Source organism: Palaemon carinicauda, chromosome 1, assembly GCF_036898095.1.
Source record: "Palaemon carinicauda isolate YSFRI2023 chromosome 1, ASM3689809v2, whole genome shotgun sequence".
Classification (NCBI taxonomy): Eukaryota; Metazoa; Arthropoda; class Malacostraca; order Decapoda; family Palaemonidae; genus Palaemon; species Palaemon carinicauda.
The window spans coordinates 184,684,760-184,750,986 of NC_090725.1; the positions used below are offsets into that span (position 1 = coordinate 184,684,760).

Sequence of the window (66,227 nt, forward strand, 5' to 3'; positions counted from 1 at the left end):
AATTAAAGTGTGAAGCATTTTCAATTATAATTGGCTCATGTGTGACGAAATGATCCTCCTCAAGCGTAATGGGATTAGATTGAAACACACTTTTATAAAGACTATTTTAATGAACAATTAGCTAAACTTAACTAGAATAAGATTACATGTTTCTGGAAAAAAAAAAAAAACTTATTTATACGTAACTTAAGAAAATAATCTGTTGGAAGACTAGATGACAATAACATAGTTATCATATATTTTTCCCTGTTAACTCAGGTAATGCACACTTGAAGGTTGTTAGTAAAGGAGGGGGATGTAATTAAATCCATTTCTTTTATTTTTAATGACATTATGGCTTTATAAATCCACTTTGTGGAAATCAGCCAATCACATATGGACCAACCACAGAAACCTAAGTTATTCATATGTATGTGGGCTTGGGTGCTACAAGCCTAATTTTTCTCAAAAAAGAAAATCGAAACAAACGCCCCAATAAAGTTAATTTTATCAGAAATAATAGAGATTTTAGGTTAATTTCTTCAGATAACATTATGAAAACTATTTTGATACATACAACATAATCTATAAGGGATAGGAACCATACAGGATCACATTTAAAGAAATCGTTAGATTTCATAAAATATTTCTTAGCGAGATCTAATACGTTTCTAGAAAATAGTAGTATAGAAGTGATGAATAATTTTCCTTACGCTTTGTCCATTACAAGGTAAAGATTAATTATGTCAGGAAAGGAGTTATTTCGTATATATTCATAATGAGTGAGTTAGTAAAATTTATACTCAAAGCTTCACATATGGTTGCACCTGTAATGGATAGTTTCCAAGTGATATTTATCAGTGCAGAAATTAATATCCAAATTATTTCCAGATACCAGTTGATTACATTTGCTGAGTAAAACGTTAAGAAAATTCTTAAATTGTCGAAGATAGGGGATTAACAGAAGAAAACAGGAATTAATTGAGTACATTGTTCATTCTCTCTCTCTCTCTCTCTCTCTCTCTCTCTCTCTCTCTCTCTCTCTCTCTCTCTCTCTCTCTCTCTCTCTCTCTCTCTCTCTCATTCTTTTTTAGTTTATTTTGTCTCTCATATAAGAGTAAAATACTCCGTCTCTTGTTATGATTTTTGGTGAATAATTTTTTTTATCTTGTGCAATCGAAATGTATTTTCTTTTTTTCTTTTTTCGTAAGTGATGAGTCAAAAGTAGTAGAATTGAGAACAAAGCCGTCAGAAGGATCTTGAGAGTTAAATGGCAGGAAGGGATTAGAAATGAAACTGTAAGTGAGATTACTCGAGTGCCATATGTGGATGAGATCATGATGAGGGGTGGGTGGAGATAGTTTGGGCATGCTCTTCGCACTCCCCAAGAGAAATTAGTTTACCAAACATTCAAATGGGCTCCACAAGGCACTAGAAGAGTTGGAAGACCCAGGCCTACATGGCTGAGAACTAAGAAGCGCCAAGTAGGAGATGATGAAAGGAGAAGTATTGAATTAAAAACTCAAGATAGAGACGACTGTCGAAATCTAACAGAGACCCTTTGCGTGAATAGGCGTAGGAGGAGATGATGATAAAGTGATGATGATACAATTTAAGAGTGATATATTATTTAAAATTACACAAGTATGAGTGCCAAACACAGACGAGCAACTTACCATAAGAAATGAGTTTAGAGAGTAACACAGTAACTAATCCAACTAATATGATCTCAGTTGTTATCCTTATTATTATTACTTGCTAAACTACAACCCCAGTTGGAAAAGCAGGATGCTACAAGCCCAGGGGCTCCAACAGGGAAAATAGCCCAGTGAGGAAAGAAAAAAAAGGAAAATAAAACATTTTTAAGAAGAGCAACAATATTAAAATAAACATCCCTCATACGAACTATCAAAACTCCAACTAAACAAGAGGAAGAGAAATAAGACAGAAGAGTGTGCTCGAATGTACCTTTAAACAAGAGAACTCTACCCCAAGACAGTGGAAGACCATGGTACAGAGGTTATGGCACTAGCCAAGACTAGAGAATAATGGTTTGATTTTTGGAGTGTCCTCCTAGAAGAGCTGCTTACCATAGCTAAATAGTCTCTTCTACCCTTACCAAGAAGAAAGTAGGAAAAATGAACCGTAACCAGAGAGAGGGATCCAAAGTAATACTGTTTGGCCAGTCTAAAGACCCCATAACTCTCTAGCGGTAGTATCTCAGCGGGTGGCTGGTGCCCTGGCCAACCTACTACCTACAAATTTCCTTTATGTAGACATAGATGAGTCATTGAATTATGTGATAAATTACATCTTAGATATTGATTTCTACGACGAGAAAGGGAAATTAGCAAAAACGATAGGGAATCAGAAGACAGAGGCTAAGGAACAAAAAGCTACTGATCCTACCCGTAAAACTTGGAATAATTCAAATTGTTACAGGAAAGTTGGGACTGGAGATTATAGTGGAGGCACAGATTGCCCTAGAGATGACCAGAATAATGGACAGTTATTTAGGACATATACAGTTAAAGGAAATAGAGAGAAAGCACTTAAATCTCGGGGAAGATTTCATAAAAAGGGCGTAAATATTGTAAAACAAGTCACAAAGAGCAGGAGGGTAGGCACAAAGATAAGAAACCCCATCACGAAATAACAGAAGACACTTCTCAGAATGCCCCTCCGGCACAATCAAAGGGAAACTCAAATCCTACAAATAGTGCAGATGAAGCAAATCAAAAATAGTTAGCCGGTTATAAAGAAAATCAGGAAGACAGGGAAATACTAGATCAATAATTAGAAGGAATCGTTGGTTCCTTAGTGTCGTGAAGTTTATTCAGAATATAGATAACCTAGATAGCGGAGGTTCATCCACGTTGACAGTGGGCACTACCAGAAATCAATTTAAAGATAGAAAGAAAGGAAAGTCTTATTATGTTAGACTTTCGTAGTTCCGTTGATATGCTAGGATTCAATACAGTGACAAAACATTTAAAAATTCCTGCTTCCGTTATTAGGGGGAAAACAAGTTAGTTAAAGAAATTACAAGCAAGCAAGTGAAACGGGATAAGAACCGTAAGGTTAAATAGAGAAGTATTAGCAAAATAGTACCAAGTGATGATTGATGATTTCATTCCTAAGATGTAATATTTCCCGTTAGAGCCTTAACATATCGTTCAAAACAATACAAAGATGAATTAATTTTATTCATGAGAAGTGTAGGCTAAAAATAAAACAAGATAGTCAGGGAGTGTGTTTCTACTTGTCAATGACAAGTCTTTTACAAAACTTGCCACTTTGTAGGAGACGACTTTGATAGTTGAAACAAACTACGATTAAGAAAGGGAAAAGAAAATTAAAATAAAGAAGGCAAGTATGAATAAGAAAGAATAGAAATAGGAAGAGCAGCAAATAGTGAATATACTCCTTACAAATATATATTAGGCGTCATATGAATAAAATAAAATGACGACAGTGAAGGGAATAGAATAAAGAATATAGATAGAAAGGAATTCCAAGAAGAATTGCTATAGGTAAAAGAAATATTAAAGAATTATAATACTACGAGGTAGATATAGCTATAGGCTACTGAATTGGTATATGAGTAGGGATTACAGTTTATGTAATCAAAGAATAATAAGGGGCGTAATCTACAAGGAGCACCGACGAAAGGATAGATCAAGAGATAAATAACACTGATTTTCAGAATGCAGAGAAGATTGATAGGAATATCAGACAGAAATGGGCAGTATAGCCATTTCAGGCGATAGGTTAGGCAGAATATAAGAGTTGACACTAAAATAAATAGAAACAGCGGCACCAAACTTTTTATATACCGGTAATAGATTACAAATACTACCTATCCACCAACGCCCCATAGTAGAACATAGTGAGCGTTAAAATGATGAGGTCTTCTTATAAATCTCCCATGATATTATTCCAAATAGGGATGGAAGTTATAAGACTAGTAATAGATTATCACAAGTTGAATTAAAATGCAGAAACTAATAAGATATCTATCTCAAAAATGAATGACGTTTTGGCTCAGTTGATATTGTAAGTGCCATGGACAAAGAATAGAAGCCATTAACGGCTTTTAGCATTTTTCAAATAATATTTAGAATTTCGAGTGAAGCCCACGGGCTCACCTCACCTCCTTTGACTTTTGACAGTTTAATGTTGCAGATTTAGAAGACATAGATAATGTATAAGTCTATGAGAATGATATTACTAAGTATAGTAAGTATATAGAGAGCCATTTAAACTCATCAGAACTAGTCTTAGAACGAGGGAGAATGGCAGGATAAAGATCAAGATTAATAAGTGTCCCATCCCTATATTAATTAGGGCAAGTAAACAGTGTAGATAAATTATACATATAAAGAGAAAAAAGGGTTATTGTGGAATACTCTGCTCCACTAAGATTTGAAGGTGTAAGAAGATTTTAAGAATGATAGAATCATACAGACTAAATTATGCATCCTTTTGCTACCATAGTCAACCCTTAAACAGAGTTAACCTAAAAAGATGTAGTGTGCGAATGAAACAAAAAGGCTATAACAATTAAGAGAAATTAATTATTGATTCTACATTAGTTTAACCTGATCTCTTACCAAGGAGTTTCATTTAACAAGTGATGAATCAAATATATAAAAGAAATATCTTATTACAAAGATAAAACCCCAATGAGAGTAATGAATTATGATAGTAGTCTTAAATTGTTAAAATACAACCGAGAAGGATAGATTAGCCATTTAATGGTCTTGAGAAGCTTAGATATATCATGTCAGGGCATAGAGTCAATGGACTTAATAATCATAAAACATGATTATGATTTTTTTTTCACACGGAGGGCTTTTATCAATAATTAGAAGGAATCGTTGGTTCCTCAGTGTAGTGAAGTTTGTTCAGAATTTAGATGCACTATTGGTAGGTTTAATACATTAGAAGATGAACTACCTAGAAGACATGAAGCTAATAAGAGGATTATCACTACCAATAATTGGTTTCAGTTGTCAGGTAAGACATTTAGATTTAGAAAGAGTTAAAATAGAACAAGAGAAACCAAGGGTTATTAAAAATTTTATAGATGACTTACTACCAAATAAGAATTATAGATTAGAATTTCAGATTAATTAAAGGAATGCACAAAAGACTAGAGAGAAAATACTTGTTCAAGACTAGAAATTCCTGACATACTAACCAACAAAGTGCTAACAATAACTCATGCTCACAAGTTAGTGGGACATCCGGTAATCAATGACTGTACATATAATGATGAATAAATTTTGGCCTAATAAAGACGTTAAAGATTGTGAATGAATGCTCTACGTGAAATAAGTGGAAAGGCAATGCAAGGTTAGAATTCGTTTAGCAAATACAATTGCATTTTTAATCCCTTAAAGGTGGTACAAATGGACCACAAGGGACTTTGACCCAAAACTTGACAGATGATAAATAAATACTGGTCTTCATGGAATTTTAACCTAATAAAGATAGGAAGGATGAGTCAGTAGCAGAAGCATTTAAGCCCAGGATAACCACTAGACAATCGTGTTTCGAGATACTTCTCTCCGACAATGCATCCGAGTTTACTAGTGACATACAAGTAATAAAGAATTGTGCAATATTATTTCTTTAAAGCAAGAAAGGTGAGATAATCCCTTATAAGTCAAGTTCAAACAGGCAAATAGAAAGGGTTAAGGATGTCCTGTGAATTATTATTAGTCCAACCATAGAAGACTAATATTAGATTAGAAGAAAACAAATTTACGCTGAATAACTCGGTAAATGGGAGAAACCCCAATTTTTTCTGTCAGACAGAAATAAGAAAGACTTCTAAACTCCTTGTTAAAAGACATGAAGTCCATGGGCAGTCATACGACTATTTAGGGAAACAAATAGATAAATATCATGTTTGTAAGTGTATTATCATAAAGATAAACATAGGGGTATATATTCAATGAATGTAAATCAAAGTCCGAATGAAAAAAGGTCTTCAAATAATTAAGGGACTACATATAGTATTACAATATAAAAGAAGGTGATATGATAATACTTGATGAAGTTGTGGGTATTGGTGATAATTGATGTCATGAAACTCATAGACAACTAACATTTGAATTATATTGAATGATTTACAAGATTGATAAAATAATGATGCTAGTAGAGCAAAAAGGTTATCATTGCATTTTAATAGGCAATGCATTGAGTAATATTTGAAGTAACAAAGGTAACAATGTTTTAATTCAATCATAGACATGAATGTAAATAATGATTATGGAGAAAAGCGAAAATGTTACCACAATTTATAATGTGAATGTGAAAAAGATGAATTACTTCAATGAAGTTAACATGAATAAATATGAAGGAAAGAAGAATATTAAAACAATTTAGATGAAATATGTCAATCAAGTTAACCTGAATTAATAGAAAAGAAGGGTAGAAATCAAAACAAATTATGATGTAAACAGGTGAACAATGTTGCAAAGTCAAACTGAATTTAACAAATAAATTGAAGAAAGGAAAAGATTAAAATAATTAAAGGGGTAAAATATACACAAAGGATGAACCCAGGGAAGTTTTATGTTCAAAAGGGCATTTTTAGTCGCGTCATAATCACACAGGAAATAGTGTGTAGCAAGTACATATGTTTAAGTTCTATTCATTGCACCCTTCCATTTTGAAGTTAAGACAAAAAATATGTAAAACACACGAAACTTAATTATGCATGTGTAATAGATGATTCTTTTGAAAGAAAAAAGAAATATAAAGGATGCTTAAAATAGTCTGCAAATGATTTTTCAGGATTACAAGAAGGATGGATATATTGGCTTTGTGTGAGACAAAGATAAAAGGGAAGGGTTAAGTGATGTTTGGTGAAGTGACTGACTGACAGATTGTCTGGGATTGAAAGGGGAAGAGCAAGAGAGGGTGTGGCTTTATCGCTGAGTGATTGGATGACAGATAAAGTAGTGGAATGGAAGGAGATATCATCTAGGTTAATGTGGGTAAGGGTTAGGTTGGGTAGGGAATGTTGGGCTTTTGTTAGTACGTATGGGCCAGGGTGTGAGAAAAGTGAAGAGCGGAATGAGTTCTGGAATGAATTAACTAGGAGTGTAGAAGGGCTGAGTAGAAGGAATTTTGTAGTTGTCATGGATGACTTAATTGCTAGAGTGAGTACTGGAGAAGTAGAAGGTATCATTGGGAAGTATGGCGTACTAGGAGAAAATGAGAGTGGTAAGAGACTGGTAGATATGTGTGTTGAGCAAGAGATGGTGATAAGTTCTAGCGTTTTAAAAAAAAAAAAAAACGATAAAAACAAGTATACATGGGTAAGAGTGGCAAATGGAAGAGTTGCAGAAAGGGCTTTGATGGATTATGGGTTAATAACTAAAAGAATGTTTGGAAGATTGAAAGGCGTCCACGTGTTTAGGGAGATGGCTAACGGTATGTCTGATCATTATTTGGTGGAAGGAAAATTAGTTGTAGCAAAATAGTAGGGGAGTAGAGTGGGGGGATGTAAAAGGGAGCTAGTGAGGGTTGAAGAGATAATAAAACCGGGGGTAAAAAGTGAATATCAAGAAAGGTTGAAAATGGCATATGACAGAGTGAAAGTGAGAGAAACTGGTAATTTAGAGGAGTCGTGGAAGTTAGTAAAAGAAAATTCTATTGGGATTGCAAGTGATGTGTGTGGCAAGAAGATTGTTGGAGGCAGCATGAGAAAGGGTAGCGAATGGTGAAATGAAGGAGTGAAGGAAAAAGTGGAAGAGAAAAGGAGGGCATTTGAAGAATGGCTGCAGAGTAATAGTGTAGGGAAGTATGAAAGATATAGAGAGAAAAATGTTGAAATAACTGAGGCAAAGAGAGTGGCTGATCTGAGGTGGGGTCAGGGATTGGGTCGTTCATATGAAGAGAATAAGAAGAAGTTTTGGAAAGAAGTGAAGAGAATAAGGAGGGCTGGTTCGATAATTGAAGAGACAGTGAAAGATGGAAATGGAAGGATGTTAGAAGGAGAGGAGGCAAGGAAAAGGTGGGCGGAATATTTTGAAAGTTTACTGAATGTTGAGGATAATAGGGAGGCAGATATAATTGCTGTTGCAGGTGTTGAGGTGCCAGTGATGGGAGATGAGAATGAGAGAGAGATTACAAGAGAGGAAGTGAGGAGAGCACTAGATGAAATAAGAGTAGGAAAAGCACCTGATATGGATGGTGTGAGAACTGAGATGTTAAAGGAAGGGGGTGTGACTGTATTTGAATGGTTGGTGAGATTGTTTAATATGTGTTTTATGTAGTCAATGATACCAGTAGACTGGGTTGGTGCGTGTATTTTACCACTATATAAGGGTAAGGGAGATGTGCATGAATGTTGTAATTCAAGGGGTATTAGTTTGTTGGGTGTGGTTAGAAAAGTGTATGGTAGAGTACTGATTAATAGGATTAAGGATAAAACTAAGAATGCAATCTTGGAAGTACAGGGTGGTTTAAGATGAGATCGGGGATGTATGAATTAGATTTTTACAATTAGGCAGATATGCGAGAAATATTTATCAAAAGGTAAGGAGGTGTATGTTGCATTTTATGGATCTGGAGAAAGCGTATGATAGAGTTGATAGGGAAGCAATGTGGAATGTGATGAGGTTTTATGGAATCGGTGGAAGGTTGTTGCAAGCAGTGAAAAGTTTCTACAAAGGTAGTAAATCGTGTGTTAGGATAAGAAATGAAGTGAGCAAGTGGTTTCCAGTGAAGTGGGGCTGAGACAGGGATGCGTGATTGCGCCATGGTTATTTAACTTGTATGTTGATGGAGTGGTGAGAGAGGTGAATGCTCGAGTTCTTGGACGAGGATTGAAACTGATAGACGAGAATGATCATGAATGGGAGGTGAATCAGTTGTTGTTTGCGGATGATACTGTACTGGTTGCAGACACAGAAGAGAAGCTTGGCTGATTAGTGACAGAATTTGGAAGGGTATGTGAGAGAAGTAAGTAGAGTTAATGTGGGTAAGAGAAAGGTTATGAGATGTACGAGAAGGGAAGGTGGTGTGTGGTTGAATATCATGTTGAATGGAGAGTTACTTGAGGAGGTAGATCAGTTTAAATACTTGGGGTCTGTTGTTGCAGCAAATGGAGGAGTGGAAGCAGATGTACGTCAGAGAGTGAATGAGGGATGCAAAGTGTTGGGGGCAGTTTAGGGAGTGGTAAATAATAGAAGGTTAGGCATGAATGTAAAGAGAGTTCTGCATGACATAGTGATTGTACCAACTGTGATGTATGGATCGGAGTTGTGGGGAATGAAAGTGACGGAGAGACTGAAGTTGAATGTGTTTGAGATGAAGTGTCTAAGGAGTATGGCTGGTGTATCTCAGGTATATAGGGTTAGGAACGAAGTAGTGAGGGTGAGAACAGGTGTATGAAATTATTTAGCAGCTAGAGTAGATATGAATGTGTTGAGGTGGTTTGGCCATTTTGAGAGTATGGAAAATGGCTGTCTGCTAAAAAAGGTGATGAATGCAAGAGTTGATGGGAGAAGTACAAGAGGAAGGCCAAGGTTTGGGTGGATGGATGGAGTGAAGAAAGATCTGGTTGATAGGAAGATAAATGTGAGAGAGGCAAGAGAGCGTGCTAGAAATAGGAATGAATGGCGAGCGATTGTGACGCAGTTCCGGTAGGCCCTGCTGCTTCCTCCGGTAGTAGGAGATTCAGTGTTATGAAGCCTCATCTATGGTGGATAACGGGGGAGGGTGGGCTGTGGCACCCTAGTAGTACCAGCCAAACTCAGTTGAGTCCCTTGTCAGGCTGGGAGGAGCGTAGAGAGGAAAAGTACCCTTTTTTTTTTTATTTGTTTGATGTCGGCTACCCCCAAAAATTGGGGAAAGTGCCTTGGTATATAGAATAGAACAAGAAATTTTTGATAACATTGAGATGTTAGCTTCTTGTCATTTAAGTATTATGAATTACCTTTTAAGGTATTACATTTGAGAAGTAAAGTTATTAATATGAAAATAAAACGCAAAAACGGTATCAGAAAAATGAAATTTTAGGATACAACTGAGATTTAATTAATTATAAAATGTCTTTATTGCGTCCTAAGTATGTTTTTTTATTGTGTGATGATTAAGATGTTGGATATGTAAATTTATGAAATTATTATACATGTGATTAATTTAGGACGTTTAAAGGTAATAGAAACAAGGCGTTTTCTACTCATTATTTCATGTCTTATAGACAAGAATTTGAATCAATTTTTTAATGCATTTTTGTTAAAGTTTATTATCATGAAGATATAAGTTGAGGAGAAATGTTTTCTTATGAATTAAATAAAATAAATTTTTTGATGATAAGTAATTATGTGCAATTGAAATAATCATTGGGTAATTTTCCATGATTACAGGAAATATTTTTGATAAAGTTGAATTGATGAAGTACAGTATGTGTGTTAGAACATTTTATCCGCTGTTTAAGGCAATGCATTTGGGTAATAAGAGTTTTTATTTACGTCAATAAGATCAAGAATATAGAGGACACATGTAATGGAAAGACATAAGTTAATAGCATTACGAATTTAAAGGCCTTCATTAATAATTGCACAATTTATTGCACAGTTGATATTACTCAAATATTTCATTATTTATCCAGAGTATTACGAATTAGAATGAACATTCCTATACCAAGATTTATGAAAATAACATATATCAATTTCAAGTTCAAGTATTTAAAGGGAATAGAAAGTTATCCAAAACAAATGGACAATGAACATATTCAGTCTTATAAACAAAATATTGCACTATTTTGACTATGATTGATGAATTTTTTTCAATGATTTTTTATACATTGGTGATTTATTGTATTTTGAAGTATTTTCCTTTAAAGAAACTGAATAAGGAAAATGAATTATTACTAGGAAAACAGTAAAATGTGTTGTTACATGTTAAATTCCATAGGAATCCAAGCAGCTGGCCGAGTGGGGTTAGGAAATGAGTCATTTCATATATATTCATAATGAATAAGTTGGTAAAAATTATGCTCGGAGCTTTACAATTACATACACACACTCACACGCACACACACACACACACACACACACACATATATATATATATATATATATATATATATATATATATATATATATATATATATACATACATATTACTAGGTAAGCTACAAACATAGTTGGAAAAGAAAGATGCTATGTTACAGTGAATCTGTATAATCAGGGAATATATATAATCTCTGATATTTTCAGGGAATGTGCATAATGTCTGATTGACTCAGAGGATATGTATATTCCCTGAAATTTTTAGTGAATATACATATTCCCTGATTATTCGGCCTTATTATTATACAGATTCACTGAATCGTGTTTGATATGAAAGAACAATGAAATAAATAGCTGAAACGATAAACAAAGCCTTGTTTTCACAATGTAAACTTGTATGGTATGGTAGAATAATGGAATAAATCACTAAAAACAGTAATACCCTTCTGTAATATCTTATTTATCCCATAAAACTCTTGGATGTAACAAAATTTATTATGAACAGAAAATAAAACTTGTCTGTCACAAAATACTCATTTAAAATAAAACTAGTAAAAGAATAATAAGGATCGACAGCAGGTGGTTCAGCAGTAACTGGTTCGACAGCAGATGGTTCGGCAGTAACTTGTTCGACAGCAGGTGGTTTGACAGTTGCAGAGAGAGAGAGAGAGAGAGAGAGAGACATTACACTCACAACAATCCACATAATAACATAGAAATACAGTGTAGTGAGGGAAATTTGTTATCCGTTCGACCATAAGGATACCCTACTGACTAACCTCTAATCACAGTCGTGCACAATACTCCCAGTGCAGTGACTTGTTCGACAGCAGGTGGTTCAGCAGTAACTTGTTCGACAGCAGGTGGTTCAGCAGTAACTGGTTTGACAGCAGGTGGTTCAGCAGTAACTGGTTCGACAACAGGTGGTTTAACAGTAACTGGTTCGACAGCAGGTGGTTCAACTGAAGTTGTTTCTTCCGTAATTATTGCCAGCAAATCGTCCTCACTTTGGAGACGGTGAATTACTTCATGTAGAAGAGCTGAAGTTGTCAGTCCTACTTTTGCATCGGATCCAAACAATGCAGCAAATGGTGACCTTCTAATGCCAGAATGGTAGCTAGAGTTTTTTTGAAACTGCACAAATTTTAAACCAATTGTCCAGTCTGTTGTATTATTATCACTCAACCAGGCTACCAACATATCTTTAATATCAAAGTTTGCTCGTTCAACTGACCCCTGGCTCTGAGGATGTCTAGGTTTTCCATGAACCATTACGAGATCAGGCCAAAGCAGCTTAAGTTCTGTAATAACACAAGCAGTAAACTCCGATCCGTTGTCACTTTGTAGAATTTCCGGTGCACCAAGTAAAAGAAAAATATCCAACAGCTGATACGCAACTTCTGCAGCACGTTTTGATGTGAGAGGTCTCAATACACAGAACTTTGTAAGATGATCTTGGTAGACCATTATCCACTTATAGTTGCCTTGCTTCATTGCCTGCATGTCTACAAGGTCAACTTGTGATCTGGAGCCAAAGTTCTTTGTCAGAATAGGTCGAACAACAGTCCCTTTGGTTGTTGGTCGCTTACGTTTACGCTGACATTCGATGCACAGTGATTTGTAAATAGATATTGCATCATGGGTAATGTTGGCATACTTTTTAGATAATTCCTTTACCATCTTATCGCGCCCTCCGTGGCCAGTTGCAATATGAGCAAGCTTAATAATGTCGAATGTATCCTCCAATGTAGCAAAATAGATAGGATCTTCATTGGCAGTCCGTCTTCTAATCAACTTAAGAACATCACCACACTTGAGGATCTCATACTTCTTCAGAAGGTAGTATTCATGAGGCGTCTTTTTGCCTGACTTGTCAATTGCTGTCAGTTCTGAAATAATTTCATTATACTGTTCTTTTGGAAGCAAGACAGATTTCTTTACTACACTTCTTTGGAATAATTCTTCCCGAAAATGTGCTTCTAAATCACGCTCAGTTAGATTTGCCATGGTGTTGACAGTAGGAAGGATGGCATATGACTGGTGAGTTAAACTTTGCCTGACCTTGTAGTGTTGAGGGGGGGGGGGTATAGCACCAGAGTTGGAAGGTGGTAATTAGATGGACTCCTACCATGGTTCGCTAATTCAGTGGTTTACATTGTGTTTACATTCAAGTTTACATTGTGAAAACAAGGCTTTGTTTATTGTTTCAGCTATTTATTTCATTGTTCTTTCATACCAAACACGATTCAGGGAATCTGTATAATAATAAGGCCGAATAATCAGGGAATATGTATATTCACTAAAAATTTCAGGGAATATACATATCCTCTGAGTCAATCAGACATTATGCACATTCCCTGAAAATATCAGAGAATATATATATTCCCTGATTATACAGATTCACTGTAACAGCTATAAGCCCAAGGGCTCCAACAGGGAAAAATAGCTCAGTGAGCAAAGGAAATAAGGAAATAAATAAACGATATGAGAAGTAAGGGATAATCCAAATAAAATACTTTAGAAACAGTAGCAACATTAAAACAGATATTTTGTATATAAACCATAAAAAGACTAATGGTAGCCTGTTCAACATAAAAACATTTACTGCAAGTTTGAACTTTTAAAGTTCTACTAATTTAACTACCTGTTTAGGAAGATCATTCCACATGTTGGTTACAGCTGGAATAAAACTTTTAGAATACTGTGTAGTGTTGAGCCTTATGATGGAGAAGGGTTGACTATTAGAATTAACTGCATACCTAGGATTATGAATAACAAAGAACTGTCCAGGAAGATCTAAATGTAAAGGATGATCAGAATTATGAAAAATCTTATGCAACATGCATAACGAGCTAATTGAACGACATTGCCAGATATTATCTAGATCAGGAATAAGAAATTTAATAGACCGTAAATTCCTGTCCAACAAATTAAGAGGAGAATCAGCAGCTGAAGACCAGTGAGGAGAAAAATACTTGAAATAAGGTATAATGATAGAATTAAAACACTTCTTTAGAATAGATTGATCACCAAAAATCTTCAAAGACTTTCTCAATAAGCCAAGTTTTGGGGAAATTGAAGAAGACACAGACCCGATGTGTTTTTCAAAAGTAAATTTGCTGTCGAAAATCACACCTAAAATTTTGAAAAAGAATTATATAGAGTTAAAGAAATATTATCAATGCTGACATCCGGATATTGAGGAGCCACTTTCTTTGCCCTACTTACAATCATACTTTGAGTTTTGTTAGGATTCAACTTCATGTCCCATAATTTGCACTATGCACAAATTTATCTAGATCTCTATCAAGAGATTTAGCAACCCTAGATCTACATTCAGGAAATGGAATTGATGCAAAGAGAGTAGCATCATCTGTATATACAACGAGCTTGTTTTCTAGGCCAAACCACATGCCATGTGTACACAGTACGAAAAGTAATGGGCCAAGAATGCTACCCCAAGGAACACCAGATATCACATTCCTATACGCACTATAGTGCCTATCAACAACAATTCTTTCTGATCATATTACTTAGAAATTCCATAATGATGCTAAGAAATGACCCACCTACTCCCAACTGTTTGAATTTGAAAACAAGGGCCTCATGATTAACATGGTCAAAGGCAGCACTAGAATAAAGGTCAGTCCTGCAAACTTCCTGACCACAGTCAAGAGATTTTTGCACAGCATTGGAGATTGTAAGAAGAGAATAACACGCTCCAAGGCCTTTACGAAAGCCAAATTGCAAACTAGGAAACAGATGATTACTTTCAGAAAATCTATTAAGACGTTTTGCCAAAAGACGTTCCAAAACTTTAGATAATATGGGAGTTATGAAAATTTGGCGGTAATCAGTTGGACTTGAGCTACCACAAACACATTTACATAGTGGAGTAACATTACCAATTCTGCAACAAGTGCTAAAAGCTGCTCTTCTTATTAAATTGTGCAAAATAACAGATAACTTTGGGTGTAAGAATTCTGCAGCCTTTATAAAAGACAAAGGAAAAACACCATTTGGATCTACACCTCCATAAGCGTCAAGGTCCATCAAGAGAGCTTTAATTTCATGACATCGAAAAGATAAACTAGTTAGATTACCCTCATGAAAACACAAATGAGGAAGACCAAGTCTCTTATTACTCTGCTTACTGTTAAAAACATCAGCCAAAAGGATTGCCTTTTCCTTTGGACAGTGGTGTAACATGATATAAGTAGTCCTGTAAAAAAATAGTTCGTGCTTGCGCACAAATACATGCATGTACACATATCAAGTCAGTCTGAATAAAGTTCTCAACTAGTAAACGTCGTCATCCTTGGACTCCCAACAACAAGAAACATCACATGGTGGCGGCAAAAGGCGAACCTAAAATGAACAGTGTTGAAAAAATGGACAAAGAAAACAATGCTATGTTGTAGAATGATGAGAATTCGTGAAACTTATGAGTATTTATGCTGTGGGCACCGCCATCTTGGACGCCGGGAGAAACCAATCAAAGAAACTACAGTCAAGTGTGAGCAGAGCGCTATGGTAGCCCATAAGGACATTTGTGCTGATAAAGAGAACTGAAAATCGTGACAATGGCAAAAGCTAGTAGGACAGTACTATACATGGACTAATTTACTGCTAACATAGAAGCTTTCAAGCTTTTCCGCCAGCGCTGTGACCTCTACTTCAGTGTCAAGGATATCCACGTCGTTCCCAGTCCGAGTGAGCTGCTGTTTAACCAGAAGCTGGTCAGTAATCTCCCAGACCATTGTCGCAACAAGTACGAGCACGCAAATGAGGTACAGGAAAGACTCCAGCAACGGCAGAGCATACAAATGGCATATTACAACCAATGTGCCAATGATCTCCCACCACTCGGGCTTGAGTAAGAAGTTCGAGTACAGTACCAGGAGTCCGGGAAGTGGTCACCAGTGACTATGAAACAGGTGTGCTCTGAGCCATGATCATATATCATGGAAACTGTGGAAAGCAAAACCCTGCAATGCAACAGAAAACAACTCCGGGACAGAGCCAGGACTCAATTCTACATGGTGGAGAAACCCAACACACAACCTACAGACGATGGTGTGACAAGACGACTTGCACACGAAGTAGGTTCCGGTCAGTTGCAACCTTCATCTAACCCCATCGCCCCGCCGCCAGCAGAAGTTGGCAACAACACGCCATCCAGGAACACAAGCAGAGTGTTGATCCAAGCCTCGCCAGTCCAGCATAACCCAAGACCAGCACTTACGCCGGTCGCCGCATGATCCGGCAGGGCGAAAAGAAAACCACACCGTTAGGACAAGTGACATTTTAATCTTGATCATGTTTAAATAATATTTTAGAATGGTCATATTAATGTGTTGATGTGAAATTGTGTGTAACCATGGTAGTAAAAAAAAAAAAAAAAAAAAAAATATCTTAACTTGTAGGCTATATATTGGTATCTTTTGACTGTGTGTATATTTTGTTGATACTATGTGTCATATGTTCAGTGCTGAATATTTTGAGTAATAAATGATGCACAAGATGTGCAAAGTTTTATATATCTCATGTATTCATGTGAAATGTCAAATTATGGTTTTGCCAATACCCCCAATTGTATCTTATATGTTTTGTCCTAAACGTTAAAATTACTCTTTTCTAGGCCTAATGTTGAACCATTCCAGGTGTCTTAAATAATTCGTTGTGTAAAATGAACCAAACTTATATTGGTTTAAGTCTATTTTATTGAAAGGGGATGTAACATGATGTAAGTAGTCCTGTAAAAAAGTAGTTTGTGCTTGCGCATGAATACATGCATGTACACAAATCAATTCAGTCTGAAAGGTGTCAATGACCTTTGATGTCATGATGCCCGAGAACTTTAAATCAATCAATCAATCAATCTGAATAAAATTCTCAACTAGTAAACGCCATCATCCTTGGACTCCCGGCAACAAAAAACATTACAAGTAGGTGACAAAGTCATAGTCCATGGGCCAAGACCCAAAATTTTACGTATCGGTACCACCTGGGTGGGCAAATTCTGCTTGCTTTTTTTTATTGGTGTATATCCCTAGATCACAATTTGACATGATAACCCTTGCTGAGTGGTAGCTTATTACTAATAATCACCTCTTGAATAGACAGACCCAACATGGGTTCGACTCACAAAGACACTTTCTGCGAGCATCATCTATTATGTCCTTAAGCCCACCTATGATTTACTAATCACCAATATATACATATAACAGCCCTACTTACTAGCCTAAGTACATATTATCAGTTATGCATGCATTAATATTCAGGCTGCTTTCAACAAATTTGCAGTGCATTTGGTCAGTAATTTCAGTTTTTTTGGGGTGATGATTTATTTCCTACTGCTAAGTTTCTTGTAGTCAACAAATCAACCATGTTGCATTTTATAAGTTGACAACTAAATAATATGATACGTCATATAGTTCAATTACTCCTTTATTTTAAAATACAATGCAGATTTAATATGCAGAAACCTACTTAGCAGAAATTAGTATGAGCTGAATAATTGGTTGATAATACACTGAATCTTGCAGAATCATTTATTATACAGCTGGTACACTAGACCTGTTTCACTCTATTTCAATAACTAGTGTGTTCAACGTAACATCCTTTGACTAAATTGAGCCGATATTATTGTTAGTAAAGTTAAAACTTCCAACTATATTACGACACTTTTGATTCAGTCACCATAATCATCTACATCAGTCTGTTAGTTCCGCAATTGGCTCTTCCTTACTCAGTTGGTGCAGGTTTGTAGCTTGCACATATTTGTACACTTCAAGCCATTGATGAGACATGTGCAGTATGGTAATTTGCAGGATCTCACACACTTGCAGGAGAGAAACTATAGCACCGAATCTGGTGCTGGTGAACCACGCATCCAGTTGATGACCAGCTTTCCATCATCGTCTTGGTCCACTCATGGTCCTTGGGGTTTGTTACAAAAGGTCAAGTCTGCAGAGACTGCCTCCATATGGCAGCCTGATAGTTGGAATGGACAACATGCATTGAGATTCAATCCTCAAAAGGTGGGAGCTGATTGAATTTGACTTCACCATCTCTGGCACAAAAGAGTTGATAGCGAAGTGTGTTCATGTCTATTGTGCGAGTGCAGGGTGCATACATATGGCATGTGATCTCTTGCAGCTTCTGGAACCGCTCATCGGATACATTCCATAAACGTTCAAGGTCAGTGAATGCCACCTCGAAGGTCTTTTAAGTCTTCAAAAACTTGAAGGCACCCATCTTTCCACAACCTGCAAATGCACTGACGGTATCACAACCAGTGAAAGCATGCATGCCAACCAGAGCATCACATACATTGCTTCCCAATGAGTTGCTTAGCTTGCTAATATCAAGGAACCTTGTCCTAGTTTGTGTTCCATATTTCCGATACATACTACATGGGATGTGGTTGCTCAAGCCCAAGCACAACACCAACACATCTGTGTCCTCAGCAGTAATGATCACAGCCTTGTAACCAGACTCTGCTACATTGAGAGCATGCAACAACATACGGGTGTCTGCTTCTTCTTGAGAGGATTTGAGCTCTGTAACCTCTTCCTGTTGGTCTTTGCCTATCTTGAAACAGACATCCTCACAGGTGACAAAAAAAATCTTGTTTTGGAGTTTCTCTATGTATTTTGATCCTTTCCATTTGTCTACCAAGAACCTGATCAGATTTGTCTTGCTAGCAGAGCTGCAAAGTAGTTTCCACCATTGCTAGATGTTATGGCCTGGCGCAATATTCCTGAACTGGATGCCCCTGTCAAAGAACTGAGTTGTTGGTGGATTTGACTCCAGTTGTTCTTTTTTAAAAGCTTGGTACGCTTCCTCTCCTACCCTGTAAGCATCATGGAGATTACTGGCTACATCTGGCGGTGCAACAGTGGCTGTTGACAAGCTGACAAACTCTGCATAATCTGGACTGAATGGATTCGACCAGCAGGTTTCCATGAGCTTAAAGAGTGTTTGAACATCAGCCTCATCTATTCTGATCCTAGGCAACAGTAGATCTGGGGGATTGACATGGGATTCGCTTCGACATCCATGTCCCTCAGCTGCCGCAGGTAGGCACTCCGGTACTCAGACGTTATGTAGTACTTGGTGACAGCTCCAGGTTTTAGTCTGAAGCCTTTTGTTCCTCCAGAAGTGTGTGTCCTTATAGATATTCTTTTCAATAGTTTGGTCCACATTTTCGCCCAAATGGATTCCTGTTACCAGTCTGGACAGAAAATCCACCTTGCATAAAGAGTGCATGTACTTCAGGGTGATCAACAGGTAGTCTCAACATTGTGGCATAGTAATATGGCAGGAAGCGGGCGTAGTTGAGGTTGTTGTAGGCAAAGTACCAAGGGATTATCTATCAGATAGAGGCAAGGGGAAGCATCTAGTCCCCTTCTCTAGAAGCCCTAAGCAGTCCCAGCATGATGCTGTCATGTCCAAATAGGACACCCAGAATGCAGAAAGACCCTGTCTTTCTCTGAGAGAGTCCATATAGGCTTAGAAGAGCTCCATGATATGGGTGCATGCTGTGGTCTCTAGGAGTTCTGTGAGTGATGCCCCAGAGACATTTTCATGGAAACTGGCAACACTCTTTATGGCTTCTTCCAGGTAATGAGTCTCTCCAGGATGTGGAATCTCTAGCCATGGAAGGAAGCCTCTCCAGGCAAATTTCATCAGAGCCTTATGGGCAAGTTTGCAAAAGTTGTATTTGCGGCCATCCATCACACCAGTTACAGATCCTTCAACGATCACGCCTGACTCCACACAGAGATCTCTCAGCACTGCATCCTGAAACTGTTTACCCAAAATGGGGAGCAAATTGCAGGGTGATCAACAGGTAGTCTCAACATCGTGGCATAGTAATATGGCAGGAAGCGGGCGTAGTTGAGGTTGTTGTAGGCAAAGTACCAAGGGATTATCTATTAGATAGAGGCAAGGGGAAGCATCTAGTCCCCTTCTATAGAAGCCCTAAGCAGTCCCAGCATGATCTCTGTCATGTCCAAATAGGACACCCAGAATGCGGAAAGACCCTGTCTTTCTCTGAGAGAGTCCATACAGGCTTAGAAGAGCTCCATGATATGGGTGCATGCTGTGGTCTCTAGGAGTTCTGTGAGTGATGCCCCAGAGACATTTTCATGGAAACTGGCAACACTCTTTATGGCTTCTTCCAGGTAATGAGTCTCTCCAGGATGTGGAATCTCTAGCCATGGAAGGAAGCCTCTCCAGGCAAACTTCATCAGAACCTTATGGGCAAGTTTGCAAAGGTTGTATTTGCGGCCATCCATCACACCAGTTACAGATCCTTCAACGATCACGCCTGACTCCACACAGAGATCTCTCAGCACTGCATCCTGAAACTGTTTACCCAAAATGGGGAGCAAATTGAAGATTGTGTGAAACACCCACATCCTGATGACAATGCTGCTGAATTTCTTGTGCTTCCATACTATTTCTGCTGCCTTGGCATACAGTGCTTGGTCGAACACGCAGACAATTTCATTCAACTGAACTGCAGAGATCCCATGATGTTCAGTGACTGGTTTAACACTTCGTGCACAGTAGACAATTCTGTCACAGGAGCATTGATCGTTGGTAAATAGCCTACGGTACCTTTGGTCACTGTGACATGGTCATGGATCTGGATGGTGAAACTGGTCCAACTGCTAATGGTTTGATCTTTGGGGACAGACATTCTAGTAAATAACCAGACACGGTTCTTTTCCTTTGCAACCTGGACATCTGCAGTTATGTTGACATTTATAAATTCAAGGGCAAAATGGTACTTCTTATCTATTATTGCCAGTTCCCTTGAATTATGTTACTGCTATCGGCATGGGCTTATCGAAACCGGGAAGTGTTATTCAGTCTCAATCTCCTAGTATTAGTTATTCTTAACTAAAGTAACTTAACTATTTAAATACATATGATACTTAATGCACTGGTGGTATCTGAAATAAATTGATCTCAAGTTCTATACCTAAAATCTTCAAGGTTTTCAGATTAACAGGTCTCCCTGGAAGCAGCAACATTTCCATTGAAAACTAAAATAGCTGAAAACTGAAATGCTGAAAGCTGAAAGTTGATAGCTGTATTCTTTTGTACGATTATAATCAACTAAATAATTATGGTAATTTTATGTAATGCCCAATAACATCAATTTCTATATGATATTGACTGATTTTGCACATTTCGCAGTCACCGACCCCTAAAAATTGTAACAAAAAAAAGTTTGAAAAGCTGCTTTTGTGCAAAGGTTATCACATAATAAATCACTTATATTAACCCCACAAACAACTTAGTAGAGGTAAACTTTTGCCCTTTCAGATGGTACCAATATCTCCTCTGGCCCATGGACTATCATCTGGCTTATGTAAAAGAATGAAGATCTAAGGTTAGTCCACCACTTATTTTCCTGGGTTGTACCAGAAAGGGTTTTTTAGGGTTAAATTTATCCCTTTTCGGTTGAAGCATAACCTCTCTGAACAAAAGCTCAAAACTGAGTATATATATACATATATATATATATATATATATATATATATATATATATATATATATATATATAGTATAAACATGTGCATAGAAATCACGTCATTTGACACGTGATGAGCATAGATATGTTGAGTCTGTTGTCACCAATAAGACGAAAGTACTTACTCCAACGAAGAGTTTTCACTTTTCCTTTCATGGCTTTAATATCAGGGTTGTCTCCACTTCCAGAGTGGGTGTGCATGTATTTTAGTTTATGGGTTTTGTCCTATGCTATGTAGAAGATTTATTTCAACAATCATCTAGGTTCCTTTTTGGTTTACATACCATAAATATCATTAGACTATGTCCATGTTTGTATTGCCATTTCTTCTCACAGATTAGACTAGATAAAGACCTTAGATGAGTCTTCCGGAATGCTATTAGCTTTGTTCTGTTTTATGACTTGATTTTGAAAAATTCAAAGAAAGGTGAAAGTTGCTCCACTCTTGGGGGAAGGGAAGGAGATGGAGTAGTTATGGGTTGCATCGTATTCGATGAAGCAGTAGTTTGCAAAGACTTTTCTCCTGATAGCCGGGAGTGTCCAGAAGGAACAAGAACATTAGCTACTGGGGCATTTAATCTGGGGACTGGATTATATGAAGGACTTGCCCTTTTTTTGTAATGCATTGTTGTAGTTCTGACTGGGAATTTAGTGGTAGAAAATGTTGTTGATGTTTGAGTACTTGGGGTCTGAGTTGCTGTAATCAGTGAAGTAGTTCTTGTAGCCGGAACTGTATTGGGCAGCACACTGCTGTGTGTTGTTTGTTGAATTAATCTAATGATTGGTGGTGATGGTGTGGATGTCATTCTGTTTATTGGTAGATCGAAACCTATTGCTGTTTGGCTTGTTTGAGCCGTAACTCGAGTCGGAGTAGCTGCTGTCATAGTCATCCTTTTGAATTCAAAGAAGTTGAAGCCATTGTTAAACAGATTGATTTCTGAACGTTGTCTCCCAGGGCTCGTCTTAGGGTTTACCTTTGGTGGTAGGTAACCATTGCTTATTGCATTAGGGCTAATATTGTTTCCATCCCCAGTTGAAGAGTTTGGTTTTCCAGTGCTGCCTATGTTACCATTACTTATCTTTAAACCACCATTTGCATTATTAGCTATCGAGGAATCATTGACTTTTATCCCATTATTATTGTTTCTGTTATTTGTAGCTGGAGATTGATGTCTTTGTAGAGGTGGTCTGATAGTCTGATGGGGTGCAATGTTGATCTGACCTCTACCAGTATTTTGAATTAGTTTGGGAAAAAAGAAAGGTGTTCTTCCCCTAGGTGTTGTTGATCTGCTAGATAGAGGAGTAGTTAGTGTTTTTATAGTAACTGGTTTGAGAGTGGACACAACTCCTATGAAATATCCTTTGGCAGGTCTTGGGGATGTGGTGGTAAGTCTTGGTTTTGTTGTAGTGGATACTGGGCGTTTGGTAGTAGACAGAGGTCGTGTGGTGGTAAGTTTTGGTTGTGTGGTAGTAGATGGACGACGTGTGGTGGAAATTTTGGGTTGTGCGGTAGTAGACAGAGGTCGTGTGGTGGTAAGTTTTGCTTGTGTGGTAGTAGATAGACGACGTGTGGTGGAAAGTTTTGGTTGTGCGGTAGTAGATAGAGGACGTATGGTGGTAAGCTTTGGTTGTGTGGTAGAGGATATTGGACGTATGGTGGTATATATTTGACGTATGGTAGTCGACATTGGACGTGTAATAGTAGGTATTGATTGTATGTTGGTTTTACTTGAACGTGCAGTTGTAGCAGGTACTCTGTATGCGGTGGTTGCCTTAGGAGACATAGTTGTTACTATACTCCTTAACAACATTGTACCTGCTATGCATCCAGAATTAAGGCTTGACCTACATGCAGTAGTTTGTGGTCGAGTAGTTGTTAACTGTAGCTTATTACTAAGTGATACGTTACTGAAATGTATAGTATCTGTACCCCCTTGTGTATTTGAACTTTGGCTGCCTTTGGCTTCTGGTGCAAATAAGAAATTATCAAACATGGCATCCCTTGCAATGCTAGTGAAAGAAATTGTTGGGCGGTATCCAGCAGCATCAGCAACATAACGAACATTCATTAGTTGACGGTTCGGAAGGAGTACGTAATATCGTCCTTCTTCTCTATTTCCATCGCGATTTGCCTCGTGTCCATAGAAGTTTCCATACATTGGTTGCTTCAATCTATAGCTGAAGCTGGATTTATCTGGATCCTGTGAATTAAAGATATCAAGGAGGTAGATTAGTGATGAATCTTAAATAACAAGATGTCTTTCATCCTTGAAAATTCGGTTCCACTAAATTAAATTATCTTATCGTTAGGGTTAAATCTTTAATTTTTCATTTTTAGGGCCTTTCCAATAAATTACTGGATCGCATAAACGTCAAACGAGATAAGAAATGCCTTTTGATGTGCAATTATTCTTAAAAATAAATACTGTAAATTTGTAGGCTAATCATTGCAATGCACGCAGTAGATGATATGAGTAGGCTACACCGCATTATCAATGTACCATCCATAGAAGTAATGCCGGTTATGTAAGGAAATTATAACTCTGAATGAGATGTTACTGTCCTTTTGAAATTTAGTCAAAGCTCCGTTCAAATTGCTGTCTTCAATTTTTCATTATAATGTAAATATTAGAATGATCTAGCACTAATGATAGAAAAAAAAATTGAAACTGAAAGAATGTTAGCTTTTCTTTCTTCCAGGGAATAGATAGAACATTATAGAAGACAATACCATCGGTTGTTGTTACAGTGGTTAACTAGAATAACTAAAATCTTATACATATTTGTGTTACAGCCTACTGACGGAAAAGTTAACTTATCATTAGAACAAGCATATTATAAAGTTTACCCAAGTATATGGATATGTTGATTTTCTTCACAAGTAAACATAATTTTTCAGTATTTAATAGATAATGCATTTAACATTTCAACTAACCATCACTTTAATTTTTACTTTATTGCGTTACTAAATGTAATTTTATATGGAAGGTTTCTTAGTAAAACTATCTTGTTCATTGCTCATCTAGTTTGAGCAAAGATAAGGAAAATGCACTTAACTAAAGGTTTTGAGGGAATTCTACCAAGTTACATGTAGTAATCTCAAGAGGTGCTGTGATTATTGTCGTTGATATTGGTATTGTTGTTGTCGTCGTAGTGGATGCCCGCTTGATAAAATCACTACTGTGATCTTTCATTATCGTTTTTAGTCAAAATAAAAGTCCTATTTTTTTGCCACCGTGTAGATGTTTTGTCTCAAGTGTAGTATTTTTTAGCGATATTAGAAAGTCCTTTAACAAGGAATTCTCAGCTTTCTGTGATGGTATTGGCAAATGCATCAAGTTAGCCAGTAAAGCATTGCGGCCATGCTCGCTCCCATGACATTTATCCTGTATAGGCCTACTCGTGGAAGATGCTTGCTTTCCTAAAGCATCTAATTCTTGTACTCCTTATTTTTATTTCTCTATAATTTGTTAGCGTATGTTCCAAAAGTACTCTGTACTTGTCCATTAATTCCTTTATTCGAGAGTCATAGACAAAATTTACCCTTGCTAAGGACTCGGTTTTGTCTCAATGTTCCTCGTATATTTTGGTTCTATGTAGACCAGGTTCAAGGGAGCCCTTTTTTTCTTCTTCTTCTTCTTGATTTTTAACTCCTGTGAAAGACAAACAGTTACATATTTCTCCAACCTTCTTCGTTTGAGAATTAATGTAAAGATATAAAGAAGTAGGCCTACGTGTTTTTCTTATTCTTTTTTTTTTAGTTATACTTGGCATAATATGGTAGTATACTTCTTTCGGGATGGGTATCTCTTTTAGCTATCTAAGATATACCTAATATCATATCTAAGACACTGGGTGGTATTCATAAAGAAAAGGATATGCTTATACTTGCAAAATATGAAGGAAATCCTTCTACTTGTATTCATAAACATTTCAAGCAAAAGCTTCTACTTTTATAGCAAAAGCATATCCTTATAATCACATAAAAGTAAATGGTTATACATAAAGAAGACCCTTTACTTCATATAAAGAGCATATGCTTCGAAAAAGCTGAGTCTGGTCAGTAGCAGACTGCAGTTGTTCTGTCCGATTCTCAGCACGATGGCAGATTTTGTGGATGTGAGGTATGTTAAACAATACACGCCCCGTTTACCCACACTTGATAGTGATTTCAAGATGTTATTCCGTTTTGAAGAACAAAATGTACAGTGGCTTGCGGACAGATATCTTGTCCACACCTGGAATCTCGATGAAATATCAAGGTTAAGCCATAACTTGGTGATATGCATTTTACATTTGCTTTTGCATGTATAAACAGTTGGGAGAATACGAAGGCTGCTGTATTTAGGGTTGTATGTATGTACAAACAGTATATATGTATGTACTGTATGTATATATATATATATATATATATATATATATATATATATATATATGTGTGTGTGTGTGTGTGTGTGTGTGTGTGTGTACAGTACATGCAAATATACTGTATTCATATAATATATAAATATAGTTTATATATATATATATATATATATATATATATATATATATATATGTATGTATGTATGTATGTATGTATGTATGTGTATATATATATATATATATATATATATGTATGTATGTATGTATGTATGTGTTTATATATATATATATATATATATATATATATATATATATATATATATATATATATATATATATATATGTGTGTATGTATGTATATTATATATATATATATATATATATATATATATATATATGTATATATATATATATATATATATATATATATATATATATATATATATATGTATATGTACTGTATGTATATATGTCTGTGTATGTGTATATATATGTATATATAGACATCGTATAAATATACATATATACACAGAATATTCATATACTGCAAAAGCTTATATACATGCATGTATATAGACATATATAAACTATATATGTATATATATATATATATATATATATATATATATATATATATATATATATATATATATCGATTCGTACCAGAAATAGATTGTTCTAAATCCCAAACCTGGAATAATTTAGCTGAAATCAACTATTTCAATTCGGTTTGCTTTAAACCTCAATTACCATTCGCCCTTCGTCCGGGTATCTTAAAGTTTCCTTCAAACTGCAAAGTTGAGCATTTAGCGTCTTCAAAACTTTTCAACTTAAATCCATAAATCAAATCACGTAGTTTATTATTATTATCATTATTATTATTATTATTATTGTTATTATTATTATTATTATTATTATTATTGTTGTTGTTGTTGTTGTTATAAAACAAGAATGGAATTTTTCGCGAGTCCTAAAAGAATTCGGAAGAAAATCTTCTTGGATTTCCAAATGGCTTCAGAAGAAATAGCCATAGACTTAGCATGGAATTCTGAATGCCTCCAGAACGGAATCTCAGAACGGTATCGGAAGAAAACTTTCCCGGATTTCCAAATGGCTTCAGAAAAAAATAGCTATAGACTTGGCATGGAATTCTGAATGCCTCCAGAACGGAATCTCAGGACGGTTTCGGAAGAAAACTTTCCCGAATTTCCAAAAGTCTTCAAAGGACATAGCCGTATACTTAACATGGATTTCTGAATGACTCCAGAACTGAAATTTCCAGGAGCAGTCCTGAACAACTCCTCCTCCAGCTTAAAATGACTTCTGAAGACCTGATCTTCATTTTTTCAAACGTAGCCTGCAACACCTCACATGATCTGTATGTAGCTGGCGAAATCTAACCAAGGAAATGCGCGTCGATAGGAGTAAGAGGAAATGAGTTGATGACTGGGAGAAGGATTTCACAGATCGCGTTCTGGCGGAATAGGAAGCTGCTGGTAAGAATTATGCGTTACGTCTTCGGAACACCATCAACTACAGATGGTTTTGGTTGCTGCCGAAGTTGCCGATCGTTCGTTTTATATCGCCCGACCTATAGAAAGACACGGGATCTTCCGTTGGCAGCTGAGCTTTGAAGATCATAATGTATGCGCCTTGAAGGATCCTTTGCTTGGGCTTTTGCGACGATGTCTTATTAAAGGAGAGTCTTGGAAAAAGTATGAGGCTTTATATCGGTGCAAAAACGGATTGCGGGGAATGAGGATGGAGGCAGAATGGTTTAACTGAACGGTGAGTGACGTGTAGTTCTTCAACAGGATTGTCTCAAAATTCGCCATTGAAGTAAGGACATATCCAGACGACATTGGTAAATATATCATGTTGCTCGTCATTTACTTTGGCATGATAGCGTATGCGGAGAAATCGATAGTATTCATCTCTTTACTCATTGCCCAGATAGGTAAAGAATAAATGCCTTCGATTTCCCTGAGGAATCTGACGAAGTGAGGACTCACGGCACTGAAATCTCTTTTGAAATCTAGAAGGACACTGAAGAACTAAGGAAAAGAGACAATGAAATCTCGAAAGAAACAAATGATCTAATGAAAGAAGATCTTGAAAACTAGAAGACAGGAGAGAACAACGAAGAGGAGCCTCTAATGCCAGAGGTAAGACACCTAAAAATAGAGAGCCTCTAATGCTAGAAGTAAGGCACCTCAAAATATAGATCGAAGACACTCTAATGCTAAAAGTAAGGAACCTAGAAATATATGTCAAAGAACTTCTAATGCTAGAAGTGTGGGAGCTAAAGAGAGAGGTCAAAGAACTTCTAATGTTAGAGGTATGGGAGCTATAAAAAGAGGTCAAAGAACTTCTAATGCTAGAGGTGTGGGAGCTAAAAAGAAGTCAAAGAACTTCTAGTGCTAGAGGTGTGGGAGCTGAAAAGAGGTCAAAGAACTTCTAATGCTAGAGGTGTGGGAGCTAAAGAGAGGTCAAAGAACTTCTAATGCTAGAGCTGTGGGAGCTAAAAAGAAGTCAAAGAACTTCTAATGCTAGAGGTGTGGGAGCTAAAAATAGGTCAAAGAACTTCTAATGCTAGAGGTGTGGGAGCTAAAAAGAAGTCAAAAAACTTGTAATGCTAGAGGTGTGGGAGCTAAAAAAAGGTCAAAAAACTTCTAATGCTAGAGGTGTGGGAACTACAAAGAGGTCAATGAACTTCTAATGCTAGAGGTGTGGGAGCTAAAAAGAGGTCAAAGAACTTCTAATGCTAGAGGTGTGGGAGCTAAAAAGAGGTCAAAGAACCTCTAATGCTAGAGGTGTGGGAGCTTAAAAGAGGTCAAAGAACTTCTAATGCAAGGGGTGTGGGAACGAAAAAGAGGTCAAAGATCTTCTAATGCAAGGAGTGGGGGAGCTAAAAAGAGGTCAAAGAACTTCTAATGCAAGGGGTGTGGGAGCTAAAAAGAGGTCAAAGAACTTCTAATGCAAGGGGTGCGAGAGGTAAAAAGAGGTAAAAAAACTTCTAATGCAAGGGGTGTGGGAGCTAAAAAGAGGTCAAAGAACTTCTAATGCAAGGGGTGGGGGAGCTAAAAAGAGGTCAAAGAACTTCTAATTCAGGGGGTGGGGGAGTTAAAAAGAGGTCAAAGAACTTCCAATGCAAGGGGTGGGGGAGTTAAAAAGAGGTCAAAGAACTTCTAATGCAAGGGGTGGGGGAGTTAAAAAGAGGTCAAAGAACTTCTAATGCAAGGGGTGGGGGAGCTAAAAAGAGGTCAAAGAACTTATAATGCAAGGGGTGGGGGAGCTAAAAAGAGGTAAAAGAACTTCTAATGCAAGGGGTGTGGGAGCTAAAAGAACTTCTAATGCGAGGGGTGGGGGAGCTAAAAAGAGGTCAAAGAACTTCTAATGCAAGGGGTGTGGGAGCTAAAAAGAGGTCAAAGAACTTCTAATGCAAGGGATGGGGGAGCTAAAAAGAGGTCAAAGAACTTCTAATGAAAGGGGTGGAGGAGGTAAAAAGAGGTCAAAGAACTTATAATGCAAGGGGTGGGGGAGCTAAAAAGAGGTAAAAGAACTTCTAAGGCAAGGGGTGTGGGAGCTAAAAGAATTTCTAATGCGAGGCGTGGGGGAGCTAAAAAGAGGTCAAAGAACTTCTAATGCGAGGGGTGTGGGAGCTAAAAAGAGGTCAAAGAACTTCTAATGCAAGGGATGGGGGAGCTAAAAAGAGGTCAAAGAACTTCTAATGCAAGGGGTGGGGGAGCTAAAAAGAGGTCAAAGAACTTCTAATGCAAGGGGTGGGGGAGCTAAAAAGAGGTCAAAGAACTTCTAATGCAAAGGGGTGGGGGAGCTAAAAAGAGATCAAAGAACTTCTAATGCAAGGGGTGGGGGAATTAAAAAGAGGTCAAAAAACTTCTAATGCTAGAGGTGTGGGGGCTAAAAAGAGGTCAAAGAACTTCTAATGCAAGGGGTGGGGGAGCTAAAAAGAGGTCAAAGAACTTCTAATGCAAGGGGTGGGGAGCTAAAAAGAGGTCAAAGAACTTCTAATGCAAGGGGTGTGGGAGCTAAAAAAAAGGTCAAAGAACTTCTAATGCAAGGGGTGGGGGAGCTAAAAAGAGGTCAAAGAACTTCTAATGCAAGGGGTGGGGGAGCTAACAAGAGGTCAAAGAACTTCTGATGCAAGGGGTGGGGGAGCTAAAAAGAGGTCAAAGAACTTCTAATGCAAGGGGTGGGGGAAATAAAAAGAGGTCAAAAAACTTCTAATGCAAGGGGTGGGGGAGCTAAAAAGAGGTCAAAGAACTCCTAATACAAGGGGTGGGGAAGCTTAAAAGAGGTCAAAGAACTTCTAATGCAAGGGGTGGGGGAGCTAAAAAGAGGTCAAAGAACTTCTAATGCAAGGGGTGGGGGAGCTAACAAGAGGTCAAAGAACTTCTGATGCAAGGGGTGGGGGAGCTAAAAAGAGGTCAAAGAACTTCTAATGCAAGGGGTGGGGGAAATAAAAAGAGGTCAAAAAACTTCTAATGCAAGGGGTGGGGGAGCTAAAAAGAGGTCAAAGAACTTCTAATGCGAGGGGTGTGGGAGCTAAAAAGAGGTCAAAGAACTTCTAATGCGAGGGGTGTAGGAGCTAAAAAGAGGTAAAAAAAACTTCTAATGCAAGGGGTGGGGGAGCTAAAAAGAGGTCAAAGAACTTCTAATGCAAGGGGTGGGGGAGCTAAAAAGAGGTCAAAGAACTTCTAATGCAAGGGGTGGGGGAGCTAAAAAGAGGTCAAAGAACTTCTAATGCAAGGGGTGGGGGAAAAAAAAGAGGTCAAAGAACTTCTAATGCAAAGGGGTGGGGAGCTAAAAAGAGGTCAAAAAACTTCTAATGCAAGGGGTAGTGGAGCTAAAAATAGGTCAAAGAACTTCTAATGCAAGGGGTGGGGAACTAAAAAGAGGTCAAAGAACTTCTAATGCAAGGGGTGGGGGAGCTAAAAAGAGGTCAAAGAACTTCTAATGCAAGGGGTGGGGGAGCTAAAAAGAGGTCAAAGAACTTCTAATGCAAGGGGTGGGGGAGCTAAAAAGAGGTCAAAGAACTTCTAATGCAAGGGGTGTGGGAGCTAAAAAAAGGTCAAAGAACTTCTAATGCAAGGGGTGGGGGAGCTAAAAAGATGTCAAAGAACTTCTAATGCAAGGGGTGGGGGAGCTAACAAGAGGTCAAAGAACTTCTGATGCAAGGGGTGGGGGAGCTAAAAAGAGGTCAAAGAACTTCTAATGCAAGGGGTGGGGGAAATAAAAAGAGGTCAAAAAACTTCTAATGCAAGGGGTGGGGGAGCTAAAAAGAGGTCAAAGAACTTCTAATGCGAGGGGTGTGGGAGCTAAAAAGAGGTCAAAGAACTTCTAATGCGAGGGGTGTGGGAGCTAAAAAGAGGTAAAAAAACTTCTAATGCAAGGGGTGGGGGAGCTAAAAAGAGGTCAAAGAACTTCTAATGCAAGGGGTGGTGGAGCTAAAAAGAGGTCAAAGAACTTCTAATGCAAGGGGTGGGGGAGCTAAAAAGAGGTCAAAGAACTTCTAATGCAAGGGGTGGGGGAAAAAAAAGAGGTCAAAGAACTTCTAATGCAAAGGGGTGGGGGAGCTAAAAAGAGGTCAAAATACTTCTAATGCAAGGGGTAGTGGAGCTAAAAATAGGTCAAAGAACTTCTAATGCAAGGGGTGGGGAATTAAAAAGAGGTCAAAGAACTTCTAATGCAAGGGGTGGGGGAGCTAAAAAGAGGTCAAAGAACTTCTAATGCAAGGGGTGGGGGAGCTAAAAAGAGGTCAAAAAACTTCTAATGCAAGGGGTGGGGGAGCTAAAAAGAGGTCAAAGAACTTCTAATGCAAGGGGTGAGGGAGCTAAAAAGAGGTCAAAGAACTTCTAATGCAACGGGTGTGGGAGCTAAAAAGAGGTCTAAGAACTTCTAATGCAAGGGGTGGGGGAGCTAAAAAGAGGTCAAAGAACTTCTAATGCAAGGGGTTGGGGAGCTAAAAAGATGTCAAAGAACTTCTAATGCAAGGGATGGGGGAGCTAAAAAGAGGTCAAAGAACTTCTAATGCAAGGGGTGGGGGAGCTAAAAAGAGGTCAAAGAACTTCTAATGCAAGGGGTGAGGGAGCTAAAAAGAGGTCAAAGAACTTCTAATGCAAAGGGGTGGGGGAGCTAAAAAGAGGTCAAAGAACTTCTAATGCAAGGGGTGGGGGAGCTAAAAAGAGGTCAAAGAACTTCTAATGCAAGGGGTGAGGGAGCTAGAAAGAGGTCAAAGAACTTCTAATGCAAGGGGTGAGAGAGCTAAAAAGAGGTAAAAGAACTTCTAATGCAAGGGGTGGGGGAGCTATAAAGAGGTCAAAGAACTTCTAATGCAAGGGGTGGGGGAGCTAAAAAGAGGTCAAAAACTTCTAATGCAAAGGGTGGGGGAGCTAAAAAGAGGTCAAAGAACTTCTAATGCAAGGGGTGGTGGAGCTAAAAAGAGGTCAAAGAACTTCTAATGCAAGGGGTGGGGAACTAAAAAGAGGTCAAAGAACTTCTAATGCAAGGGGTAAGGGAGCTAAAAAGAGGTCAAAGAACTTCTAATGCAAGGGGTGAGGGAGCTAAAAAGAGGTCAAAGAACTTCTAATGCAAGGGGTGAGGGAGCTAAAAAGAGGTCAAAGAAATTCTAATACAAGGGGTGTGGAAGCTAAAAAGAGGTTAAAGACCTTCTAATGCAAGGGGTGAGGGAGCTAAAAAGAGGTCAAAGAACTTCTAATGCAAGGGGTAAGGGAGCTAAAAAGAGGTCAAAGAACTTCTAATATAAGGGGTGGGGAAGCTGAAAAGAGGTTAAAGAACTTCTAATGCAAGGGGTGAGGGAGCTAAAAAGAGGTCAAAGAACTTCTAATGCAAGGGGTGAGGGAGCTAAAAAGAGGTCAAAGCACTTCTAATGCAAGGGGTGGGGGAGCTAAAAAGAGGTCAAAGAACTTCTAATGCAAGGGGTGGGGGAGCTAAAAAGAGGTCAAAGAACTTCTAATGCAAGGGGTGGGGGAGCTAAAAAGAGGTCAAAGAACTTCTAATGCAAAGGGTGGGGGAGCTAAAAAGAGGTCAAAGAACTTCTAATGCAAGGGGTGGGGGAGCTAAAAAGAGGTCAAAGAACTTCTAATACAAGGGGCGAGGGAGCTAAAAAGAGGTCAAAGAACTTCTAATGCAAGGGGTGAGGGAGCTAAAAAGAGGTTAAAGAACTTCTAATGCAAGGGGTGAGGGAGCTAAAAAGAGGTCAAAGAACTTCTAATGCAAGGGGTGAGGGAGCTAAAAAGAGGTCAAAGAACTTCTAATACAAGGGGTTTGGAAGCTAAAAAGAGGTTAAAGAACTTCTAATGCAAGGGGTGGGGGAGCTAAAAAGAGGTCAAAGAACTTCTAATGCAAGGGGTGAGGGAGCTAAAAAGAGGTCAAAGAACTTTTAATGCAAGGGGTGTGGGAGCTAAAAAGAGGTCAAAGAACTTCTAATGCAAGGGGTGGGAGAGCTAAAAAGAGGTCAAAGAACTTCTAATGCAAGGGGTGGGGGAGCTAAAAAGAGGTCAAAGAACTTCTAATGCATAGGGTGAGGGAGCTAAAAAGAGGTCAAAGAACTTCTAATGCAAGGGGTGAGGGAGCTAAAAAGAGGTCAAAGAACTTCTAATGCAAGGGGTGAGGGAGCTAAAAAGAGGTCAAAGAACTTCTAATGCAAGGGGTGAGGGAGCTAAAAAGAGGTCAAAGAACTTCTAATACAAGGGGTTTGGAAGCTAAAAAGAGGTTAAAGAACTTCTAATGCAAGGGGTGGGGGAGCTTAAAAGAGGTCAAAGAACTTCTAATGCAAGGGGTGAGGGAGCTAAAAAGAGGTCAAAGAACTTCTAATGCAAGGGGTGTGGGAGCTAAAAAGAGGTCAAAGAACTTCTAATGCAAGGGGTGAGGGAGCTAAAAAGAGGTCAAAGAACTTCTAATGCAAGGGGTGAGGGAGCTAAAAAGAGGTCAAAGAACTTCTAATACAAGGGGTGTGGAAGCTAAAAAGAGGTTAAAGAACTTCTAATGCAAGGGGTGGGGGAGCTTAAAAGAGGTCAAAGAACTTCTAATGCAAGGGGTGAGGGAGCTAAAAAGAGGTCAAAGAACTTCTAATGCAAGGGGTGTGGGAGCTAAAAAGAGGTCAAAGAACTTCTAATGCAAGGGGTGAGGGAGCTAAAAAGAGGTCAAAGAACTTGTAATGCAAGGGGTGAGGGAGCTAAAAAAAGGTCAAAGAACTTCTAATGCAAGGGGTGAGGGAGTTAAAAAGAGGTCAAAGAACTTGTAATGTAAGGGGTGGGGGAGCTAAAAAGAGGTCAAAGAACTTCTAATGCAAGGGGTGAGGGAGCTAAAAAGAGGTCAAAGAACTTCTAATGCAAGGGGTGGGGGAGCTAAAAAGAGGTCAAAGAACTTCTAATGCAAGGGGTGGGGGAGCTAAAAAGAGGTCAAAGAACTCCTAATACAAGGGGTGGGGAAGCTAAAAAGAGGTCAAAGAACTTCTAATGCAAGGGGTGTGGAAGCTATAAAGAGGTTAAAGAACTTCTAATGCAAGGGGTGTGGGAGCTAAAAAGAGGTCAAAGAACTTCTAATGCTAGAGGTGTGGGAGCTAAAAAGAGGTCAAAGAACTTCTAATGCAAGGGGTGGAAATTTTTGGTTGTGCGGTAGTAGACAGAGGTCGTGTGGTGGTAAGTTTTGGTTGTGTGGTAGTAGATAGACGACGTGTGGTGGCTTTGGGGAAGGAGTGGCGGCGTCTATGTTCTTTCTGATGCGTAAACTTAATTAAATACAAGTAAAAACCGGGCATTAAATACGTATTATAAATACTAAACTCTTTCTTATCTTGACAGCACAAATGAAATCTTACAAGTTCCAACATGCAACTAAGCGCTCCTGAAACACGAGTCAACCTTTTACTTCTGCTTGGAGGATATCCTCGCAAGTAAAAGGTAATCACTATGAATATGGAAAGAAAGGTTTGCTTATACTTCTACCTTTTGCTTCAGAGAATTACCTTGTGCTTCTACCTTAAGCTTACATGGATATCCTTCATTTTTATGAATAATTCCCAGTATAATGATTTTGATAAAACAATAATGATAATTTTTAATCTATGACAAACCACGTATGACATTTAGACTATGAGATAGTATTTGATTGCCAAAACTTCAACAAGTTATTCTGGCAACTATTCATCCAGTGGCGAAAATGCGCAGGTGCACAAACACTACCAAGTTATGCCCAGCTGATGAGTCATGATAACAGTAATCAACAAATAAAGAATGCTATTTTTTCCATTAAAATGTTAAACTCGAACGTTTTGACGGTACCATTAACCTGAAATTTGGTCGCATATGAGTGTTATCCCATAGAATGCATTAACTATTAGTAGGTAGTAGGTTGGCCAGGGCACCAGCCGCCCGTTGAGATACTACCGCTTGAGAGTTATGGGGCATTTTGACTGGCCAGACAGTACCACATGGGATCCTTCTCTCTGGTTACGGTTCTTTCCCTTTGCCCACACATACACCGAATAGTCGGGCCTATTCTTTACAGATTCTCCTCTGACCTCATACACCTGACAACACTGAGATTGCCATACAATTTCTCTTCACCCAAGGGGTTAACTACTGCACCAATTGTTCAGTGGCTACTTTCCTCTTTGTAGGGGTAGAAGAGACTTTAGCTATGGTAAGCAGCTCTTCTAGGAGAAAGACACTCCAAAATCAAACCTTTGTTCTCTAGTCTTGGGTAGTGCCATAGCCTCTGTACCATGATCTTCCACTTCTTGGGTTAGAGTTCACTTGCTTGAGGGTACACTCGGGCACACTATTCTATCTAATTTCTCTTCCTCTTGTTTTGTTAAAGTATTTATAGTTTATATATGAAATATTTATTTTAATGTCGTTACTGTTCTTAAAATATTTTATTTTTCCTCGTTTCCTTTCCTCACCGGGCTATTTTCCCTTTTGGAGCCCCTGGGCTTATAGCATCGTGCTTATCCAACTAGGATTGTAGCTTAGCAATTAATAATAATAATAATAATAATAATAATAATAATATGGTTGGTTATGTCGTGCACCATTTAAATTCCTTGGTTCAATCATTGTCGAGTAGTTTGCTTTAGTCGCTGGGCCTTTTAGGAAATCCCTCAAGGCTAATGCTTACTCCAGCATATGGTTTTGTCGTCTTGTGGGTTAGGAAGAAGTCGTTAGAAAGTGGATCTGAAGTTCTGAACTCACATTGTTTATGCTAACTGGTTGTTGTCCATTTTGCAAGCCTGGTTGGTTATTCATATTGTTATTGCTATTTATATTGTTATTATTATTCCCGCCATTCTGGTTAAAGTTGTTCAAATTGTTCCCATTCTTCTGGTTAAATATGTTCTCTTTTTTGTTTTTGAAATTGCTCACACTGTTGCCGTTGTCTTGGTTGAAATGGTCAAAAATATTTCCATTATTCTGATTGTTAAAGGTGTTTCCAATATTAATGGAGTTATCAGTGTCACCGTTATTCTGGTTAAATCTATTCCCATTGTTCTGGTTAATGAAATTATTCTCATTATCATTCTGCGCGTTCCTGTCATTGCCGTCGGTGTTGATGGTGTTCCTCGTAGTCGGATACCTGTACCCTTTCCTCGATTGCTGTTGAGCCATGGCCACGGCACATAAGCAAATCTGAAAATAAAGAATATTGTAATATTGATAAGCTATGAATAATAATTCAAAGTATTTTTTGACGAAGATTAGCATTAATTATTTATGTGCATTTTTCATTTATTTTCTCCGACTATGTGGAATATGATTGTATAACATAAAGTTTTGATATGGAGATTACGTTGATATAATTTGGTTCGAACTGAACTATATAATCATAGCCTACAGTGTTAAATAAATACCGTATTTTTAGTCGGAATTTTTCCGTAAAAATATACAGTTCTCTGCAGTATTTCAGAAAAAACAGGCGACCTGTAATTGTTACCCTATTTTGTTGTTATCATTTACGGATTGGTGACCGTAATATCACTTCTTTACCTCCATATATCGGTTTTTAAACGGTAAATGCCTGGCAACATTTATTCCAGGATTTGTACCGTTTTGTACGGCAGATTTTTAAGTGTACACAAGTTATTGGAGAAAGGAAGAACGAATATAGAATTATAATAGATTGTCTCTTTTATCTTGGGCTGACTGAAAATATTATTTTGTCTCCGCGTATTTAAATATTGATTATTTGGAGACCAGCAAAATTATCAAAATCGTGCATTGGCCATTATTGCTGTGGATCTTGAATATTTTTGCAATGCGACCCCCAAGTAATTATAGGTTGGGATGGGATATGGGTGCTTCAAATTCGACGATTTAGCAAACAGTGTCCAATTTCTTTTAGCAAAGTTTTCAATAAATAACTTTCTTTGGGACCAATTCCAAAGGAACTTAGAACACAAATGCCTTTAATTACTAATACAATGCTTTCGATTCTTCTTTGTTTCTATGCTCTCTTATGAAGCAAGATTAAGTCTCCATTCGTCTTCGCTCCTATACTATGGCTTGATTTTTTTTCTTCTTTTTTTCTAAGGTATCTATCTACTGTTAGGTTTGCTTCACTGCCCAACAAACTACTTTGATAAATACCTGGCAGTATAGTTGTTGCCTTATGTTATTTGTTTTCGTAAATGGAGAGCCATTATATGTTACATGATAATTTCATGGCTGGAATGCCTTACCGTTTGAAAGCGTTCATCTTTCAAGTTGCTAAATTGAGTTACAAGGTAATTATTTTTGCGCAACTGCAGCTAAGACTTCCGTTCTTTGGATATGCAAATACATGTTGTTCTTTTTCTCTGGCTTCTTGATAATGCAAGTTATTATCTTCTTTTATACTTAATGGGATTGCAAACTGAAGTTTTCACCTCTATAGTCACTTGCTTAACCAAACTATGTTTCGTCCCATTCCACTAAGTCCACTTTTTCAAAGAACGTCATTGTGTGGGATCTTTTATGAATGTTGATGTCTTGAGAGAGAGAGAGAGAGAGAGAGAGAGAGAGAGAGAGAGAGAGAGCTACTTTGGGATCTATTATAGATTTACTCATATTTCGGGAGAAAGCGAGAATTAAGCTTAATTTGAGTAAGTATATATCCGTTTGTTTATTCTGGGTGGTTAGGGAATCAAATAACACAAGGGAACTGGTTACATCATATCTTCAGATCAAGATTATACCATAGCCTTTTTCGGGTCGTTTAGCCTAGTGACAAAAGTATTTTTTTATTCTGAACGCAGTGCCAGTTACCTGATTTTTCAAACGTTAAAAAAAAAGAAAAAAAAAAGAAGTGAGAATCGATATTTCCATCCTTGCTTTCTCGGAATATTTGGAGTATCAAACTTAAGGCTGAGATCCTTAATTTGTTTATTTATATGATTGTGCAGTATGCATTTTCACGGAACACTTGCTGTCTCCATCTATTGTTATTTGTACTTATCGCTCTCTTTTTACATATTCAGAAACGACTGACTCACTTGAGTGGGTTGACTTCCAGGGACGAAGTCTTTGGAAAACTGTCCCATATCGCTTCCGTCGATATCAAATTTATTAACGATGATCCCTTTATCCCGAAATCCCAAATGGTAACAAAATTAAATTAGTAACGGTTGGTCAAAAATGGGGCAACGCCATGAGATATTATGGCAATAATGAAACCTGTGTAATATAACTTTACTGTCACAGGTGTAGATCTTGGTGAGTTTCAGAAATAACAAATTATATCTGATTGATTAATTATTTTGCAATAGCCTCGCTAATTTTGCTCTTAAAGTTGCATTTAGCAATGGACTGCACATTTAATTAAAATGGCTCCTCTTGATTTATATCAACCTGAATATCTCTCTCTCTCTCTCTCTCTCTCTCTCTCTCTCTCTCTCTCTCTCTGCTCCTGTGGTTGTTTCGTTCCTAGACTATATTTGACACGAATAAACTGGCCATTATTTCTTTAATTTTCAATTGAATCCGTGCTAAGTATAATGAATCCAGATTCGCATTCACATGATATAACCAGCTGTCTTTTTTTCCGTGTAAATTCTCGAGGCATATTTATGGTCTCATTTTTATGTAAAATCATACGATGAAATTTGTTAAATTTGCGCTAGTTCTTAAGCGGTCCTTTCTAACCCAGAGTTTGTGGTCATTTCCGGCAATTTGTGGGATGCTTTACAATTCTAGAGTTCTCTGGGTTACATCTAGAGAGACGCAGCCAAGTCGTATGTTGTCTAATAGACGCACACAGCATCTGCAGTGTCGCTTGGAGATTTGGACAAAACAGGAAATACCAGGAAGGAGTTCTTTCATCATATTCATTCATCAGCCTATACTTCTTGAACTTCTCTTGAGCAGGGCGTGGGCGCGATATGCTTGTTCCAAAAAGACTTGCTAATAACAAGGTGAAGAACCGTCCAACACCACGCACATGAACCCCCCCCCCCCCACCTTTGAAGACAATAATGATTACTATGTTCATCTTATAATGCTGAAACAAGTATTTAACCACGACACAGAAAGTTTCTGGTGATACTAAGTAAGTTGTATAGCACATCATGCTTTCGTTGGTGATATTTTTTGGTAGTTTCAATATTTCATATTTCTAAGCCTCGCGACGGCCATAAATGATGCACTTTTCTACTCAAATTCTATTCATTATATCTTTTGTCCATTCACTTATTGAAATTACGCAGTTCTTCTTTAACAAAATAAGGGCTAAGTCTTTGCAATTTCATTTTCAAATTCGAAGCTTATGCGGATTTTAAATGAGAGTATTTGGTCTTTAAATGTACGCACTCATATTACACACACAAACACACACGTGTATGTATACAGAACATACACACAAACACACGCACACACACATATGTATATATATATATATATATATATATAGTATACATTACACGATTATGGTTTCCTGGTCTGAGTACCAAAAATATATAATACTGTGACTCGTGACTGGAACTAAACATGATATTATATATACTATGACTGGCAAGTTAATCAACTGCTCGAATTCCTAACTCCCTTGTTTGTTTTTACATCAAAACTGTTACACTTTAAAATATCAATACATGAATTCTGAGACAGTTAAATAACTCCCAGACAGCAATATATAAAACACTGAATATCCAAAGGTCTCTTAAGTACATTCAAAACTAAAATGGGTAATTACTCTTAAGTATCATTGAAAACTTATCGTGGTTCTTAACAGGATAGAAGCGTAATCTGGTTCTATATAATAATGATTGGAATAATACACTCTTTACAAAAATAAATACAATCTGTAGAAAATTACAACACTTTGAAAAGAATTTACATAATAACAAAATAAGTCACTCAAAAAAAATTTTCTACCAAACTAAACTTAGATTAAGACAAAAATGATACGATCTGATAATTATATAACTTAACTTTAAATGTTAAATCTGAAACCTTTGACTAAGACAAAAGAAAAAATGTAATGTAAATTATACAAATGTTTGATATTTGATAAAAATAGATAACCAGATCACGATACAAAATCTAACCTTCCTACAGGGCTGTTTACAAAACTTTACAAAATGCCAACACTTACCCTAATACAAGGAATTCAAAATCACCGTTTCGTCTTATGTATCTTTCCGACACACGATTTGCTTTGGGGCACAGAATCACTTAGGAGAGGACACACTAAACGTACTGAACACTTTCAAAAACAATATACTGGGTTGCGTGCAAGAGTGAGAGAGGTGAGGAGATGACTATCTTAAGGCTGCTAATCTCTCTCTGTCTGTAATCTTGGTGTCGCCTTTTATATAAAATCTAACTGTTTCTAGAAATTTCCCAACGAACTGGGAAGCGTGGTGGGCCAAGCAAAAGGTCAGAGTTACCAAGTATTGCTCTCCCGAGCACTACTCGTGCTATGCCAGATGGCTCTCTCAATCAGCTAGCTCCACCCACCCTTTGTCCCCGAAATAAAAAGAAAAAGATAACATCTTATCACTAGGTCCTTCACCACGTTTCTAAAGCACATGTACAGAATTTTCCAAAGCACATGTTTCTGAGCATTCTCTCTCAAACATGACGTAATGCCTCATAAGATATAAAAGAACATTACCTATACCCTTGTTCATACCTCGCACAAATCCAACAACTCTCTCAAATAGATTATGTAAGACTTCGTAACAACCATACGTGAAATAAAAAGTTAATTCTTAAAGATAACGTAAATTTACATATACTAACTTGAATAAAGAATACAATGAAATTCACGACAGTCTTACGTAATTTACATAAAATACTTACATCTACATGAGATGGGCTCATTTTAGGAGCTGGCTATTCATCTCTTCAATGCATATATGAAAATAATATAAAATGTAAATAAAATCATGTATAAACTATTGTATTTACTCTACACTAGACCAGCTTCGTAAGTATATATTTATATATATATATATATATATGTGTGTGTGTGTGTATTTATCTATATATATATATATATATATGTATATATATATATATATATATAATTATACTGTGACCTAACCACCTACAAACTCTCCGAATGAAGAGAAACAGCTGAATAATGCACAAACACACACATACTGTATATACACAGATGTGTATGTATACAATACAAACACGCACATATATATGTATATTTATATATATATAAATATATATATATATATATATATATATATACATATACTTGCGAAGCTGGTCTAGCATGATAGTAAATATTTTATTCATGTATTTTATTTGCGTATTTAAGAGATGTATAGCCAGCTCGAAAGGTGAGTTCCACTCACTTAGGATTAAGTAATGTATGTAAATTACAAAAGACTTTTGTCATTCATTTAATTGTTTATTCAGACAGTTTCATATATGTAAATTTACGTTATTTTCAAGAATAAAATTTTTATTTCATTTAGTTTTGTTACTAAGTCTTATATAACCTTGTTTAGGTATGCTGTGTGGCACACACGAGGTAGCACGAAGGATTACGTCATTATTTTCTCGTGGTTAGAAAATTCTAGATTAAGTTTATCTTTTTTGTAATGTTACTAGAGTAAGGTGGGCGGAGTTAGCAGAGAGTTGCCTTGCAAGCAACTTTAGTGCCCTTTCTTCAAATGACTACTTTGGCACCCTTGACACGGCTAGACCATGCCCCCCACGCTTCCAGTAGGCCGAACTGGAAGGTTCTGGAATTAATTAAGTTGATATATATAAAGCCTAGAAATGCATAAGAAGGACACAGAGAATTCCCGCCTGATAGTCGAAAGCCATCGTTCTGCCAACCCTCTCTCAAGCACCTCTCATACGTAAAAAAAAAAAGAAAAAAAAAAAGTTTTTCTTTCGTGTACAGTGTTTGTGAAACATTGTTATTTTTTGTTACTGGTTTTTGTAAAGGGAAGTGAGTATTATATAAGTTTACATTGAAGGTTATTTTTTAACTGGCCCTGTATAATTCATTAATGTGAATTGGATTAAAACATTTTGCTTAACCGTTCTGTAAACTTGTGTGAACCAAAAGACATAAGTGTAACAGTTGTGTAAATGTAAATTTCATTATTGTGTATTTATTAGTGTTAAAGTGTTAACTCTTTTCATTAATTGTCAAAATTAAATATTCTTATAAATCAATTTCTAGTAAAACGAGTGTTTGTGTCATTTTCTGGAGTGTTATGTTATAAGTCCAAGGTCTAATTCTGATTTAATTTTCGAGTTTCTTATTTTTGTGTTAATTCTTTTGAATTATTGTTATTTTTATAGCATGTATTTATTTTTGTAAAGTGGGTATTATTTCAATCACCATTACTTGATACAGTACTTTACTCATTATCCCTGACTAAGAACTGAAGTAAGAGGTAAAGTAATCACCAAGTTTTGTTTTGAGTAAAGTTAAGAGACCTTTGGATATGCAGTGTTCATATATATTACCGTCTGGGAGTTGCGTAATTTTCTCAGAGCTCAGTGTATTTCTAGTATGTATCAGACTTACATAAAATAAAACAGGTGAGTTTTGGAGCTCTGGAATTTACGTAATTTGTAAACCGTAATAATGTATATATATATATATATACATATATATATATATATATATATATTTTATGTATATATATATATATATATATATGTGTGTGTGTGTGTATTCTTACGAAGCCGGTCTAACCGGAGAGTAGATTATATTATTCATGTATTTCATTTGTATATTTAAGAGATGTATAGCCAGCTTGTAAGGTGAGTTCCGCTCATGTAAGATTAAGTAAATGTATGTAAATTACATAAGGCTGTCATCATTCATTTAGATGCATTTTCATTCCGCTCCGTACATGTAAATTTATGCTATTTTAAAGAATTAGATTTTTATTTCACGTAGATTTGTTACAAAGTCTTATGTAATTTGTTTAAAAGGTAAGGTGTTTGACACACATACTAGGGATGTGGGGGGTTGTCCCAAGAACAACTACCTTCACACCCTTGAATCACTCTAACTGACAAATGTCTCCTCAGCACAAACTTTCCCCTTACATTATCAACTGGACTCTTAGAGAGAAGAGAAATAAAAACAAAACATAACCTTAATAATATATTCCTTAAAACTAAAAGGCTTAACAGAAAACCATCCACAATCAAAATAATCACACTTAAAACTAAAAAGACATTAAACGTAACAACATTCAAATAAACCAACAAAAAACCTATCAAAACTTAGAATTAACCCCACATTAACACCAAACTATGTATGTTTATATATTGCATTATGTTGACACCAATACAGTCATCCACACAAAGCTGAACTGTCTTTTGTGCCACACTACCACAGCTCTGGGGTTAACAGTTGACTGTGTGGCAATTTGCCACAACTACCTCCCTAATTGGGGTCGTGATTATCATCATCCTTATCATCATCATCATTATTATCATCATCATCTGCAATCGAAAATTCATTCAGTCCGGGTCATCAACAATTATGTAATTCTGAGTAATCGTATCGAGTTCCTTATCATAAGCCAGGTCATCAACAATTAATTCCACATTTAAGGAAAAATCTCTCCAAAGGAGGAATTATGGCCTGCAAAATAAAACGAACACTCCTAGCTAACTAAACTATCGCACTGGAATCACTCCTAGCAAAGATAAATGAAATTTTACTTACTTTAGAAATAAATAAACACTTTCACGCTGGTATAAAGATAATAATGATAATCCAGCATTCACACAACTACCTCTTACTGCTGTCAAATCAAAAAAAGCATTCACCCAAGATATTTACCGCTGTCCTAAGGTAGCTAAAAAATAAACAAAACCTGGATTATACCAACAGTCATTCTCATAACAAACAATCGTTACACTAACTACCTCTCTCTCTCTCTCTCTCTCTCTCTCTCTCTCTCTCTCTCTCTCTCTCTCTGTGAGTGTTTCTGTATGCTAGTGAGTGAGTCCACTTGTGTGATCCGATAAATAAGCTGATTTAACGCGGATAACAAAAGGCTATCGAGTGCAATATAGCTACAAGTTTTCGTGAATAGTCGGTGATTAGTTTGAGGTCAGAAAAGTGGGATAAAACATCGGTATAGGATAGTTATCTTCAGAATTACTAAAGATCTGAACAAGATGGCGCTCTATAACACAGGCAAAGCATGGAGGGACATTGCTGCAATCAGCAAGAGTAAAATCCATGAGTTTGCGCAACAAGAACTAGACCTTTTGATAACTGAGGTCGCTAGTAGCTCCAACCAGTGTGATGGAAAAATATTCTCAAACATATTGAAACAATATGATCCAACAAACTAGAGCAAGTCTGCAGAAAACATCATCAAAATAATAGAAGAAATTCCAAAGAAGATCCAGGTGATAAAGACTTATAAAGAAAGTTTATATCAATGAACACATTCCATCAAAGAACAATAAGAAGTCCAATATGGTAAATATGCTGATTAATACATTGGGAAAAAGAATGCCAAAATGGTGCAATACCTGTAAGATGTGGTATTCCATTATTAATCAGCATCAGCTGATTCGCATTTCATGTACCAACACACCCTACTTGCGCTGAAGTGCAACAAAAAAAATAAAAAATAAAGACACAAAGGTATTCTGTTCAACATGCTTAGTCTGGCTAGAAAATATAATTAAATCGAGACTGAATCTGCAAATAGTTGAAGAAGAAGAAGAAGAAGAAGAAGAAGAAGAAGAAGAAGAAGAAGAAGAAGAAGAGAAAAATGAACAGGATATGTGTAAGGATGCAGAGGAAATCATTGATCTAACATATGATGACATTCAACAACATACTTACGAAGAAATAAATTATCAGATGGAAACAAATAACAGACTTAAGAGACTCTACCCGGACCTACATACTTTTAGGGAAGAGCAAGAAAAAGGAAAAAATTAAGAGAAAAACATAGTATGCAATTCACAGAAATTTAAGATTTGGGGAAAGATGCTACTACAAGCATCCAAAGATATGCCATAATTATGAAATATATGGTAAATGTGCATATTTAGACGGATATGGAGACGGATGCAGAGATCTCCATCCAAAAATATGCAAAAACCTAAAAGAAGGAAAAGGATGCAAATTCACGAAAAATTGTCGATATATGCATCCTGCAACCATGAATGAAAGTCAGAAAACTCAGCAAACAGAAAAGAAAAATGAAAGCAAAAATGAAACAAAAAAGAAACTAAAAACCAAGCCGAGTATATACCACGCTATGCACAAAAGGCCCCAAGATATGATGCCTTTCAACCCAAATATGCACAATTAGAGCCCAACTACAAAGAATGCATCTATAATACCAGGCGTTGGTGTAGATATGGGGATAATTGCAGGTATACACACAAAAATAAATATGAAGCCGAAAGAGCAAATATCATAGAAAAGTTGGATTTTTTATTGGCAGAATTACTGGAAATGAAGAAAACAACATCATATCAGAACAGGAAGGAAGCATTGGAGAATCCATATTATTACCAATATTAAATAATGAGGATGATACACAAACCATTATAGTGATGAACACATAGGGTTTAGTCATGAGTAACTCTAAAAGGAAAATAGAGTTCTTAGAAGAACTAACGTAAATTGAAAAAAATAGATACATTAGATATAAGTGAAACATGGTATTCCCAAGAGACTGGCAGTGATGACCAGATAAAGGGTTTCCAAACATTTAGATCAGACAGAACAAATAGGAATCAAGGGGGAACTGCAATATATGGAAGAGACATAAATCAAGGAAAAGTCTGTGAAAAATACAGCAACACAGAATGTGAATTGATTGCGGTAGAATTTGAATATGAAAAATTAGTGAACATTGTAGTTTACAGAGCCCCAAATACTAAAGAGTTTGACATAATAATAGAAAAAAATAGATGATATATGTAGAAACCATAAAGACTGAAATATACTCCTATCCAGAGATTTTAACTTTCCTTTCGTGGATTGGAAAGAACGGATAGAAGAAAGTGGTTGTATATATACATATAAAAAAGAGAGTAATAGTAGCGCAGAAGATAAGAGATAAACAAAGCACAAAAAGATGGGAAGGATATGGAAAATATAATTTTTATAGTAAGGATATAAAATGGTCAGAAATAAATGAAGAATTAAACAAAGATTGGGAAAATGTATTCGTAAGTGATAATATACAGGTAAATATGGATATACTGTACAAAATACTGGAGAAAATTGTTGAAAAATATGTACCGAAAAAAAAAATAAATAAACATCAGACATGCATACCAAGAGACAGACGGATCTTAATTCAGAAAATTAGAAAGTGGAATAAAAATCTTGCAAAAGAAAAAAATGTATGGAAAATTATGGAAATAAAAAGTAAGATAGAAAATGCTGAACAAAAGATTATACAATCGAAAGAAAATGAAAAAGGGACTTAGAAGAAAGGACACTTCAAAATATAAAAAAAAAAACAAAGTACTATACTCCTATGCAAAAAAGATGAATAAAGGGAGATTAGAAATAGGCCCTCTAAGAATTGAAGGACGGTTAACGAGTAAGAAAAAGGAAATATGCAACATATTAATAGAAAAATATAAGAGTGAATTCACGCCAAAAATTGCGAATGAGAATAATGAAACAGATGAGAGAAGGAAATGTTGAATATCTAACGGATATAGATATTAATGAAGCAGATATTGTGCAGGCTATAAGCAAAATTAAAAATTAAAGATGGAGTTCCAGCGATTTTGTTAAAAAAACTGCACACATTATCGCGAAGCCGCTTGCAATACTGCTAAGACAAAGTGTAGATATGAGCGAGATATATGTTAAACATAAATTAGCTTATATAATCCCTATTTTCAAAAGTGGATCAAGACTAGAGGCAAGCAATTATAGACCTGTTAATCTAAAATCACATATTATGAAAGTGTATGAAAGGGTAATAAAAAAGAAAATATTGAATCATTTGGTTAAAAATAATTGATTTAATATAGGTCAACACGGTTTTGTGCCCGGAAAAAGTACACAAACCCAACTGATAGCACACTATGAAAACATATATAAAGATATGATAAATGGAAAAGACACAGATGTGATCTTAGATTTTGCAAAAGCGTTTGACAAAGTAGATCATAATATATTAGAGAAAAAATGAGAAAGAATAATATTGTGGGAAAGATAGGAAAATGGGTAAAATAATTTCTAGAAAACAGAAAACAGATAGTGGTTGCAAATGATGAGAAATCAGATGAAGCTCAGGTAATATCTGGCGTGCCACAGGGTACGGTAATAGCTGCACTGCTGTTTGTTATTATAATCTCAGACATAGACTGTAATGTTAAAGACTCTGTAGTGAGAAGTTTCGCCAATGACACAAGAATAGGTAGAGAAATTACTTATGATGAAGATAGGAACTTATTACAAAGAGATCTAAACAAAATATTTGAATGGCCGGAGATAAATAGGATGGTATTTAACTCCGATAAATTCGAATCAATAAATTATGGAAACAGTGAAGGAATGGTATATGCATACAGGGGACCTAATAACGAGACAATCACAAACAAGGAAGCAATTAAAGACCTTGGTGTAATGTTAAACAGGAATATGTTATGCAACGACCAAATAGCAACATTGTTGGCTAAATGTAAAGCAAAAATGGGAGTTCTATTCAGACACTTTAAAACAAGAAAAGCTGAACACATGATTATGCTTTACAAAACTTATGTACGTAGTACACTTGAGTACTGCAATGTGATATGGTACCCACACTACCAGAAGGATATTGTACAAATAGAGAGTGTACAAAGGTCCTTTACAGCTAGAATAGAAGAAGTTAAGGAACTTGACTTCTGGGAAAGACTGTAATTTTTAAAATTGTACAGTCTAGAAAGGAGAAGAGAACACTACATGACAATACAAGCATGGAAGCAAATCGAAGGAATTACTGAAAACATCATGGAGCTAAAAATATCAGAAAGAGCAAGCGGAGGTAGATTAATAGTGACCAAAACTATACCAGGAAAACTAAGGAAGGTGCACGAGACATTAATCCACTACGCACCAGCATCAATAATGCAGCAACTATTTAATGCGCCGCCAGCTCATCTAAGAAAAATATCAGGAGTGAGCGTAGATGTGTTTAAGAATAAGTCGATAAATACCTGAGATGCATCCCAGACCATCCAAGACTGGAAGATGCAAAATACACCGGAAGATGCATTAGCAACTCTCTGGTGGATATACGAGGTGCCTCACACTGAGGGACCTTGGGTAACCCAAACATAGAATAAGGCAATAAGGCAATAAGGTAAGTCTCTCTCTCTCTCTCTCTCTCTCTCTCTCTCTCTCTCTCTCTCTCTCTCTCCGGATTTGGCAAACAACAAGAAATAAATGTAAATAAAACAAAAATTAATCCTCCACAGGAATTGCATCATGTTTCCACGTACTTGAAAGTCACATGAAGGTTCTTGACTAAAACTCACTCTTTTCTTTTTTTAATGTTATGAGAGGAGGTGGGCAGAGTTAACTGAGAGGGTTGCCTCGTCATGCAACGAATGGTACCCTACTTTAAATCTGCCAAGTTGGCAACCTAACTTTGTGAGAGGCCATCTTGACCATGGCCCCATGCTACGAGAACGATTAGCTGGAAGGTTCCAGAATGAATTAGGATAATATGTAAGGGCCTAGCAATGCATAGGGACCAGAGATCCAACCTGACCTTTGGAAAGAACCAGCGTCCAACAGTTCTCTCTCCAGCATTTATCCAGCCCCTACGTATTTCCTCTCCAACATGCTTAGTGTTTCCTCTCAAGCGTACATAGTGCTTTCTCTCAAATGTGTATAGAGTTTTTTCAAACATTGGCATTCCTGTGGTTCAAGTTATGTGAGTACAGTTATATTATAAAATTATTAATTTATTTGTGCCTGCCCTGTGTGATTTCGTAAAACTGTGAAGCGCATTTGTTCTTCCTTAACCGTTCGGTAACCTTGTGTGAGCCCTAAGAACGTAAGAGTAACAGTTAAGTACATGTAAGTGTAAATTTGATTTATTTTCTGTTGTGTTAAAGAGTCAATTTTTTTCATTGTCAAAATTGAATATTTTCATAAACTAATTTCTAGTGAAACAAGTGATTGTATATTTTTTTAAGCGTCATTTTGTCTTATTCAGATTTAAATTTCAAGTGATTTATTTTCGGTATTACTGTTGAATTGTTATTTTTATAGAATATTTATTTTTGTAAAGTGTGTATTATTTCGATCACCAATAATTAACTCAATGACTTGTTTGTATCCCCTGACTAAGAACTGAAGTAAGAGGTTGGTTTTAGAATAGTTTCCGATAAAAAAAATAAAGTAATCACTCAGTTTTGTATTGAGTGCAATGTGAAGAAACCTTGAGATATTCATTATTAACGTCTGAGAGTTGTGTGTTATTGTCAGAGCTCGGAGGTATTCTCGTGTGTATCGGACTTATATAATTAAAAGCAGGTGCATTTTGGAGCTTAGGCATTTATGTAATTTGCTAGTCGTAATGATATATATATATATATATATATATATATATATATATATATATATATATATGTGTGTGTGTGTGTGTGTATGTGTGTGTGTGTATTCTTATGAAGCTGGTCTTGCATAGGAGTAAATATTTTATTCATGTATTTCATTTGTGTATTTAACCCTTTTACCCCTAGGCTATTTGGAAATTTCCAACCCTTAACCCCCAGGGGGTTATTTTTTTCCCAGCACATTTTGGTGTAAATTTTTTTTAAATTGCTCTAACAGCCTTTTTATAGCAGTTTTCTGCAAGGACGTATCGGTACGTCCATGGGGGTAAAATGATGGCTTTTGTGAAACGTACCAGTACGTCCTTTTGGGGGTAAAAGGGTTAAGATGTGTATAGCCAGCTCGTAAGGTGAGTTCCACTCATGTAATTTTAAGTAATGTATGTAAATTACATAAGATTTTCATTATGCATTTAATTGTATCTTTCGTCCAATTTAGTATATGTAAATTTACCTTATTTATAAGAATTAACTTTTTATTTCATGTATTTTGTTACGAAGTCTTATGTAAACTTATCAGGTATGCTGTATCACAAACACGTGGTATGAACATGAGGGATTACGCCACTTTATATGTTTCCATGGGGTTAGAAAGGTCTTGGAGATTCCAGAGATAGATTTACTCTTTTTTTTTATTGTCCCAAGAAGTAGGTGGGCGGAGTTAGCTGAGAGACGGTTGCCTTGCAAGCAAGGCTAGTATCCTTTTTTCAATTTACTACGTTGGCAACCTTACGCCACTAGAACCTTGCCCCCACAGCACTAGAATGATCTATTAATTAAGATGAATTAAGTCAATATATATAGACCCTAGGAATTCATAATCAGCAGAAGAGACCCAGACTGTCCCTTTGAAAGAGCCAACGTCAGCCAGACCTCTCTCCTCTCAAGGGCTCAAGTTTGTAACCTCTCAAGCAGGAATAAGTTTTTTTACCCAACATATACCGTGAAAAGTGTGATTATTGAATGGTAAATCAAGTATAGTGTGTTAACCCTTTTACCCCCAAAGGACGTACTGGTACGTTTCACAAAAGCCATCCCTTTACCCCCATGGACGTACCGGTACGTCCTTGCAAAAAAATGTTATAAAAATATTTTTTTCATAATTTTGATAATTTTTTGAGAAAATTCAGGCATTTTCCAAGAGAATGAGACCAACCTGACCTCTCTATGACAAAAACTAAGGCTGTTAGAGCAATTTGAAAATAATATACTGCAAAATGTGCTGGGGAAAAAAACCCCTCCCTGGGGGTTAAGGATTGGAAATTTCCAAAAAGCCTGGGGGTAAAAGGGTTAATGTATGTACATTGTCATATGAATTTTTGTAACTGGTTAAACAGTGATGTGTATATATATATTGCTTAACTGTTCGGCAACCTTGTGATCCAAAATACGTAAGTGTAACAGTTACATTTATGAAAATTTCACTCAGTATTTAATCCTTAGAGTGTTAAAGTGTTAATATTTTCTTTAATTATCAAAATTAAATATTTGTGTAAAATTTAATTTTCCAGTGAAACAAGTGATTGTATAATTTTCATAAAGTAACATTTCCTTGCCTTAGTCTAAGGTTTAGTTCAGATTTCATATTTCGAGTGATTTATGTTTTGGTGTTAATACTTTTGAAGTGTTGTAACTTTTTATAGAATATATTTATTTTTGTAAAGTTTATATTATTTTGATCACCAATATTACCTAACAGTGTTTTGCTCATAATCTCTGACTAAGAACTGAAGTAAGAGGTTGTTTTTGAGTAGTTCTTATAAAATACTAACCCAGTTTTGTTTTAAGAATAGCGTAAGAGACCTTTGGATATTCAGTGTTCATATATATTGCCATATATTGGAGCTTGGGAGTTTATGTAATTCGTCAGCTGTAATAATGATAACATATATATATATATATATATATATATATATATATATATATATATATATATATATATACACATATATATATATATATATATATATATATATATATATATATAAATTATATATATATATATATATATATATATATATATATATATATATATATATATATATATGAACTGTTACCCAACCACCTACAAATGCTCCGAATGTAGAGAGAGAGAGAGAGAGAGAGAGAGAGAGAGAGAGAGAGAGAGAGAGAGAGAGAGATGCAAGAGCGGATACTTTAGTGTATGTTTGTGAATGCATTTGCAAGTAAATATTGAGGACCTAATGAATCAATTACGCGGTTGAAGAATGGAAAGACATCAGGAGTTGATGGGATTATAAGTGGGATGTTGTATTTTGGTGGAAGTAAGATTGAGTGATCAACTAGGTTGTGTAAGGTATGTCTGCATGAAAGGAAGTTTCTAAAGCTATAAATGGCAGAAATAATTGTGCCTTTGTTTAAAAGGAACAGGTGATAAAACAATATGAATTATAACGGCATGATGGTTTTTATAGTAAAAGAGAGGTGTATGTTGGGATTTGGGTGGAGATTGTAAGGCAGAAGATAAAAGTCTTTAGAAGACGGGGGAGCGGTGTGTATGAATTAATATTTTTCTTCCTTTTTTTTTTTTGCAGTTAATCTGTAAATATTTAATGCTTTCGGTAATTTTGTAGTCTTGGCTAAATTAAATATAAGCAATCTGTTTTTTTATGTGAAACCACATTGGCATTATAGGTTTTAGCCTTGGCTTGAGTATCACGTGCAGGTGTTATTATCAAATGGATCAGTGGAAATACATATCGTGGAAAGCTAATCTGCCCAATGAAATTTACTAACAATGAGAAGGCACAATCTTCTTTTGTTTGTTTTATCTGTGTCTTTTGTCGTTCTTTATGAATTCAGAGTAATATAGTTATGTCCAACCGCATATTGTAACTCGAGATACCAGGTCGTAGTTTACATGAGTCTTGCGGGAAAGTTGACGAGTCTCTTTGAAAATGCGATTATGGACGTCTCGGGGACCATTGTCGAAAATGCTTAAGAAGAAGCCCAACCATCTCGAAATATCAGTCTATCCTTTTAAGGTTGTTGATTGATTATTTATCTATAAAGAATTAAACTTGTCAATTTCTTTTCAGTGTTTAAAAAAACAACAAAAGTTCAAATTAGATTTTAAGTAGTGAAATCAGCTGAGGATACAAGTCCAGTTTGCCTCCAAAAATCTGATGGATTTGGTCTTTGTCCTTTCCAAAATTTAGTTATGATGTTTCTTGGTAAATGCAGATCACCAGGAAAGCTAATATGAATGGCATATAGATAATATATCTAGAACTATAAGAAAATTTATCTTACAGACTAAAAATCAACAATAACAAACACAGTTCCGTGTAAATTCTCTCTCTCTCTCTCTCTCTCTCTCTCTCTCTCTCTCTCTCTCTCTCTCTCTCTCTCTCTCTCTCTCTCTCTCTCTGGGTAAATGTATCAAAATATAATTAGAGTTCAAAATAAATGCCATTTTACCAAAATTGGGAAAAACGGAATGTAAAATAATGCATGTTTCACATATATAAAATGGTACAAACGCACACGCGTATATAGGTGATAATTTTATCACTAATAGGCCATAAATAGATTTTTGTACGTGTATGAGTGCATATATATATATATATATATATATATATATATATATATATATATATATATATACATATATACATATATATATGTATATATATATATATATATATATATATATATATATATATATATATATATATGTCTTATTTATAACTGTAATCGAACAGTTTAACATGTTTTTCAAAAAGGCCCATAAAAGAAACACAGGAAATATGAATAAATCACACTATATTTCGGTCAATAAACATCTTACATCCTGAAGAGGGTCGATGTTTATTGACCGAAATATAGTGTGATTTATTCATATTTCCTGTGTTTCTTTTATGGGCCTTTTTGAAGAAAAAAAATATATATATATATACAGTATATATATATATATATATATATATATATATATATATATAAATATATGTATGTATATATATATATATATATAAATATACATATATATGTATATATATATATATATATATATATATATATATATATATATACATACATATATATATATATATATATATATATATATATATATATATATATATATATATATATATATATATACAATGTGTGTACATAGATATAGATAGATATATACACATACAGTATTCCTCTCTGAGTGAGGATACCTCAACATGGAGAAAGGGTTTATCACCATGATCAGCAAATCTGTACTAATTAGGGCCACCCATACTCGGTTGGTTTGCTGTGAGTGATCAGACTAAAATTTCCTACCATCACAAATCCGCACTTGGCCAGCGTGGTGATGAAAACAGACCAAACCCCAGGCATGAATAAGGACATGTCTGATGCCTTTGTCCTGCAGTAATCTAGAAACGGTTACATTTGTTGTTGTTTTTGTTGGAGTATGTACTTATACACACACACACACACACACACCCACACACACACACACACACATATATATATATATATATATATATATATATATATATATATATATATATATATATATATATATATATCGTCATTAGCCATTGATAGTACATTGCAGGACAAAGACCTTAGACTTGTCCTTCCACTCCTGTCTGTTTATAGTGTTTCTATACCAGTCTATAGCCCCAAATATTCTTAGCTCCTGAATTCCTTTGCTCCCTGGCCTGATTCTGGTTCAATTTCGGTAGAAAACATTGTGTACAAAGTTTGAAGCCAATCAAATAATATTTAGGGGTGGCTCAACAAGTTTTGAGATTTCCCCTTCGGAGCAGATGACTAAATGGTGCATCATCTTGTATCATCCACTCAGTTCCACGCTAATTACATTTGATTGCGTCATATATGAACTAATCTCATCTCTGAAAGGTGGCAAAGACATTGTACTAATATCTTTGTATCTTTATTTTTTTCTGATGGCGAAAAAACGTGGTTTTTATCTCATTGAAGAAATGTCCACCACAATTTTGGGGCCCAAGCTCCCCAGCAAGGAGCAAGTGTTAAGTGTATTTTTACATCACCATATGACATTAAACAAAGGCGTTAGTGAAAGTGCATCTATTGAAACAAGTGAAGTAGAAGCTTACTGGAAAAAGGCCAGGCTTCCTGTTCAAAGAAATGACAAAATTCAAGAAAAAGTAAAGAAATTGTTCAATCAGGGGAAACTTTTGAAGAAAAACAAAGGGAGAAGAGGGAAACAAGAGGCAAATGAAAAAAAAAATTCCAGGTAGCAATGAAAACCCTATTTGATGTGGCAAATGCTAATGTAATGTCTTTAATTCATATTCAAGAAGACAAAGAATTTTTAATAGCGCAACAAGAACCAGGGCGCCGCGGCTCATTGGGCGTGATGGACAAGAAACTGGCCAACATGGAAGCAAGAACGTAACAGCGAGAAGAAGAACTGAAAAGGCGCAGACAAAAACATGTTGCTGAAGCCGAGGCTACTACAAGCCAAGTTAAGCTGGAAGGATCTTCTTCCTCAGCAAAGTCAGGTGAAGACTCGTCGACATCTGCGGATTCAGATAACGGACAGAAGAAAGCAGCTCCACAAACGAAGTGGTTTCGACCTAACAATGTCTGGACCCCAGGTCTTACAGGAGCCCTGGATCGGACAGGGACAACGGATCGCAATGCTCTGTTTGTGGTAGCTGAAACCGCCAAAAGTCTGGGACATGATCCTGGGGAGCTCAATATCAGCCGCTCCAGCGTCAAGCGCCATAGAGAAAAGCACCGTTAGCAACAATGGACGGACCTGCACAACGCATTCAAAGCCGAAGGCAAAACATGCATTGTGCATTGGGATAGCAAGTTATTACCATCTCTTCTCTGTTCAACAACATCCGTTGACCGCCTTCCAGTTTTGATAACGGCTGTCTCCACTGGAGAAACACAACTTCTTGGTGTACCAAAACTGACATCAGGAACGGGCGAGAATCAAGCTGCAGCAGTTTATGAACTGTTACAGGAATGGTGTTTGGATGAAAAGGTTGCAGGCTTCTGCTTTAATACAACTGCATCAAACACGGGACGTCGATCAGGAGCGTGCATTCTTCTAGAACAGAGACTCCGTCGCACAGTCCTTAATTTGGCATACCGCCATCACATTTACGAAATAATTCTTGGTGTAGTATTCTCTACATGCTCTGGAGTTTCCTCGGGTCCCGATGTTCAACTCTTTCGTTGGTTCCAAAAGAATTTGGGCTCCCTTGACAAGTCCAACTATCAGACTGGAAAAGACTTGGAGGCACTGCAGCCTGACAGGGATTGCATCATGAAGTTTGCGGAATCCAAGTTGGCACAGGACAATCACCGAGATGATTACCTGGGAATCTTGGAGTTAACGATTGTCTGCCTTGGAGGGAATCTTCCTAGTTTCAATTTCAAGAAACCCTGAGCTTTCCATAATGCCAGATGGATGGCAAAAGTCTTGTACTGTCTCAAGATTTGGATGTTCCGAGGACAACTCAAAGATCTTACCCAACGGGAGGAGTCCTGTGTTTGTGATGTGAGCATTTTCTCCATCCTGACTTATGTGGAAGCCGGGTTTTCTGCCCCTGATGCTGCAGTTGCTCCTCAAACAGATTTGGAGATGCTGAAGAAACTACACTCTTACCACAATGACCGTGTTGGAAGAGCGGCCAGATACAAACTGCAACGGAATCTGTGGTATGTGTCAGAGGAGCTTGTGGTACTGTCACTGTTCGATGAAGCTGTTTTAGCACCGACAAAGCAGGCCATAGTGTCGACCTTGATCCCGGCAGAATCAGGTGAAATCGATGAGGATGATGACGAAGACGAAGATCCCCCAAAGCGGGTCGAATTGAAAAGTTCCATGATTCCACCACTTGAATCTTTTGCAACTCGCAAGTCAATCCGTTTTCTGAAACACCTCGACATAAACAGTGATTTTCTTAATGCAGACCCAGAAGACTGGGAAGAGAACGCATCATTCAAAGAAGGTCTGAAAAAAGTAAAAAATCTTCCAGTGATCAACGATGTGACTGAATGAAGGGTCAAACTCATTGAGTAGTTCAACGGTCGACACACCACAAAAGAAGTGCTACTCCAGTTCCTTCTGGGTGTTGTCTCGCAGCACCGTAAGATGTTCCCCACATCGTCAAAGTCCTTACTAGCATCTGGACCACACTGAGCGCTTGGCAAGCATGATACCCCTGTCTATGAGCGGATAATACCCAGTGGTCTGACGAACCCTAGGGGGGATCCAGGCGCCTGCTAGATAGGGACCTTGAGCCACCCCTAAATATTATTTGATTGGCTTCAAACTTTGCACACATTATTTTATACCTAAATGGAACCAGAATCAGGCCAGGGAGCAAAGAAATTCCTACATTTATTTTTCACCCTTATGGCAGTGGACCCCCCTAATATATTGATATATATATATATATATATATATATATATATATATATGTTTATCATTCCAGCTGACAAATTACATAAACTCCTGAGCTCCAAACTCACCTGTTTATTTTTACATAAATCTGTTATACTTTAAAAATACCCGAGCTCTGAGAATATACACAACTCCCGGAAGGCAATATATAAAAACACTGAATATCCAAAGGTCTCTTATGTTACACTAAAATCAAAACTGGATGATTATTTTACTCGAGGTATTCTAAACCAACCTCTTACTTCCATTCTAAATCAGGGATTACGAGCAAAGCACTGATAGAAAATATTGGTGATCGAAATAATACACACAATACAAAAATAAATATATTCTATAAAATGTTACAACACTTCGAAAGCATTACATACATACATATACCAAGGCACTTCCCCCAATTTTGGGAGGTAGCCAACATCAACAAATGAAACAAAACAAAAAGGGGACCTCTACTCTCTACATTCCTCCCAGCATCCCAGCCTGTCAAGGGACTCAACCGAGTTCAGCTGGTACTGCTAGGGTGCCACAGCCCACCCTCCCCCGTTATCCACCATAGATGAAGCTTCATAATGCTGAATCCCCTACTGCTGCTACCTCCGCGGTCATCTAAGGCACCGGAGGAAGCAGCAGGGCCTACTGGAACTGCGTCACAATCGCTCGCCATTCATTCCTATTTCTAGCACGCTCTCTTGCCTCTCTCACATCAATCCTCCTATCACCCAGAGCTTTCTTCACTCCATCCATCCACCCAAACCTTGGCCTTCCTCTTGTACTTCTCCCATCAACTCTTGCATTCATCACCTTCTTTAGCAGACAACCATTTTCCATTCTCTCAACATGGCCAAACCACCTCAACACATTCATATCCACTCTAGCTGCTAACTCATTTCTTACACCCGTTCTCACCCTCACCACTTCGTTCGTAACCCTATCTACTCGAGATACACCAGCCATAGTCCTTAGACACTTCATCTTAAACACATTCAATTTCTGTCTCTCCATCACTTTCATTCCCCACAACTCCGATCCATACATCACAGTTGGTACAATCACTTTCTCATATAGAACTCTCTTTACATTCATGCCCAACCCTCTATTTTTTACTACACCCTTAACTGCCCCCAACACTTTGCAACCTTCATTCACTCTGACGTACATCTGCTTCCACTCCACCATTTGCGGCAACAACAGACCCCAAGTACTTAAACTGATCCACCTCCTCAAGTAACTCTCCATTCAACATGACATTCAACCTTGCACCACCTTCCCTTCTCGTACATCTCATAACCTTACTCTTACCCACATTAACTCTCAACATCCTTCTCTCACACACCCTTCCAAATTCTGTCACTAGTCGGTCAAGCTTCTATTCTGTGTCTACAACCAGTACAGTATCATCCGCAAACAGCAACTGATTTACCTCCCATTCATGGTCACTCTCGTCTACCAGTTTTAATCCTCGTCCAAGCACTCGAGCATTCACCTCTCTCACAACTCCATCAACATACAAGTTAAACAACCACGGCGACATCACACATCCCTGTCTCAGCCCCACTCTCACCGGAAACCAATCACTCACTTCATTTCCTATTAACTCCAAAAATAAATCACTCGAAATATTAAATCTGAACAAAACCTTAGACTAAGACGAAAATTTTATTCTATGAAAATTAACAGTCACTTGATTCAGTGAAAATTAATTCATAAAAATATTTAATTTTGATAATTAATGAAAAGAGTTAACACTTGAACACTAATGAACATTCAATATTGAAATTTACATATATTTAACTGTTACGCTTATGTCTTCTGGTTCATACGAGGTCACCGAACAGTTAAGCAAAATAAATACACTTCACTGTTTAACCTAAATCTCACAGGGCCAGTTATAAAGATTTATGTGACAATGTACTTATATTAACAGACTACACTTGAATTAACATCCAATAAATTTCACCAACGTTTGAACACTATACACAATATACGTTGGTTAAAAAAGTTATTCATGTTGAGAGAACACACACTTGAGAGGAGAGAGAGTTTGCAAACACAGGCTCTTTCAAAAGGATAGGCTGGGGGTCTTCTGCTGTTTATGCATTCCTAGGGGCAATATATATGGACTTAATTATTTTAGAAAATTCTAATAGATAATTCTCGCGGCATTGGGGAAAGGCTCTAGCGGCGTAAGGTTGCCAATGTGGTTAATTGAACAGAGGGATTAATCTTGCTTGCGAGGTAACCCTCTCTCAGCTAACTCCGGCCACCTCCCACTTGTGACAATAAAAAGAAAAAAAAGTAAATCTAATTCGAGAATTTCCATGCACATTCTAACCATGTGGAAGCATGAAGATGATGTAATCCCTGTGTTCATACCTTGTGTGGGTCATACAGCATACCTAAACGAAATTACATAAGACTTCATAACAAAATACGTGAACTAAAAGTGAATTCTTGAAAAAATAATGTAAATTCACATATACTGAATTAAATCAAAATACAATTACATGAATAACGAAAGTCTCATGTAATTTACATACATTCACTTAAACCTACAAGAGTGGAACTCACCTTACGAACTGGCTATACATCTCTTAGATACACAAATGAAATGCATGAATAAAATACTTACTCTTATACAAGACCAACTTCGTAAGATATCTCACCCCAAAAAGATTTTCTATTCCCGGCCAGAATCCACCGATTCAGCACAAGATAAATAATCTGCAACCATGTTATCTATACCTGAAATATGCTTTACATTAATAAAATATAGTCGCAAACATAATGACCCCCTAGTTAACCTTTGATTATTATTCTTCATCTTAGTAACAAAAGTTAAAGGATCGAGATCCAAGTAAACTGTAATTTCTTCATTCTGTGGTCTATTCACATAAACTTCAAACTTGCTTATTGCTGTGACTAGCGCTAGCAGTTCCTTTTCAACTATCGAGTAGGCTCATTGATGCTTCTTCAGCTTTGACAACATAAACAGGGTGAAGAATTCCCTCTTTGTCTTCTTGCAATAAGACAGCTCCAATCCCATTATCCAACGCATCCACTTGGATAAGAAATTTCTTGTTGAAATCAGGTGCTCACAGTATCGGTTTCAAAGTTAATATGGCCTTTATCCTGTTGAAGGATTCCTGGCACTCGCTGGGCCATACAAAATTTTCTCGGGGCTAGTCAAACCCATCAAGAGAGCGACTACAGCCAAAAAGTTCAGGCATAAACGTCGATAGACTCCTGGCATCCCTAAAAATTGTTGTAATTGCTTCTTCATTGTTGGGGGTAAGGCTTTCCTTATTCCTTCAACGTTAGCGGCTACCGAGGTGATTGTCCTCTTCCGACTTCAAATCCCAAGTACTGAACTGTTGCCTTTCCAAATTCACTCTTCCCCAGGTTAATTGTCAGGTGTGCTCCTCGCTGCTTTTGAAATACCTTCTTCAGGATTCGTAGATGTTCTTCCCAGGTCAATGAATATATCACAATATCGTCGAGATATACACCTACTCCTTTTATCGATCCTAGAAGGTTATCCATCACTCATTGAAAGGTAGCGGGTGCGTTCATTAGACCAAATGGCATGACGGTGTATCGATATAAACCAACCGGAGTTATAAAAGCTGATAACAATTTTGCATTGTCGTCCAAAGGAATTTGATAATAGCCTTTTAATAGGATGATCTTGGAGACAAACCTTGCTTGCCCTATGTTGTCGAGTAGTTTGTCTATGAGTGGCAAGGGATAATTATCAGCCACACTGATTGAGTTCAATTTTCGGTAGTCCGCACACATCCTGAAAGATCCGTCAGGTTTTTTCACGAGCAAACATGGAGAACTGTAAGGGCTAGAGCTTTGTTTGGCTAATCCGAACAAACATGGAAAACCACGTGGAAACATCAAGATGACGTAATCCCTCTCGTGTTCATACCTCGTTTGGACCATACAGCATACCTAAACGAGTTACATAAAACTTTGTAATAAAGTATTTGAAATAAAAGTTAATTCTTAAGTAAAATAACGTAAATTTACATATACTGAATTAAATGAAAATACAATTACATGAATGACGAAAGTCTTTTGTAGTTTACATACATTCACTTAAATTAAATATTTACTCTTAGACAACATCTCAGCGGCATCCAAAGATGGAAGGCAGCTTCTCCTTGGACAGATCGTCCTGCAGATAGTTTTCAGAATAACAACAGAAATACATTTACTCTTCTTCATTTATTGTTTTGTGTTGACACGTGTCTTGAATCACTTCGCAACCCTTCTTCAGGGCTACATTTGAGTGTCTGTGTGTTTATTATTTTGTATATTACCAACATACCTAAATATCTCTGTTTAAATATTTATAGTGGCTAGTGTCGTTCTTAGGATTGCATTTGCTGAAATTTTACCTCATTTGCCATTTTCATCGTAAATCTTAAGCCAATTAAAAGGACTCTATGCAGTCAAAATGACCCTATGCCTTTTGAAACATTATCATTCCATTATAAATATATCAGTATTACTTACAATTAATCCAATTAAGTATATATCATAATACATTGATTATACAGCAACGTCTATTTATGATTTTTACACAGTGTGACCTGTCACATATCAAGCTGAACAGCGGGCTTATACAGGACTATCCAGTATGAGGCTTCTATTTTACTTCTTGAAAAGTGAACAATAAAAGTCACAAATTTAGGATAGTAATCAATACCGTGCTTGGATGTAGTGAAATAACTTTAATGTTGCACATTTTTCTGTTTTTCGATGGTAAGAGCCGTCTCTTGAAACCGAGGTCAGAATTTCTTTTCTGTTTGGGTTGTGTAACAGTGTCATTCATATTTCCGTTTAATCTCTGAGATCGTGGGAACAGGAAGCGTCAAAGATAACTTTCTCAGGTTTTTTCTTTTTTCCTTTCTCCCGCTTTCGGCAGTTGGCTCTGGATAATTGTTTCATGTCCCGAACAAGCAAATTATATCGAACTTTTTAGAATTTTGTTGTTCTATTTGACTTTGATAATGAATTATATATCGTTTGTTTTGGTTAACTTTTCATAATTCTGCATTGTGGTTAAAATTGTATATCCTTTCATTAGTCCCGGTATATTATCTTTCGTTTCTTAGAAATTTATTTTGCGTCGACACTTTATGTCTAATATTCCTACATTTATGCTATTATCCATATTTAGTTGTGAGATGGTTTGAGACTTTAGGGATATATAGAAATTAGTCTCCTGTTATCATTACGGCAGCTCCCCCTTAGACAAATTTTTTAGTGCGAAGCACCACATAAATTTTCAGTTCACAAAAATTAACGGCATGTCCATAACATATTGAAAACCAAGATCAAAATTAGTCACGGGAATAGACGGGAAGAAGCACTGATTGCTGTCTGAGGGTTCGGCCCCACCGAAAGTGATGAGCCCCTTGGTGATGAGCGTCGCGGTAGAGGTATGACTTAGGCGGCAGGCCAGCTACAAAATGTTTCGTAGCCACACCGGAACCGCCACACCTCTCTTGCCTCCTCACTCCCAGCAGTCAAAGATAACCTTCCTGATTGAAAATCTTTGTTTTAAACTGAACAATAGATTATACAAGAGTTTGGATTTACGATTTTAATAAAAAGAGAAGGGAAAATAAGTTAATTTTAAAATTAATGTTGGCAATCTCGTTTGTACGACGACAGAGTTAATGAATATCTGCGTATTTCACATGTCTTTTGATTCTTTGTTGGCAACATCCTTCCTGGATTCTGTCTCACAAAACGAACGTCGAACTATAGACAACCTCAATCTCTCTCTTATCAGCCATTATAATTGCTTCAAATATGATAGTGTCGAAAAATCATTGTCCTTTTTATTCCAGAATTAACTAGTATTTACATAAGATATATTGTTTAAAGGTACAAACTATTTTTTTTATATTTGAAATTTCTACTTCATCATTTAGATTTTTTGTGGTTATATGTATATATATATATATATATATATATATATATATATATATATATATATATATATATATATATATATATTTATATACATATATATATATATATATATATATATATATATATATATATATATATATATATATATATATTTCTATTTATATATGAATATATATATATATATATATATATATATATATATATATATATAATTAAATGGTGATTAAATATGTTGCAAAGCACACATTTTCCCTTTTATTCCAGAATTGACTGGTATTTGCAAAAGATATATTGTTTAAACAATACGATTTATTTTTTGTTTGAAATTTCTCTACTTACTCTTTTATATTTTTATGGCGTTTTATAGATATATATATATATATATATATATATATATATATATATATATATATATATATATATATATATATATACACACACACACATATATATATATATATATATATATGTATATATATATATATATATATATATATATATATATATATATATATATATATATATATATATATGTATATATATATATTATAAGAAATTAAAAGGTGATTAAATAGCATGCAAAGCACAAAAAGGCGTAGGTCTACTCACTATTTTATTACCATCCATTTGTCGTTGATTGTCATATCTTATTTTTGCTCTCCGAAACACCTCCCCGATGAATTTTTGATTAGTCAGGGCTGGAAACGGACAACTGAACGTATGCATACCCATTCAGAAACTGATGGAAAATGGTGTAATCTTGGGTGAAGACGCTCGAAATCGCTGCGTTTTATTAAAACATGAAACATAGTCTGGCGGCAGCGGTTAGAGGCTTCTCGTGCCTCCTATTTGGCCACCCGCAAACGATACCTTACGTTTCAATTTGGTGCGGGAACCCCTTCCCTCTAACCGCGCCGCTAGTCGCGCCTGGTGTGGCCGAGTCCTGACTGAGGATAATGCTGTCACTGACAGCACTATCAGTGTACCTGTCAGTGTGCCGCGTTACCAAATTTGTGGGCTGGTGGCCTTGAGTCATGAGAGCCCCCGATCATTTGCCTGGTCAATCTGGGTGCGTGTGTGCTTTACTAAGGCTTTGGTCTTTGCATTGTCCCTTAGCTAGCCTCAGTTTTTAGTCTTTTAACGTTTGCTTCTTGATGCAACTAAGTAGCCGATATGGTGCGTTACACATTGGCCCTGAATTGCCTCCTTGGCTCCGTCGCCATGTCATTTAGCCAAAATTCTATGAATCAATCAGTTAACCAATATCATATGTAACAAAACTAGCGAAGCTCATCCCGTATTCCTTCTATCGAAAGGAATGAAAAAGACAGTTTTAAAATCCACATTGGGAGAGCCATTAAAAACAACTATTGACGGACAGAGTACGGCCATTACAAGTGATATGGTCGAAATATTTTACAATATAATGTGAAAGTTTCGGAGCACTCGTTGATGTTCGTTGCCCGTCTTTGCCAGGAAGCTTGTTTAATTCTATGTTAACCATCTGTAACCTTTATCACTCCAAAATTTCTTTCCGGAAAGAATTTAATTACCTTTTTTCATACGGGAATGAAGAATCACCTACTTTCATGTTATTTGATGACGTCATTTATGATATCATCGGTGTGAATTCATGTAGTCATTTTATGAACTGAAAATGTACTCACAATACGTTATTGAAACTTTTATGGGTGACAAATATGCCTCACTATTTTCTTGTATCAGGTACTTCAATGGGCTAGCATGAACTAATCATAGCTTTGCATTGTCAAAATTTTATGGAAAATTAAGTTTTCTCTTTCGAATATTTTTTTCTTTCAGTCTGAATCTTTTATTTTTTATTTAAACCAATATGTTTGAGCAGGTCTTTTTTACAACATAGTTTATATTCTATAGTGCGTTAGAAATCTCAAAGATTGTTATTAGTAGACTACCCGGCACAAAAGTTTAGTCGATAAGATTGTTTTTTATTTTTTCTTTCGGACATAGTTACCGAGAAATATTAGAAAAGATAAATTTCAGGAGTAACTCTGCTGTAACAGTCTGTGATAGGAAAATTAAGAAATAGCATGCGACGTTTCTAAAATTATTAAGAAGTATTCCTGTGAAAAATTGTAATCGGGGGCCTGAATATATATATATATATATATATATGTATATATATATATATATATATATATATATATATATATATATAAACACATATATATACATATATATATATATATATATATATATATATATATATATATATATATATATATATATATGCAGAGACAAAACTTCATAGTTCTTAACCCAGCTCTAGGTCAGGAGTTTTATGTTATAGAAAGGGAGCCAGTGAAAGTAGCGAACATTAACTTCTTTTCTAGTGTTTACGGCAACGCATCTGCAAGAGAAGTAAAAAATGTAATACTTAACGCACCGAGTGAGTGAATGTACTATTGTATGATAAATATGTCACAAACACACACACACTCTCTCTCTCTCTCTCTCTCTCTCTCTCTCTCTCTCTCTCTCTCTCTCTCTCTCTTAGTTAGTTTTAAGGGGCTAGTAACCATCTTGCGATACCTTGTAGGCATCACTTAAGGGTCTTTGCAAAGGTTCCTTCGGGCCCCAGCTGCAGTTTCTTTATTTGCTTCTACTTCTTCCTATTTCTTGCTTTTCTTCCATCGTGTTGCCCAATACAACCGCTTCCAGCTTTTACCTCAGAATAACTGCAGGATTTTACCCTAATTGCTCTAGGGTGCTGAATGCACTCTCGGGTTTCTACGCAAGGCTATATAGCCCAAATAAATAAATCCAATATAAATGCAGTTTCTCTCTGTCTGTCTGTGTCTGAGAGAGAGAGAGAG

At 36.5% G+C, this 66,227-nt stretch overlaps 1 protein-coding gene across 1 annotated transcript; it reads right to left on the reverse strand.

The window, feature by feature from the left end:
- Nucleotides 1-21,965: 21,965 nt before the first annotated feature.
- LOC137632650 (probable serine/threonine-protein kinase nek3) lies at nucleotides 21,966-54,891 on the reverse strand. The gene is made up of 3 exons (XM_068364759.1): nucleotides 54,838-54,891; nucleotides 36,174-36,608; nucleotides 21,966-23,771 (listed from the first exon to the last, which is right to left on the reverse strand). The coding sequence occupies exons 1-3, from the start codon at nucleotides 54,889-54,891 to the stop codon at nucleotides 21,966-21,968; spliced, it is 2,295 nt and encodes a 764-aa protein (XP_068220860.1).
- Between the last annotated feature and the right edge of the window lie 11,336 nt (nucleotides 54,892-66,227).

Excerpts from the sequence above, each read along its gene's own strand:
- LOC137632650 (XM_068364759.1), bottom strand. The coding sequence starts at position 54,891 with ATGTCTTTGCCACCTTTCAGAGATGAGATTAGTTCATATATGACGCAA. Across the intron at positions 36,609-54,837 it reads CATATATGACGCAATCAAAT|ATTTGCTTATGTGCCGTGGC; the intron begins GTAATTAGCGTG and ends CTTTATTTTCAG. Across the intron at positions 23,772-36,173 it reads AACCAGTTAGCATAAACAAT|GATCCAGATAAATCCAGCTT; the intron begins GTGAGTTCAGAA and ends TTTAATTCACAG.